The following is a 72,089-nucleotide window of genomic DNA, read 5'->3' as shown; positions in this document are numbered from 1 at the left end:
AGAGAGAGAGAGAGAGAGAGAGAGAGAGAGAGGGAGAAGGCGAAGGAGAGGGAGAAGGAGAGGAAGAATTGTGTCAGAGTGATTGTGAGATGGCAAGGCAGTAGCTCAGGGCAGGGTGAGAGGAAGTGATGCGTACACTAACAGGAAGGAGCAGATCTCGGTGGCACGCGCCAATCAAACACCAGTCCTCCCAGGCACCCTCCTTGACCAGCAGTACACACAAACACACACACACACAGAGAGAGAGAGAGAGAGAGAGAGAGAGAGAGAGAGAGAGAGAGAGAGAGAGAGAGAGATTATGAAGCACTGAGGGGATCCCTGAGTCACTTCTACACTTGTGCACTTCTGAATAAACATTGACGCATATATACACAAATTAGAGGATTAACACAACATTGCATGTAGCCACACACACACACACACACACACACACAGAAAACAGGCAGGTCAGTTGGCTGCCTTCAGTGGCATGACACTGAGTTCAGGGGGTGTCTGGATGTAGCTGCTCAAGCTCCACTGATTCACAGTCCCTGTGTCTTCATACTCACACACGCAAGCTATATACCATATACTGTGGCTTTTACATGAGATCACACACAATGAGCTTTAAGTTAAGTGGACATCACACACTAACGCTAGACCTCATAAGTACTTCACATGTCCCAGAGTTACACAACAGTTAACAGTATCACCTACTTTTGTGATCTCAATCTGACAGTTTAATTCCTACTTCTGTTGTGAGGTCGCTAGTGATGAAAAGTCTTATTCCTGCCACTTATTACAATGGTGTATGTTCCAGTGATTTGCATTTTTATGCTGAGTTTTGTATTTCATTTCATTTTATATAATTTATTTGATGTGATAAAAATGGGGTGAAGTTATTACAGCTGACTTCTAATTCACAATTTATTTTATTTTGCCTATAATATCAACTTTATTTATGAGATTACATAGGCCTATAACATTTTAAGGTACCTTTATTAACTTTATAAATTCAATGTAAAGAATCACATTTAATAATCATCATAACTAGAATTGGATTTGATTAAACAAAGTTACATATGTAAAATATATGTTTAAGTGTAGCTTTATATAATTAAATGTGATGCTTTACATTCACCTTTTTTAATAAAGTTACATTGAAAGTTCATATGTAATTTAAATACATATCTTAGGCAACAAATGCTGATTGCCCGAGCGTGTGTATCATCAAGACCTTGAACCATGGCTCTATCCCCTTGTTGTAACTGCAGATTTTAGCTCCAAACGTGCATAGTGGGAGGAAGTGGAGACACGCTGTCCATCCATCCAAATAACAACATATGATGCCTCAAACAAAACGATAGCGTTTAGTGGCTAAAGTTAGCTTTAGGACTGTGTGTGTTTCATCACTCCAAACTATGAAGTTTTCAGGTTATGTAGACACATTATTGCCAGTCACCACCACAGCAGGCCACAGCTTTTGACATATAAGTACATCTCACAGTAAAGGGATCTAACTGTGATGCTGGTCACACGTCGGACCTTAGACTAATCTTTGGGAAGGAGTCTCTCTCATGTTCCCCTATAGGAAATCAATTTTCCTCCCAGGATGACACTGATGAAGGACAGAACCACTGTGTTGCAGCATTTAAATTATATCATTAATTTTACTGCCGCCCCGTAGTTTTGAGTGATGTGAATAATTGTACTCTGATTGACTGGGTACAGAAATTATCCACTATCTGTGTCTTCTAAAAATCAGGGACTGGATCACCACTGTGTGAGCCCTGATATAATAATGGTACTGTCATTCAAACATGTTTCAGACCAGTGATATTATGTGTGAAAGAAAGAGGGAAAGAAATAAAAAAATGAAGAAAATGAAAAAGCATAAATAGACATAGAACAACTTAAATCATGTATACACAGGCCATTCATATTATGTCATGCACAGGAAAACATTTAAGCCAGTTTTATGTACAGAGGATGTGAAACCGACTTTTTGGCGACTGAAGAATAAACTGAAGGAAGCTCATGCAGGCAGTGGCTGAATATAATAATTTGTGCTGGAAAACAGAGAAATTCCAGCTCCACACACACAGTTGTTAAGACCAGACAGCGACACGCAACCTGTTCAGGGAGCAGGAAACTAAATATAAACAGAGCAACGTGCCAGATGCCAAACAATGTGTGGGCTCCCAGAGATGCTGTACCTTCCGTTGTCACATGGACAACCCGTGACTGTAATATTCAGCCGCTTCATTCATGTCTCCCTGTTTTAATATGTGGATGGACTTTAAAAGTATACCACAATATTTACGCTGTATACGGAAGTCGGCATTTTCACAATGCTGATCTTAGTCAATCCTCTTATGTGACCTTCATGGTGTCATATAGACTTCAAATGGCAGGTTGTGCTGCATTGTACAAATATGGCTTATTCAACCTGACATGCCCTTTAAAACAACCTGATTCTAAACGTGTCCAGCAGGCACTTAGACTATATACTGTCAATATGATGTATGAAGACATCCCCTTGATTTATCAATGTTTTTACACTACACTGCTTTTAAACAATAAATAATTTGACATTATTGATAATTATAACTAATTTGTTTTTTTTTCAGTTGTTTTCATACGTTTGAAGAAGTGGTCACCATTTACTTTGTATTTGATTTGGCTGCAACACTGTTTAACCCAGGAACCCCAGAAGTGTTTTGTGGACTCAAACACTTCACTGCACCGCTCCATCGGCATAGTGGTGAGTAGATAAAGAGTGAATTTTCATTTTTCGGGGAACTATTCCTTTAAGCTACTCCTCCTAAAAATGATCTTTATAAATTATAGACCATCTCAGAGGGAGTCAGTCTATCGTTTTGGCTGTGATGTCACTGAAGCTCAGACTTTACATCTCATAATTTCCCTCCTTTGGTGGGTTTATACACAATGGATTTCATTGATAAAATGTCTGCTTTAAAGCCCGCAGCCTAAATCAGTCCCAAGGTTCTAGTTTAATTTCAAAGAAACTCATAATGTGAAGCCAACCAACTGACTTCGATTACAACGATAGCTGCCACTTCAACAAAAGGCTGTTTAAAAGACTTCTGCACGGCTTTGATCTTTTCTCTCCCCACACTCTCAACTGAAGAGCATATTCCCAAAGTGCTCATGCGCCGCAATCTTGTTTTGCAATGTTTAGGACGAATCAAGTTTTTTATTCATATCTAATCACCTTTCAAAAGCTAAAAATACATTCACGCAACGTCCGCTTGATGTTGTAATGCCTTATTTTTTGTCATCGTAGTTGCTGAAATGATTGCACACTGAAAGCCAGGATAAAGTCCAAGAACATGCTTCATAAATGAGGTCCCGGTGTTTCCTTACATAATTCCCAGGAACAGAGGGGGACAGTGGACACTGAACAGGAGCTCTTTACAGGGCTGCTGGACTGTCTCTGCAAAGTGCCTTCAGAGAGACAGCAGCAGGGTGACTTACACCGACAAGTGCACATATACAAGCGTACACTTACACATACATATCTGTGCACAATTACACGTGCATGCACCCATTCCTGTCCCATTTGAATGTTCCCCCTTACTCCCCCCAGTGTTCGCATACACAAACCAGAGACATACACCATCCATCTTCACGACACACTCTCCTTACATAATCCTCACCACTAGAGATCATTACAGAGGCTTTAAATCTACCTATCGTCACTTTAAAAGCATCTCGAGCCCCTGGCACTTTGTTTGGGGTAAACTGAAGGATGTGGTAAACGCAAAACAAAACAACCTGGATGCTGGTGCTATGGAACCTGCCATGAAAATTGATCTAATAACTCTCTCAGTCACACAGTTTAATCCATTACACCGAGAAACAACAAAGATGGAAACTTGAAGGTCAAGTCCTCGTCACTGAACCTTTTTATTCACAACATCCCACCGGACAAATCAGGGTGATATTGGTTTTTGTGGCATTTTGTTCCTTCATCCGTTGGATTGCTGTAGGTCTTGGGAAACAAGGGGTGAGACAGAGAGGGACAGTGAAGCAGTAAATGTACCAATAGAACAATGTAAAGTATATTGGCTGCATTTATAAGAGTAGGCCTACAGAAGTATTAAAAGTAAAATGAATCAAGATTGTTAAAAACACAAAACAGCCCCTGCAAGCAAAATATTATTACATATGACAGTGGCTTTTTAACACTGATGCATGTCTTACTGGATTCTAACCTAATGGTCAGCTCCATTAAATGGTCACAATTTGCATTGTTAAATAGGAATTCCATTAATTTTCCACCTTTGCCCTATGATTATAAATATGAGCGTGTGAATAAAATTGTCCTTCTAAAAATGTTTGAAATCGATCCAGTAGATCATCTCTGCTTGCATGGTGGCAGGGGCTACAATTTAATTTTATGGGGTTACTATTTTTGGCTAAAAATTATTGGCAATACTGTAAAAGGCTCGAAAAGTTATTCTGTGTCCTTGCTAAGAGTTTGACAACATTCCAGTTCTCGCTCAATAGAAGTCACACTCTCTAGTCTCGTGAAACTTGGGTGAGAGTTGGAGAGGGGTGTTTAGAATTAACAAAGACCCAGAACAACAATTTCCCTGGGCTGTCAGAGTTGCTCATTAGGATTACAGGAGGTGATCTGTTGGACTGATTCCAAACACTCTTATTTATGAAGATATCACCAGGGTTGAAAAATACAGAAATTCTGATTTAATGTGCTGCATTTTTTACTGCTCTTCAATCTGCTTTATGGAAAAAAATTTCGCTACTTTTACCTTTTTCGGGGCAGAATTAAAAAATATAAATTATCCTGTATTTTTCTTAAATATCACAAGCCAAAAAGTTTGAGAATTACAAGTTGAGTTAAAACCAATGACAACAGCAACAACCTCTTTTAGTTTGTCTCTGTGAAGATTATCCTTTTAACATTCACAATAAAATTAAAGCTATCTCCCACATCGTTGCTGATGCAAAGACTGCACTGAATTATAAAGACCTGGCAGTCCATGAATATGTCTTCTGTTGAATCATGGTGTGGAAGGACATACATGATTCATTCACATATTTGTGTTCCACTGTAGGGGAATGGTTGTGATTTTTGTATTTGTGCCCTGTACATTTCAAAAAGTAAAGACGACCAGTCCCCCCTGAATGTCAGGGGGGACTGGGAGAACTAATGAGATCTGCAGCTGACGTGAATTCTGAGACCAAGGTGAAACGAGTCCATGCACGGACGGTACACACTTAATATTATACATTTATATTCCATTCCAAATGTTAACTAAGCCAGAGGGCAAAACAGAGTCAGCTTAATAAAACAACAGTATAAACACACTGTGTTAACTCAGAGGTTGAGCTTTTACTTAAGTAAATGTACCAATGCATTACTGTAAAAAAAAAAAAATACAAATAGAGGTTCTGAATAAAACATACAGATGGATGTGAGGGGTCTACAGAGGATAAATGGGAGAGGAAAGAAGACAAATCACAATCTTCTGGTTTATGGTGAGATGTTGAGCAGTTTGAAAGTTTAGAGGGAGAAATCCTTATTTGGTGGAATTGTTAACTGCTCTTTGTTAGATTGTAGGAATCCACTGATACAATCTTTGACAATGTGCCGTATTTATAAAGGTATATTTTAGCAATTGCAATAGTAACCAGTAACTAAAGATGTGAGATAAATGGATTAAATTCAAATATCTCAAACATACTTGAGTACTAAATGTTATGTATTGTTTCATTTAAGTATGTAAGTAATGTGCAGCCGAAATAAGTGACTGACTTTCATGTTGCAGTCAGTTCCAGCATATGTCCGCCTTCTAGTCGCCTCTGAATCACTGGGACACACTGTTGGCCATCAGCAAGGACGCTGCAGCACCACAGTCTGACTCTGCTGTCAGTCACTGTGTGCACCTTCAGCCTGCGGACGCTCACACGTGTGTGTGTATGTGTGTGTGAACATAATTATTACAAAACTCCATGGTCTTGTTTGCTTTCACATCATAATCTTGTTTGTTCATGAATATTTTACTCATTCACATTACATTTCAACTTCAAGTTTCCCCTTTTCATGCATAATGAACAGAAGCGAGACTTGTAGGACTGAGCCGGGTTCATTTTTAAGTCACTGTATTTTGAGCATGCTCTTGTTTGACACCAGAAGATACACAAACAGATGAGGGGGAAGTTAATCATCTGTGGGGTGAAAGGGTTGCCCAGATCCTCTTGGCGTCACTTGTTCTAATTGTGCACACTGCAGTGAAAGTTGTCAGGGTCAAGAAGAGGTGAGAGAAGGAGACTTCCACATCATTAAATCTGCAATCTTCTTCTTTTTTAATAGATCTTCATCTTGAAAGAGATTTTTTGTGATACAACATCAGCCAGCTGCTGTTTGGATTTAGTGTGTAGGGCAGGACTTTTTATTTATTTGTGTTTTCATCCCTGTCCGTTTGTTTTTTCGGGCTATTTCTAAGCTCGATTATGAAAGAACTGCTGGATTAGCATGAAACATGGGCGAAGGATGTGGTGTGTGTCAAGGAAGAACACATTAAATGCAGATCTAGATCAGGGGGCGGATACGAGATATCTTTCAATCACTGTTTTCTTTTCAATCAGAGAATAATTCACTGATGTTGGTGAAAATAATCTGGCATGTTTGAGATGATGATACTTATGTGTCTGCAGTTTGGTGCAGATCCAATTACAAATCTGGATCTAGTGAATTTAAATGTTCTGGTTTCATAAGGGGACTATTAACTGGCATTCTTGTTACTATTGTTCATTATTTTTTACACAATTTCGGATTCATGACTGTACTTTGACAGATAGCTTTACACACCTGCAAGCTTCACAAATTGTTTACATATTTTTTATTCTCTTTGTCTTTATCCCGCTGGCACCTTTATATAAGTTGCATGCACACGGTGTATTGTTTGCCATTGGATGTTTTGTATACATCAATTTACATATAACAAAGTGTATTTAAAAACTAGGTTATTTTTTAATACGTGTATAATTAAACGATACACCTGACCAGACCACCAGTATAAAACACAGGTGGTTGAATTCAACTCATGTTTTATTCAGCTTCATGAAGAATTGTGGAGGAAAGGAGAAAGATGGGGAGGACGTCTGGAGGTGACAGAAGATCACGAGCCGCAGCAGATGAAGATGAGATAGATGAGTAGAGGAGCTGATGGCTGCAATATGTGCTCCCTCAACTCCGCTGTCCAACTCCCGGCCAGTACTCGCATGACATGAAAATCATTTCTGAGCTAGTATTGAGTCTGAGCCTCGTTAATTAGCTTTCAACCTCAGCGGTTCAACATGATAAAGGAGGCTCTGATAGCATGCATGGATGGAGCATCCAAGGGGTGGGATGATGAGAGGGGGGGAGAAGGGAAAGAGAGAAAGAAAAGCTGACAAGCAATGTTGAACGTGCGAGCACAGGCCATTCTTTGTGTGCTTACTTAAATTTAAATTCCCAATGAACCTGACTTCAATGAGAATAGTGCAGGGCAGAATGATGGAGAGTAAGGGCAAGCAGATGAGGGAGGCTGAGCTGCGAGGATGGATGGGTGCACGGCTGGGTGAAGGGTGAAAGAGGAAATTGGAGAGACATTATGGGTGCGTTAGAAGGAACAAATGAGCAGCAGGAAGAGGGAGGAGAGGACACTGATAGAACTGTGAGGCAGGGGTGTGAAGGACGGAGACAGATGGACAGATAACAATACTGGGAAATGTGATGAGGATTGACTTTGTGTATGCTGCTATCTGTTGGCTCGAGCCCAATCATATCCTGCAACCATCATAATGAGTAATGTTGGTAGGAAGAGTTGTGTCTGCATGTCAGTGTATGAGATACACTGTGCGAGATTAAAACATTAATTTGATGTATTGTGTTTTGTGTGGAATTCAGCCCGAGGAATCAGTGAATCATAAAATGACATATAACGCTTCATGAAGAGTAAGAATAACAAATTCCTCTCCTCTTGATTAGGGTTTTCCGTTTCTCCTCACTTCTCTTTCTCTCTGCATTAAGCAGCTTCTCGGTGCTTCATTTTACGCTCTGATATGTTTAGTGATTAGTGTACATACCCTTCAGCGTTGCTTCCTGGATTTAAGCACGGATTGATCCACTTTACTGATTTTGTGGCTTTTGAGACTGAAAATCTGAATGGAAATGTTCATCCTGCACACAGGCAATTAATTATTTTGTAACTATGACATTTCATAAAGACACCATCATGATGTCACTTGCCCTATATGATTGCAAAGGATTGGTTAATCTTTGGTCCGGCTCAGGGTTCGGGAGGAAAATTTCCCGAAACCTGAAAAAATATATTCATATAAATTCAGGGGGTATGGGCACAGGCAGAAATAAACTAGTCAGTCATAAGGATACATTTTATTGTGAAAGCCTATAATTCCACCTGTGCCCACCTCACTTCTGCTTACATAACTTTCACCACTAACAGTGAACTAAAAAGAATATAAAAATCAAAGAAATAAGGACACAAACAACCTGTTGTACATACATTCTCAGTGGCTTTGCTGCTTGTAAAAAGTGCCACAATGTAATAGCTTTTGATGGCCGCAGGTAGACCCTTTTCACAACTGAACCACCAAAACAGGAGGACAAGGAGGCAGTAACCCATTCAATGTGGGTGACTGTGTGTTTAATCACGGGTAATGGGTCTGGTCAAGGATCACATGTTAATGGGTCCAGGTGAGTCCACATTTGACCAGGAGATAATCGCAGGTGACAGATCAGGTCCAAGCAGGTGAAGTTTTCAAAAAGTGACCTGTGCAGGACTCTGGTTTAAAATAAATAAGCTGTCGATTTTCTCCTCAATGTATTGGTTGCGAAGCCCACTCGCTCGTGGTTGAATTCTTGGCTGTGTTCTTACGTGAGGTTTTACCAGAAAACCCCCTGAAAAAGTCAGAAGCCTCTGGAGTTCAGTGCATGTCTGAAGCAGCTTTAGTGTGACTGAAAATGAGCTGCCACTTTCCATCAGGTGAAGGGATAACTCAGCTTGGGTAAATCTTGATACCTGCAAGATTGAATCACAACTTGGGAGCGATGTGGAGCAGATAATTGCAGTTAAAGTTTACAACACAACACGAAGGCGTCGGTGTAAGGTTACTCACACTGATAACTGCTGAGTTAATGGCCTGTGATAATGATGGCTTTGAAACTAACGGATTAATTCTCAAACTAACAATTGTTGCTGTACAAACAGCGTCATTTGTTTTTCAGACCAGTCGCTGCGGCTAATTCACCTCATCATTTACTTACTTTGATTTGTGGAAGTTAATGAGGAGAAGAAATTGATAGTCGAAGTCACTGTCAGTGGTTGCTAATCGGAACATTTACAGTGAATTCCACTTAACCCATCATTAATTTTTATGAGCTGCTGCCGCCTGTGTTCAGCTGTGACACTGTGAAAAGGGTCTGTTAGCGTAGAGAGGCAGTCGTGAACTGACAAATCAAGTCAGTGTTGTATTAAAAGCCTGAAATCACACGTTTCCTCTCAGAGGGCTTTTAGTGACGTCACTTCAAGGCAGTGAGAAAAGGATCTCACTGCTTTTTAGTCTGTTTGGGGAATCGTTTAGGGAGCTGATGTCTCACTCACATTATGAGTGATACAAGGTCGTGATGGGAAATGTTCAGACTCACATGGCTCAAGCCTTCTCGCCATCAGACAGCTCCACATGGTGACTGCCACATTAGATCATTTCTATGAATAGCGATTGAGCTACGGCTCTACGATGGACAGAGTTAAGAGTAAGAAATGTACATTGTTACATTTGCCTCAATGTAAGGTTTATTTAGTTCAAATGGGGAACAAGGGCATGAATGTGTCACATCATGTACATGTATCAGTAATTCATATTTGTTAATCAGCCTTAAAAGTCTCATAAGGATTTAATGTTCTTAGTGAAAATCTCTGCTGTATGCCAATGTTGGGTTTACTGACACACTAAAAGAAATGTGCTCACTTAATACAAATAATTTAGAGAAACTGTAGGCGAGGGACAAGATTTTGGGGCTGGAAGCCTTCTGGTCTCTGTTCCTAGTTTGACCAATAAACGTTTTAGCATTGCCTGCAGGAAATGCATTAGCTATCTGCGTTTTAATTCATCTGCATTCATATACAAATAGCTGTTTTATGTAGTCTGGACCTAAAGACCTACAGTAAAAGAACCTGTGTGGAGAAACATTTAACCTGTGAAGACTCATTGGACTGAACAGTGTACGTTGAACAGAAGATGAAGTCTTTGCCGATGTTTTCTACCATCTACACTAGAAGCCCCAGAATATTGTCTGTTGCCTCAGAGTCTAATTCATCATCAGAAAAAAACTACTACTACTACTCTGGTCATCTCTTTTTGGTTCAGACCTCCCAATGTGTGTCTGTCTGTGACCGGAGAGGTTGTCATTTCACTAAACCAGTTTATAACCGTAACGAGCAAAGAGTCTCAATTTAAGTGAGAGGAGGGAAGATTGGTGGAATATGTAAGAGTTCACATCCATGAGCTGTACTACTTATCTGTTAATGGTCGCAAGGGAGCTGAAGCCTATCCCAGCCGACATTGAGCGAGAGCCGAGGCACACCCCCAACTGGGGTCTAGTGTATCACAGGGCTGACATATAGAGACACACAACCTACAGTCTGCAATGAACCCAACCTGCATGAGCGTGGGAGGGAAGCTGGAGCATCCGCAAAACCCTCCTGCTAAGAGGCAACAGTGTCAACCACTGCACCACCGTGAAACCCATGTAATAGTTAACAGTCAACCCATGCCACTTTTTTTGAAATTATTAGTAACAGTTAAATTATTTTTACACTGACACCAATAGTACATTTCATTTTGGTGTAATTGTATTTCGGATTTTCACATTATTTAAAAAATCATTACTATGAGTGTAATACGTAATGCTTATAAGAATTAACAGATACAAAAAAAAGTGTTAATATATATATAGATATATTTATATCTATATATATAAACAAACTGCAAACCATGATATTAGCGTTATTGGTATTGGGGATATGTCTGAAGTCATGCCTGAGAAAAAGCTGCAGAGATGCACAGCCAACCCATTCGTAGCAATGAAGCAATTCATCAGATACAGTGTAAAGGGAAACCCACCTTGGAGTGCGAGCAGCTGCTTGGAGAGGTTATTTAATCATAGTTTGAAGAGAAGCAGATATTACTTGGTTGACATGCAGCCCAGAGTCTATTATCAGTTTAATGAAGCTATAGCCCAGTGAAGAGACAGGGCTGTGATTGATGACACCAGGATTGAACAGCCAGTATTTGAAAATGCAAGTGCTTATTTATGGTTTGCGGCTCAGCCCATTCTTGGAGTCATTTTGAATCTTCTCTCCTTTTTTTCTGATATGTATTCATGTGTATGTGTGTGTGCATGTATGTATTTGAGTTGCATGTGTGCTCACATACACTCCAGAGGCAAAAACTCTATATTCTGCTGACAACGACAGAGGGAAGGAGTGATTAGCACTGTACGTGAATGGAAATGTTAAAGCATGAGCTGAATTTATCATTAAAAAAAATCGAACTTGCATGTGCCGTGACTCTTGATTGGGGGGGGGGGGGGGGGGGGGCAGGATAGCTTTGGGTGTGAAGAGAAAAAAGAGAAAAAAAACTGGTACAAAAGACCAAAAAAGAAATTTGAGACAAGATATATAAAATGACTGCAAGCATAATATATTAAGCCTAATTTAGCACATCTATTTATAGCCTTAATGTAAAAAACATGATTTAATTTCAAACTCCACTGAATGAATATATATTATAAAGCACTGCATTAATATGAGGGTTCATAAATGATAAAAACTGCCTCTCAGGCCTACAACTCGTACAACAATGGAGCAAAAATACAGGCTTTTTGTTTACTTCCAATCAAGTCAACTGACTCATCAAAACAATGCACGTCGCGCACAATGAGCAGCCTGCACTGTGCGTGAATCCAACATGTCATTGTTCGGCGGCACGGAGTCGCTCAGATGTCACACAGAGAAAGGCAAGTCAAGCAGACGTTTTGAGGTTAGTTTACAACTCAAAGCCCATGTATCATAGCTCATGTCGCTGCCGTGCAGAAAAAAGCCCTTTATTTCCTCTGCATTATTCATCTGCTGCTACGTATCTGACACTTTGAAAACTCTCTCCAACCTGATGGGAATACAGTATGTACAGTCTCTGTCTGACAGAGAGAGAGAGAGAAAGAGAGACGAGAGATGCAGGGATACAAATGTTTTTTTAATTACATTTATAGCATATATTTGTGTGTGTGTGCCCGCGTGTGTACATGCACATAGAAAGATATATATATATATATCAGTCATATATACATACAGTATGAAGCCATATATGCCAGAGCGCAGTTTAAAGGACGCTTCATGAGTCTGGATGAGAGAAAAAGAGTCTGTGTGAATGCATGTGTGTGTCCCCATGTGATATATATATACAGTATATAATATATATATATATATATATATATATGAATCCATTAATTAAATAAAGTAAATAAACAGAGAAAGGTTTACAGTTTACAGGAATCTTCATGCATCCTGAGTCTTGATGAGTGTGTGTGCATTAGCATGTTCAAAGGCTTTGGAGCAGTAGGGTGGCAACTTTTATTTCTCGGAGGCAAATCCAGGCTCACTTTCCATTTTTGTAAACAGTCGACATCAATTACAGCTTGGCACTCAGGGTCATCCACATGGGAGAGCACTGATCTCCAAACAGCAGCATTTGGTGGTGTTTGTATTCATGTTATCGATGTGCACGAGGCCGAGCCTGTCTTATCTTCTTCAATGCAATGACACATAGAGATCTGAGTGAATAGCAGTGATTTTTTGGGTTCTATCAGCATTTTCCAGTCAATGCAGCGCCCATCCGATGACACGCTCCACTCAGCTTATGCTATTTTTGGCTGATGTGCTATTCTGAGTGATACCTTGCATCAAGATAATGGTGCTGTATAATTGCACGACGTGTACAGCGATGGGCTGGTGTTCGGCGTGCTGCTCGTCACCATGGTAATTAATTCTGTCGATGGAAATTAGAACAGATGTGTGGAAAAGAGAGATTACAAGATGATGATTATGTGCTCTTGTGCAGACACACACATGGACACGCGGTGTACAAAAGTGTTTGAATAATGAGCAAAACGTACAAAAGATAAGAGGACACACATCAAGTTAATAGTCCAGCGGTGGTATGCACAACTAATTACAGAAGACGTGTGTTTGTGTGTGTGTTTATGTGTGTGTGTGTGTGTGTGTGTGTGTGTGTGTGTGTGTGTGTATGTGAGCCAATTAAGATATATTAGTGTAACATGAGCTTCGGAGAGAATTTTAATATCATCCATGACAACACTAATAAATTAGATATTGCATTTACTAATATAATAGCAGGTGTATAGAATGTTTGCAGAAACATTAAGTCAACAACTCCTAACTTCTATATATATATGTATTTAAATTTGAATCACTGAATTTGTGGATTTGCTCATTATACCCTTATTGACCTCCATTCGCCCTCTCAAGGATTGTCCCTCAATTTGAGCATTAAGCAACTGCCCATGTATGACCGCCCACTATCAGCTTGCCTGCCAAGACTGTAGAGATTTAGAGACTTCGCTGGCCTTATGGGAGCTGCTTAAAACAAAACAACCCTCACAGTCTCTAACGGCCTCGAGAATGCTACAGTGTGTATGTGTCTCTTTGCTAAATCTCTGCTGAGACAGACGGTAGAGGTGGGACAAGGGCCAAAGAAGAAGAGAGACAATCAATGGCTGATGGCTTTTCCCACAGAGCCTTCACTTACTGCAGCTTATAGCAAAAAGTGTGGATCCACAGGGGAGCAGCTACTAGGAGACCTCAAACTTCATCTACTTACAAGGCTGTTAAAGCAGCTCTGGCTCGCTTTAGAGAAACAAAATTGTCGTTTCTCTTCAGTGAACATGTGGTGACAGGCATCTGACAAAGGCAGGCTAAAATGATCTGTCCATAATTGTTGAAGCTTTCCACTCCCCATGGTCTAATGCTGCCAACATGAATGTGGGAAGAAAATTGTTGGTTTTATATAAAATGTAGCAATACATTTTCAGGTGGATTCAAGGGGCCAGACCAACATAGTGAGAAGTATGATGCATCTATACATATTAGGGAATGTAACTGACGGTTGTTTTCATTGTCAATTCATTTATTAATAATTTTTCAGATAAGGGGTACCACAAGGTTCTGAGCTTGACCCATTGTTATTTGTAATCCACATAAACGTCTTGCTTAATTTTTTTAAGATGATACAGGCTACATCCAAACTTACACACATATATTTATATATATGTGCAAGCAGCAGGAGGAAAGTCCTTACATATAAATTATGCTGCATAGATTGTGCATTTTTTAACACCAGCGTTGGCCCTTATCACCAAAAGCTTTCGAATCATATTTTCTTCCAAGTTGAAGTCTTCTTTTGCATCATATATGGCTCCTCTTTAACATCCTGAGATATTTGTAACATTTTGTTTTTTTTTGCGCCTGTCGCTTATTTGAAATTTTTATTAACACACCCAACACGCACACTGTGAAAGGGTTTTCCTGCCTCATTCTAACATGGGCTCACTTTGATGTTTTCCAGACATTCTACTGCAGGAAAGGTTCAAGAAAATGTCTGGAGCAACTTACTCAGACATTTTCCTTCTCACACACAGCCCCCTCCGAAAAAGTTAAGGAACATTTTCAAAGTTCAGTGCATGTCTGAAAGCAGCCTTAGTTATATTGTAAGTGGTAAAGCAGCAGCATTATAACTTTTTGCTGATACATACTTTCTCTTAAAGTCATAGAAGAATAGTAAGCACATCTGTGCAGACTCTATGCTTTGATGGCCTCAAACTTTAATCACCAAGTGATTCTCTTTTCAAAATTCCATTAAGGCTGAATTAAACATTCATGACTGTAAACTCACATGTGGGGATTTGAATGCAGAGCACCAAACCCCATGTAAACACTATGAATGAATATCCCATCAATAATACACTAAGGTGAATTCAAAGAGAGACACCAAAAGTACTTTGTCTGAGAACATAAATCCACAATCCATCAATTCCACCGTCCATCTACTAATCAATTCATTCACTCATTCATTCCCTCGCCAGTTTCTCATTACTTCATTGGTCCACATGCTCATTCAACCAAGCCTCCACTAATGTGATTTGCTCAGGCTCCACATCCCTTCACTTCCATCTTTGCATCTCTAACTAATAAAAAGGACCTAATACATAGTAATCAATTTTCTGGACATTGTATTTTCTATGTGGCCAGTCAGCTTTTACATGTGAAACAGGTTCATACATTCATGGTTTTCTATATGTGTATGGGACTACTCACTGGAAACACTTATCCAGAGATCTTACCACTGAACCTTACGGTCGGTAACCCCTCTGTTCGCCTCACCATCCACTACCGCCTCGTCTCTCCACCAATCCTCTGCAAACTCAGGAGAAGCACAAGACGTTATCTCATTTGTTAATTGTATATAACAGCAGGTGTGAACTGTCAGTCACACCACACACCCTGTGAGTGCGTGAGCTCAGGGACGTCTGTGCTGTGTGTGTGTGTTATAGTGACAGAGCAGGGTGTGGTGCGGCCATGATTGTTGATGCAAAGCAACGCCGCTGTCAGATGGGTGGTGTTTCAAGCTGTTTTTTCTGCTGAGAAAATTTGGGTAAACAAGTTCTTTAACCTGGTGAAGTAAAATACTAATGGATGCTGCAGGGTACACCACCTTGAGACTATTGATTTTGTTAGAGCATGATAGTCTTTTGCACAAATCAGCACAAGATGTATTATTAGTAGTTATAAATTACTCCTGTCTGGGTCAGATGTGTTCACAGGACACTGTCCGGAAGGTGAGTGGTGGCATCTTGGTAGAGCATGCCCCCAGGACTTATAAAATTCTACTGTAAAAAGCCTTATTTACAGCACAAAAACATGTGTACGGCTCCTCTTTTAAATCCTGAGACAGGCTATTTGTATTCGTCCAGTTTTGTGTCTGTTGCTCCTTAGAGACGTCGTTAGAGCCCATTCACTCGCTGGGAATTTTCCAGAAAGGTTCCTGCTGTATTCTCACATGGGCTCATTTGGACATTTTCCGAACAATCTACTCTGGAACTGGAACGAAATGTGCAGGGAAATATCTGCAGGAAAGGAAAATGTTTGCACTCACATCCATGTCTGAAAGCAGCAGATTTTTCAGCCGCACTAGGACTTGTCCAGTGTGAACCCGGCCTCTCACCCAATGGCCGCTGGGATTGGCACCAGCTCCTCCTGGCTTCGGACAAAATAAATTTCTTCAGTAGTGATACGTTATTTATTTTTTAGCACGTATTCGTTACCCCTGACCACCCTGTGGATTAGTAAAATTATAATTGTGTATTGATTGATCAAGACACGGCATCCTGCTTGAGAGACATCGGCAACATGACAAAGCATCGACAAAAAACCCACAGAAACGATTTGCATAAATCTAAACGAAGAGGATGATAATCAAATCTAAGGAAAATGTTCACCAGATCTACGGATGAATTTCTGTGGAGGGGTTTTGTGTAGATTTATCTTTACATTTGTCATACTATAATGCGTTTTGACCATGAGGCATCTGGAGCTTTCTGCTGAAAGAAAAGCCTGATTTCTGATCTGATACCAGGCATGGACCCCCCCCCCCCCCCCCCCCCCCCCCCCCCCGCCCCCACACACACACACACACACAGATTTGATTTGAAGCGCAGGCAAGAAAAGTAATCAGCAGGCAGCAAAACATTAAACCCAAAAAACAGCAGGAGTCCTTCTGTGGTTTTTGGCAGTAGTCTTTGAGGCAGGCACTTCTGACACAATGATAGGCAGATAAACAGAGTTAGTTATTCTATTTGTGAAAATTCTAATTATTTGAGGGAACTGTTAAGAGCCATTGGTAAGTCTGTCACAATTTAACCATGGTTCTGAACAGGTCAATAATCAAAATGGTAATTTATGAGGCATACACCTAAATCACAAACTTGAGTTTTTGTGACTCTTTTCGTCTTGTAACTGAATTTACTGTAATTGTCTTATTTGCCTTCCAATCTACAGCCCCATCAGCATTTCTGTTCAAATAATTACATTGATGTTGGGTGTTTCTTTGTTAATAAAAGCCAACCTCACTGACAATAGATTCTTAAAATGAGAAGTTTGAGATTACCGAGTTCCAACCATGGAAAAAGCAGCAACACAGGTAGCAACTAGCTGTTGAACATAGTGGACCCAGGTATATTCCTCAAAACATGGTGGAGACCGAAAATAGAGCTGAAAGAGGCTCCAGCTCCCTACATGGAGTTTTTAGCTTGTTATGGGACTGTCTAAATTGAATATGTCTCTTCATGACCTACAGTAGCAAATTAGGCAATGGAGAATATCGTCTTTTTCTATAAACTATTCTTTATGTATGTGGTTGGGTCAGATTACCGGCAAAGTCAAATGCAAGGATTTACGACAGTCAGGCCGGAAAAGCCTATGTTTACATTTCCCCAGGCATGGAGTTCAGTTTCAACACTTCTTTTATCCCCAGCAGTCCCCACGTACCCCAGAGACCACTGGCAATACCAACCCACCAGTGAAAAGATGCAGGCAGCCGAGGGAGATGAAACAGAAGCAGTGGGAAGCAAGCCAGTAGAGATCAGCGCTTCCGAGCCTGTTCGTCACCAACTCAAGGGTCTTACAATAAAGATGGATGCAATCAGAATGAGATTTACGCCACATTAGGTGACTATCATCACAGAGACCTGGTGGAGCAACAACATCACGGACACTGCGAACAAAGAAGCCGGCTGCAAAGTTTACAGAGTAGACCGAACAAGGGACTGCGGGAAGAGCAGAGGCGGAGGTGTGTGTCTTTACCAGAGACTGTATATATAGAGGTCTTTACGTGAACAACAGCAGGTGCACAGCCCTGGAGACAGTATACAAACACTGCTGCCAGATCTAGAGCTCCTCACAGAATGGTGCAGACCGTTCTTTATTCCAAGGAAATTCACAATAATAACAATTATGGCACTATACATTCCCCCAAAAGCTGAAGCTCAGGTAGCGCTGGAAAAGCCTCATTATGTCATCATCTAACAGCTGAAGGCTCACCCAGCCGGCGTGATCATTGTAGCAGGGGACTTCAATCAGGCAGATCCAAAACTGGTCCTGCCCAAATGTCATAAAAACATGAATTTCCCAAACAGACAAATTAACGATACCAATCATACAGCGACAAAAAGACAAATAACCTCATCGCTATGCATCCGACTAATAGCTCTGTGTCTTTTTTCGAAACAAATGTACATGCTATCAGTTTCGAGGATTTCACGACAGGATGCAGTGGAAACATTACCACTTTTGTCCACAGAGGCGCCAAAATCAACATAAATGAAAGGTCCTTGTAGGGGCTTTAAATTATGGAACAGATAGAGGAATATGATATAGAGACACATAGAGACAAACAACCATGCACGCTTGGAAACCCACACATACACAGGGCAAAAATGCTAACTCCATACAGTTATGTTCAAACCCGGAATCTTCTTGCTGTGAGGCCACAGTACTAACCACTGCTCCACCGTACCCGAATTCATGCCTCTCCCTATGGCACTGTCTCCATCTTTCTTCCTCCATCCATGACCTTTTTATTCCACAACCCCCCCCCCCCCCCCCCCCCCTCTCATTCACCTCAACTTTCACAGCCTGTTTCTCTGAACTCTTTATCAACCCTATTCGTCTTTATCTATTCACATCTGTACCTTGCCGTCTCCTATAACTCCCCACTTCTCCAAATAAACAGGATATATATATGATATCTTACATCTATGGAAAGACTCCCTTCAGAGTTGTCCAATCAGAAAGCTCAATACTAAAGAATATTTCAGTAATAAGTTAATTTACACTACAATAACTTCAAGTAGCGTGTGTGTGTGGGGAGGGGGGGGGGGGGGTGTCGGTCAAAAGGTTCATCTGGATCTGCAACATGACGGACGTGCATGGGGCGCCACCCTGCGGTAGACAGGCTAAACAACAACCGGCGATATAAGCGGAAGGGCAGAGTTTGTCCCTCACGATTTGCTGTTGAACAGAACTGTCATGTCGGCTCACTTGATGGTAAGTCACCCTTCAAACACAGACTTAACTACTGCACTTAGCACACGAATGAGAAAGTGAGCTAAGTTTTAAAATGGAGGAGAACAGGTTGTTAGTCGGAGAACAGGCTGTGTGTTGTTGTTAGTGTTAACCTTGAGGACTGATACAACTCACACAAGTTAGCTGCTGTAAGCTACATGTGTAAGTTTATAACGTTATGTTAGTGGTTAGTGTTTAGCTTGTGGAATGATACAACTCACACAAGTTAGCTGCTGTTAGCTACATGTGCAAGTTTATAACGTTATGTTAGTGTTTAGCTGGTGGACTGATACAGCTCAACCAAGTTAGCTGCTGTTAGCTACATGTGTACGTGTATAACGTTGTTAGTGCTCCTAGTCTAACCTTATAGACCTTCTACCAGCGGTGTAACACTAATGGCTTCAGTTTGGAGACATTTCTTTGACTTGACTCTACCTGAGCACATCTGGAGGACACCACTCACTGTGTCCGTGTTCAGTCTCTGCACAGATGTTGCCAGCGGTCGGCTCTCCTCCTTGTTGCCAGGCGACCATGGAGCTCGAGCTCGGCGTCTCCTCCTCCACTCCACACGAGGCTGCTCCTTTTCCTCACCCAGAGGTTCTATGATATGGAGATGCTCCTGAGCTGGAGCTCTCAGCTGAAGAGGAGGGTGATCCAGAGGAAGAACGCGTAAGAGATGTCTTTGTTTTTCTTGACTGTAACTGTTGTTCAGTAGAACCCTGAATAAACTGCGTTAATGCAAAGAGTGGGTCCAGCTGTCAGGTGTGAGCTACCTGGCAAACACACATTTGTCTAATTGATGGTGGCTCAAGTAAAAAACTGTTCCCTACTGCCCTGAAACCAAAGGTCATCACAACTACTGCTGAGTGCACCATAAACAATGTATATAACTTGTTTAGTTTAACATCTGGGTAGTGGTGATTTGTCCTCAAGGAATACAAACTCTATATCAAAAAGCCACTAAGGCACCTGAGGTGAGGATGTTACGCAGGTAATAAATCCATTATCCAGGCGGGCGTCACGTTTTGTGTGGGATTTATTTCTTTGTTTGCAAGCTAACGTAAAAACAGACGACAGTGCCATATGCCCACCTACCCATATGTATAAAATAACTCTTTAATTTAATAACCCATAATCTATGTCATCTTCAAACAAAAAAAACAAAAAAAATACTAAATAAACAGATGTTTAACTGTTTAACACTAGTCCATCAATCTGAATGTGCATGTATAAGTTAAAATCATGTAGTTTGCTCTTTTCATAATTAACAAGTCTTTAGGGTCAATGTCATGATCTAATGGTCGTGACAAGTTATTATTGCTGTTGTGACCATCACGTTCTTCCACAGGTACTACAGCTACGCTCAGAGGTTTCATGGGTCGGACATTGCAGCAGCGTATTATGTCTTAAATCTAAAGGGAGGATTTCGGTAAGTACCATATCGCTTCTTCGTGGTTTGAGAAAATGCTTACACCTAAGATTCATATTTTTTCTTCTGTTTAAATAGCTGTTAATTGTAAATAACTAGGTGACCACAGAGATTATTTTATAAAAAGTATTAGAAAATAATAGGATAAGACCGCTACTACTGTCTGACCCTGATGATTATGGGCTTAAACTTGTCTTTTTATCTACTTACTAAATTCATGTAACTTGATTAGGATCAAGCATTTAGTCATGTGGGGCTAAAAGTGATGATTGCTATCATGACTGGTCAACCGGCAGAGGAGTTATTCAGTTAATCAAATCTGGAAAATGTAAGAAATAAGCCATCAAAGGTTTTCATAGTCCAGACTGGCAGCTTCAGATTTCTTGATTTCAGAGTTCCAATGTTGAAAGCAATATTTCAGGCAATGATAATATTTCACACAAAAAATTTGTTAATTTCCTATTGAAGAAGAAAACCTGTTAACAAATATTTGTATGGTTTTACATTAAAATCAGACAAGCATCATATGAAGAAACTCAAACTGGACTTAATGACATGAAATATCACTTGTGGCAAACCAGCTAAACTAAAGGTCTTTGTAGCTGTGCAATGGTTCCTTCACCATTATTATCCTTTTTTAAACTTTTGGGAACTCAAGCTTCAAGAGATTGAAAGCGAGTAAACAATCTGCTGGCTTTAAATGAGTTCAAATGTGATATCACACCCATTACTTTAATTTCTTTAATGTTCTGGCCTGATTCAAACTTCATGTGATCGTCTTGTGTGCTCAGGTTTGTTGGGCTGTCAGCCTGGTTTCGTGCTAACCACAGGGGCAAGTTCAATTGGGATTTCTTGAACCACAAAGACACACCGCTAGAGGAAGTCGACATGAGCTACTCTGTCATCAACTACACAGGACTGGTGAACCTGGGTACTGAGCTTTCTTTCCTCTCATAATTGCATTTATTCTGACGTAACCTCATTTCCTCTGTCTCTCTTGGTCATGTCCATGTACTGTTAATTCATTTTAATGATTTTCAGCATGTAAGTCCAGTGTTTTTAATCTGATTTGTCTTCCCTCAGAGGGACAGCGATCTTTGAGGACTCTGTCTTTTCGAGGATGTCCTGAAGTGGACGACTGGTTTCTGGCCAAGCTCCACATGTTCCAGGACTCCCTGGAGGAACTGGACATCTCTCATTGTCCACGCATCACGACAGGCGGCCTGGCTGCACTGAGGAATCTCAAGTAATCATCCGGACACTCACAACAAAGCCTAGTTATTATAACCAACACATTCCTGTTGTGTTAAACACCTCTTTTTGTGTGCTGTTCTGCAGGGGACTGCGGCGTTTGGACATTTCATCCCTACCTGGGATTTCGAGTCCTGGGTTGATCATCATCCTACTGGAGGAAATGTTACCACAGTGCCAAATCACTGCGTCTGGCTACAACCTCAGTCTGAGTCAGGAGGAGAAGATGGAGCAAATGCAAGAGCAGAGGTAGAGCATGAACAGGGACCTGACGCGATTGGATGCAGAAAGACTTTTTTTTTATCTTCTGAATTCTCAGAGACTGCTCTGCTTTTACAGAAAAGGACAAAGTTAGGTGCAGAGGGAAAACCTGACATAAGAAGAAGAGACGTTATAGGTCTGGATCGGTTGGACTGGGACAGATTTAGTTTGATCTCAGAGAAAGACTTGAATTTTACAAATCCTGACATAATCCTGCAGAGTCAACCAGGTACAGACTCAAATTTGATTGGACCTTTACAACACACAATTGGATATAGAACATTTAAAACAGTAAAGCGTGGAAAAAGAATGGACTACCTCAAGTTTGTTGGGTTATTTGTAAAATGTATTTAATGTATTTGTTATCTCAACACCGTTTTCAGAGATGAACTCTGGAAAATGTCTGCACAATGTGCTTTCTCCAGAGGTTGCCTTTCCAAAATGAAGAAGGCGGCAGGAGATCCTCTGGTCAGACACGGGCATAACAACACAGAAATCTCTGTAGCGTTCAGGCGAGGGGAAGTGCACCATGCAGGAGGCCTGATGTAACATATAAATTCCACTGCGCAGATCACATGTTTTTAGCACATCGACACCAGTGTTGGCTCGTATCACCCAACACTCCCACAACGTCATCAACGCGCCCACTCGCTCGCACTGAACCCTCCAGATAATTTCCTGCTCAATTCTCACATGGGCTCACGTGGACATTATCCAGAGTTTTTACGGGGGGGCTAGCAGCAGAAACTCTGGAGACTGTTGACAGCAACTGACTCAGACATTTGCGTTCTCACTTATTGTCACTGGTAATTTCAGGAGATTATCTGGAGTTCAGTGTATGTTCAGTGCACAGTTTCCTTGCCCAGTCAATTTCAAATAAAGAGTTTGCACTATTGTGAATAGGATTTCTCCGTCTCCAGCCAATCAAACTTTGTCTGCGTATGTTGTGGTGTAAATATGACTGTAAATGTACAAAATAAATGATTATGTATGATTATGTGGTGTTGTTGCATTGCATTGTAACCTTTGCCTGTAAATCCATATTGCATGTTTATCACACAATGGAAACCATGCAGCCGCCCATCACAACGTGTCTGTATGCATTTGGAATCTTCATTGTGAAAGCTTCTGTGAGCAAACCAAAGCCCATAATCCAGTGTGAGCCTTCAGGTGTCTACAGCAGGGTCGGAGGTCGGAGACACAGTGAACTGGAGAAGAAAAAGAAAGGGGATAAATGAATCACTGGTAGTTTAAAAATACAGATGCAGTAAACTTACGGTTTGTTCAGCAGGTTGGAAGTGAATACATTTCCCTACGTGTACTTCTCACCTCCTTTGTCTGCCTTAACATTGGACGCAAGTATCTCTATTCATCTGTAGTCTTACACATGTTTATGGATCATGAGTCTGTTGAATATAAGTTCATTCATGTGACAGTTAACGGCACAGCGGGTGGTTCTCTGCGGTAGGAACTACAAACTCCGTAGGAACTGTGTCACATCATCCCGGACCCTTTTAATTGACGGACAACAACAAGACGGGCCAGCTGAGAGCTAGCATTACCGGTCACAACTTTGTTAATTAGTGAATATACATTAGTTGTCATTCGGACCCCTGTGGTTAAAAGGTTTCAGTGGACGGATAAATGTCTGATGCATCAGGTAATAAGGCTGTCCGATGTGAAACTGACCTTCTTACTGTTTCCAGCAGGTCCACAGCGCAAGCTCAGCTAGCTTTGAAGCTAACACGGATATTTACAAAGACAAATACTTGTTGAGGATCTTGTTTGTTTGTTGTTTTGTTAGAACTCCCTGATAGTCAAGAAGAAGAGGAGGAGGTTTCACTGGAACCAGAGGTAAAAAAAACAAGCAAACAAGAACGCTTTTATCTGTAGCTAACTGTAGCAAGTGGATACTAGCTGATGGGCTACTGACGCCCAGCTTTGACAAAATCCAAACAAAGCAGTGATCTGTGAGCTTCTCATGTTCACAACACACATCAACCGTCTTTACTGTGTCTGAATTCATACTGTCACTCATTATTTTGTATTGTTTATAGGACCAATCCGACGACAGCAGTGGGGAAGAGGCAGCAGGAGACACAGAAAGTATGTAAACACGAACTTGGCTCATGTGTAACATGCTGTGAATTTATCAACACGAAATAATTCATGATAATATTCAGCTTTGCTGCTGTTGAGTCTTTGTATTATTTCATGTATTAAGAGCTTAGTTTTTCATTTACATACTTTGTATGTTTTGTTGACGTTATATTTGGCTGTGGTTTTCTTAGAAGCCATTGCTGATCACCACCGCTCCCCAGTCCCCACACGTTTTAATAAAGATTTTCCGTCCTGTATTGATGATTATCTTCTCTGTTTATGTCAGTGGACTTTTTACGTAACCTCTTCTCAAGCACTCTGGGCCTCGGCACAACTGAAAAAGTTCTGGATGACTTGACTCTAGAAGGAGTGGCTCAATACATAAAGAGTGGCAAATGTGAGTCTCCTTGCTTCTCTTCAGCCTGTCCATGGCTGATTGATTCACAACATAAAAGTCGGCATCCACAGTTTAGTTATTATTTATTTATTTTGAAAGTTCCTTTGTATCCACACAGGTAAGAACATCCTCTGCATGGTTGGAGCAGGAATATCCACATGTGAGTATCCCAGCTTCAATATTATGAAATATGCATTTAACAGTCAATAAATCAGTTAAAATGTATAGCAATGTGTTTGAGTATGTATACTTTATATATATATATATGTGTATGTACACACACACACACACGTATGTGTCTAAATGTATTTATGTATTCTTTATTGTTAATCTGTAACACCTTTTCTCTTCACAGCCGCTGGAATCCCTGATTTCCGTTCACCAGGAACGGGCCTGTATGCAAACCTGCAGAAATATAACCTTCCTCACCCAGAGGCCATCTTCCAGATCGATTACTTTAAGGTGGGTTAATAAAGTGTGAAGCATGGAACAGCACATGACAGCTGTCTCAGGGCTCTAAAAGTCAAAGAAGCGAAGAAAAAAACAAAATCTTTAATTATATCCTGATTCAGCTTAAGTTTCATTCTGAAGATGGAACATTTTGAATCCTGTTTTTGTCACTTGTGTGGTGGCCTGACCACTATGACTAGTTGTTCATTATACTCTCTTACAGTCATCCAATGGTAATTACAGGTATGACTTATCCGATCTTTGCTTTCAGTACATAACATTTTATATGTTTTTACAATCTTGTGTCTCAGAAACATCCAGAGCCATTCTTTGCCTTGGCCAAGGAGCTTTACCCAGGACAGTTCAAGGTACACAAAGCACTTCCAAACAACCAGCTCATGATTGTCATGTCATTTAGAAAACTGATTTGCTTCCTGTCTTGTCTGACTTTTTTTTTGTGTTTAGCCAACAATCTGTCACTACTTCATGAAGATGCTAAAGGACAAGGGGCTCCTGAAACGCTGCTACACACAGGTAGGTAAACACACATCATGTAAACTTAAACAAATTAAATAACTTTGTCTGTGTTGACATAAATGTGTGTGTTCTGTCAGAATATCGACACACTGGAGCGAGTGGCTGGGCTCGAAGGAGACGATCTAATCGAGGCTCATGGAACGTTTTACACATCACACTGTGTCAGTTTCTGTTGCCGTCAGGAGTACAACCTGGATTGGATGAAAGGTATTTATTACCTCTGTTAGCATTTACATAAAAAGGATAAAGGAAAAAGGATATTTGAGTCCTTTTTTCCCAATTGGGACATTTAACTTTTTTTTTGTGCTTTGTAGAAAAGATCTTTTCTGATGACATTCCCAGATGTGACAAGTGCAGCAGTTTGGTCAAACCAGGTTAGTTGATCATTGTCTCTCTGCTTCTTTTTACATTTGTCCTCTTCAATATTATTTCTATTTGTCCAATGCAATTTGAATTCCTCTTCCTAAAAAACCTGACAACCTGTCTGCACATCATTGTACCTCAACAAACATGACTGCAGGGTAACTGGGTCATCACACTGCTTATTTCTGAATGTCTTGGTACCTCGGTGTTCATTGCTTCTCTTCACTCAGATATCGTCTTCTTTGGAGAGAGTTTGCCTGTCCGGTTCTTCACTTCCATGAAGATGGTGAGCGCATGGTGCGGGTTCAAAAGTATTCAGGCATGTGATGTCGCATTTCTGCAGAAATGAACTCTTTTCATTTTGTTAATTCACCTCTCAGGACTTTCCTCGCTGTGATCTTCTCATCGTCATGGGGACCTCTCTGCAAGTCCAGCCATTTGCAGGTCTGGTGGGCAGGTACATCAGATCAAGTTTTCCATTCCTAAAATATAGTAGATTGCTCCTGTAGGAATCTTCAGGTGAATTGTCCAAATAGTCTATGCAATTGTTAATGTGTCCGATTTTCTGTGGTTTCCCCCATGTTACTTTCTTTTTTCGGGGGGGAATTTAGGGTCTCAAAAAGTTGTCCCAGACTGCTCATTAACATGGAGAAGGCCGGGCAGGTGAGCAAACATCACTTCCTGTAATCCCTTCTGCCTTTGTTTTTGGTGTTTTATTCTGTCATAAATGTGATTCTTGATTCTCTGTGCAGGCGGACCCTCTGTTCGGGTTGCTTGGTTTTGGAGGAGGGATGGACTTTGACTCAGACAAGGCGTACAGGTGATACAGAGACGCTGCTACGTCTTCTCTCAAACAGTTTCACTATATAAGCTTGATTCTTCCGTTCTACCATAAAACTAATATATTAGATTTCATTTGATGAATCCCAGCCAGGTGACCTAGTCCAATGAGATTATATGTTTTTGATCATTAACAAACAAATAAAATATTTTTCGAATAAAACATGAATCTAGTCTTTCTATTAGAATGATCTTATGCTTTATGTTTTCACCACCAGATGGTGCTAAGGCTTAATTTATAATGATACTTCACTTTTTATTTTTGTTACAAATTTTTCTCTTAACTAAATGAAATTAAATCGCTCAGTTATAAGCCAATCATTTATTCTGTCCTGTAATCTCTGAAAGGTAAGTCCGCAAATTCATTTGAAACGTAAAGCTATTGATTTACCTGCAGCAGTAAAATCAGTGACAAATACCAGTGAGAAGTAGCACCAGTATCCCCACTTTGAAGTTAGAATCCAATCTAACGGCACACTACAGCAAATGGTAAATTGGAACAACAGTTTCTGGGCAAACAAACACAAACATGGAATCTATTTCCACATCAGAGATGAAGAATCTTTAAAAACAATGCATCGTATTTTAAGGGTATATCTTTGACTTTAATGTACAAATGTTCAAGACGAAAATTTTAAATGGCATTTGACATTCAGTGTTTCAATAGTGGCATGTGGATCAGTTCTGGAAATGTAAAGAATGTTGTGGAGCCCAGTCCAGGCTCTAATCGTGGCCTTGTTCTCTTCCCTCCAGAGACGTAGCTCACATCAGTACATGTGATGAAGGCTGTTTGGCTCTAGCTGACCTGCTGGGATGGAAGGTAAGTTACCACATCATCTATATTCAGGAGAGTCATAGGAGAAATAGCCTTTAACCATAGATTAATTAACACTGACATCACTTCAGTCTGACCGGTGCCCTAATTCAATCCCTTTGTTGAAGGTTCAGTGGGTAATATTCAGCTGAAAGGGATTTATTGGCAGAAATTGAATATGAAATAATCCTAGTGATTTTTTTTATTGTGTGCTTCATCTGAATTAAAGGAATTCTTTCTTTCTTTACCCTAGAATGGACATTTTATATTTAAATACCTCATATTTACATGGGGGGGTTAGTTTAGGCGGGCATGTTTTTACAGTAGCCCAGAATGGACAAACTAAACACCTTTTTAAGTTTTTATCACAACCGAAGGATACCACAGGTTCCCTTTCATGTTGGGAAAGGGAGGGTGAAGTGAGGGATGTTCAGCTGCAGCATGCACTGTCACCACAAATTTCTACACACTGAACCTTTAAGTGGTAATAAAAGTTTAACACATGAGTGTTATTGAAATTTCAGCATAGTCCTAATGGGATTTTCCTTTGTGATGTTGTGGTTGCGAGCCCCCACTGTGGTATGACTTATTATTCACCCAAAGCAGGAGCTGTTTTCTCTGATCATCACCAGTCACTCCCCTGTGTCTGTTTACTTTACTCCTGGTTTAATACCTTCTGGTTTGAACTCTTTCCAGGTGGAGCTGGAAGAAATGGTGAAGCAGGACCACGCCAAGATCGATAGTCAGGACCAAAAGGAAAAGGCCAGTGAGGACAGCAAAGCTGCAGCCAAGACGAGCTCTGCATCAGTGGCTCCAGAACCAGAGAAAAAGGAAGAGTAACTCATTCCAAATCTCCCTTTTTATTCCAAGCTACTGTACTGATGTTGCTGTGTGGAAGTGGCCCTTAGAGGCAGTTTCGGATTGGTTTCTGTTTGACGTTTGAGAATTGATGCTGTATTTTTTTTATTTGCAAACATTTGATTCCTCTAAACAACCTCACATGACGTCTATCATCCCTGTGTTTTATGCTTTTGCTTGTATCAGTTACTTGCACTTTACTGACATTACTATATATTTGCATCATGCAAAAAAGCATAGTGTAATATGTGAAACCATTAGTCGAGATGCTTCTATTTTGCTTTTGTTTAAAATATCATGCAAACTTTTGTCACTCTAGCTCTCGTCACTGATTCCAGTTTATTAACCCTTAAAAGATAAACCAGGCTGTTGTGTATTGAATCGCTCATGCAAGTACTACATAGATGAAAGTAATAACTTCTGGAAACGGGATCTTAAGTAGTTCTAGATATAACTTGGAAAACATTGTCTTGATTTTTGACTAATATTTCTCTTCATGTGGCGCTCTGCTCCTGTTTGAACTGATTTCTGATATTTTTTTGTTGTTTTTAGATGTTTATGGGGGGGGGAAATTATGATCTCTTCATATAATAAAACTGCAAACTTCACATGATGCACAAAATATAATCATAGCTGTGCTCCCTATATTGTCAGGACTTCAGTTGGTTGGGAGTAGATTTTCCTTTTAAATCTTTGGGGATAGACGAAATGCTAGTGAGGATAAACAGACATGGTTTTTTACAAGAATGTTTCATTTAAAATAACAAAATTAAACACTTTCATAATCAAGTGAAGTGGAAACAAATTATAGTGATCATGTCTGCCGGATCAGCTTCATTGCTATCAGCAGATGGTTATTATAACCCAAGTTTATTTATTTTTTCTTTCTTTCTCATGCAGATTAGTTACTAATTGATATTTTTGTCTTCATCGCGTATAAACAAAATGTACAACCTCCCAACCATCACTGTCTTCTGTCTCCGGATCTGATGGTCAGAGTCTGCTCGCTCTGTATTAGTCTGAAAACGCAAGCAGAGCAGTAACAGGAGGGCAGAGCATCTCTCAGAAGAGCGACGGAGAGAGTCCAGGAACATATCACATGCTGCATGAGTGCACACATACTGTACACACACTCACACACACAGTGAATTTAGGGAGATCAGTCATCATCACACAGGCAGTCCATACACCTCATATGTTATAAAAGAGTGCATGAAATATGACATCTTCTTTTAGTATACTACAATAGTTTATTGTCCTGTATGAAAAGACCCCAAATCAACAGGAAGCTTGATTATTGTGAAGGAATTATTTAAAGAGCATCTGTATGGAATGATCCTGTCCCAGGCTCTTTGGTCTCTATAGTTGGTTTCCACTGTATTTGGGATATTTGTAAGATAATTAATTGTTCCACTGTAGCATATTGAAATAGAGGGGTGGGCACAGTAGCATGAACATCTGTACAATATTATGGAAACCAATACAAAAGTCCTGCAATAAATTTACAATTGTAAACGTGATACTGTTCAGTTTTGTTGAGACTGAATGAGTTGATTCAACTGCGTGTCTGTGGCTATTTAAGGCTTTAATTAGTAGAAAATATCAATGTTTGTAGAATATAGAAATACAATGGACACTGGGTTATACATAACTATGTGCACCTTTCCTCAACCACATACAAATAGTTGTACACCTGACCTCAGCTACTTAAACTTCATATTTTTTTTTTTGTTCTACACCAAAAAAAGGTTCAAGCATTTCAGATACATGAACGGTAACCTATAGCATTTGACTAAATTAATTAATGAGTATTGTTTTGTGCACTTATCACACAGTATCCGGGAAACGTATGTTAACAACCCCACATTTTTTCTACACATTTGGATTCACATGATGCATGTGACCGATGCACAGAAATACTTGACATCACATTTTTCCAACTAATCGCAGTAAAGTTATTCGAAGAATAAGACTGTCATAATTGTATCAGTATTAGAGCTGGATTTAGGCAAACTACTACTTTGATCTAAATCCTAATGTTGGCGTGTTAACATGCTCACATTGAAAAGCTAGAATAATGTTCACCTCGTTTACTGTCTTAATTTAGCCTTATCTAAGAAGTGCTTATTAGCACATTAAGACCTGATGGTGAGAAATAATTCAGTCAAGTATTTAGTCATTGACCAAATATGGATTTTGGTGGTGACAAGCTGCCTATCAACTGGGATTTCACTAAAAGCCACAATCGGCTTGTAGTGTCTTAAAAAGTGAAAACTGTGAGGGCACTCAGAGAACAAACACTTTACAAGGCCCAACAGTCACCTTATGAAACCACATTTAAATTTACTAGATCCAGATTGTTTGGCTCAATTAAATTGCCACAAACTCCACAGAAGTATGTCAGTCAACTCAACATGCCAGATTTTTTAATCATGATCCATAAATTATTCTCAGAGAAAAGAAAAGAACTGTTGAAAGAAACCCTCTATCCCACAATGTTTAAAGAAGGTGAAAAAATGTGTTTTTATCCGCAGCTTGATCTGCGTCTGGTTCTTCCCTGACCCACACTATATCCTTCCACCAAGTTTCATAGAAATCTATCCAGTAGTTTTTGTGTAATCCTACTAACTAACTGACAAACAAAAAACAAACGGACAGAAACCTATCCTCCTCGGTAGAGGTAATAACAGAGATCAAAGCCTGTGATTAAAACAGCTCGGTATTTTAATGTATTTTGACTGGACACAAGTGATGGTTCTAACAAACATGAGGTTATTAGTTGGGTTTGGTGTCTGTTTTCAGTTTATTGGTGCCGACTGAATTGGCCTTTGCCATTGTACAGGTGATTGTGCTATATGAGACAATGGTTTGCACAGAAAGTTTGATGACACTGCACGGACACGGGGACCAATCAGCAACACCTCTGGCTGTGGTTTCCTGAAGGACTGTTGGAAAGCCAGCAAACCAACCTGCATGTAGGTGACAATAAAACATGCTTGAAACTCTCTCCCCCCCCCCCCCCCCCCCCCCCTTTCAAATATAAGTCTAATGCATGTATTTCCTGTTTCTCCGGGTATTCTTAGGTCATCTTAGAGCTTAGTGACACATTTACAGGCCGAGGCTGCTCTCAGATTGGAAGTTTTGAACCCTTCATCACTTCTGAACAGAAGACAAGCAGTGCTGCAGAGTGAGAGAAAAACCTGACAGATGTAGCTGTTCCGAAAGGAGACAGTGTCTTCTCAGTGTTCACGCCTTGCACAGACCAGGGTTAACCACATGCAGAATTGTGGGGAGGAGAGGAGCGATTATAAAGAAGCAGCAGCCGTGTGAAATTGGCGGAACAGCTTCATAAGAAAACAGAAAGTGCATCAGATGCCAGTATGAGCAGGATGCAGAAGAAGGCAGCAAACGTGGCAGCAGCCCACCAGTTAGCTGAATTTAAAATACAAAACACTGCAGGATGTGTGTTTGAGTAGCATGTGAGCTTCCTATTTTCTTTTTGTTTTTGTCTTCTTGAGAAACATTTTGTTCTGTGTAGAAATGAAGAGCTCAAGAGAGAAGATTTCAACATGCCGAGTGTGCTAATAGTGTAGAGGAGAGGGGCCACATGAACCATCTGAGCCAGTGTAACACATGTAAGTATTAACCGGAAATCAATATGCTCTTTCAAAAAACTCCGACATTTGTCTGATCATTGAACATTTCTGAATGGGAATCCCCTCAGGCCATATGCAAACAGTAACTTCAACTTTTTCCCCAAAGGGAATCAGCAGTTTTTATTCCAAATTGTTGCCAACTGTTGTTTTCTGTGCATAAACACGTGCATATGTTTGTGTCCAGGGCAGTTCACAGTCAAGTTAACGGTACAACGGCCATCCCGTGGAGGAGCAGCAGGAGTAAGCCGTCACTCCTGGGGCAGCTCAGAGGCTGTCAGGAGGCCTGGTGTCCCGGGGCACCCTGGGATAGAGAAGGGGCCCACACTGTGATCTGTGGAACACCTGCAGGGGTGAGTGTTCCTCCTATTCTTTACAAACATTCATCAGTCAGTCAAGCAGTCGTCATGTCAGTATGATGTCACATCTTCACCTTCAAAAATATTGATATTGTGTTTGTTTCACATATAGATAGAGTGCAAACACTGAATCATTCTGTTATGGGCCCTCAGCCTCCATGCTGGTACCATGATTCAGTCAGTTTTTTAATTTTTTTTGTATTTCACAAATTAACTTTGAATTTAGTCGACTTATCTTTACTTTGACTTATTTCTCTGCTCATTTTAAAACTAATTTGAGCAAATTCGAGAAGCTAAAATAACTCTTTGTGTATCCATTTCTTATTATCTGTCATTCTACCTCCCTATCTTCCCTTTATACCTTCTCCCTGATCCTCACTTTTTCTTCTTCTCACTCTTTCCCTCATTTACATATAATCCAGTATCCTCCTGTCACCTCCAGGTTAGTTTGCTGTCCAAATTGTCTCAAACAAGCGAAGATGTCATTTTGTGTAACAACAGAAGTGTTCTTAGAACTGGATTCTAAATAAGTCACAAAAGTAGTTCCCTCTTTTATTTTACATCTGAATCAGTAGTTTTGAGCTGAGTGCAGAAGTAGTGTTGGACACAGCAAGTGCATGTCAGGGAAACAACCGTCTGCTGAAAAAAGAGAATGTGAGTAGAACAAAACGTTTTTTTATTTTGCTTTTTGAAAGACGGACATACAAATAATTACAGAGAAAGGGAAAACTTTATCTATAAATAACACGATGCATGAGTAATTTTTGGTGTTGACACAGAAATGTTTTGTATCCCAACTTGTCCTCAAATGAATTGTTCATTTATTTCTGACTAAACTTAGCAGTTATGAATCAACACAGAAATATTTAGACATGTAACATCTCAACTGTCAAACTGCACGTCAGCAAGTTCAAAGTTTCGTGATTGCAGTGAATACGACTCTATTTCTGTGCATGTCGACATTGAAAGCCACTTCCTCTCTGTGTGTATAAATGTGTGCTGGTGTTCAACAGCACTCCATTCACTTGTGGTGTCTAAAGTTGCACGTGTATTGTTATAACATAGTAAATATGTCTCAAACAAACGGTTTTGTTCTGTTTCAGTCACTGTTTCCATTGCAGTTAGATCATCAGTGTGGAAAAAAGTAATGACTGGCTTTACAATGTTCGCTGTTAAAATGTTTGTTGTTTTATAAATGTACAATAGAAAATACCACATGAAAAATGTGCTTCGCAAGATATTCACATTTTTAAATCATACAGATGGCATATGGATTTGAACAAAAGTGAGCTTAAAGTTGGTCTCTTGTAAAATGGCAAATGTCACCCAAATATCCCAAAATACATGTGGGTCTTTTTTGGCAGCGTGCAGTGTTCTAGGCAAGGTGTAATCTGTATGTAAACCTACAGTTGCCGATGTGATAAATGGCGAATATGGCCCAAATAGCACACAGCAAATTCACCTAGCTATGGCCCAGATCTGGCAAACAGATGCAGGCCACCTATGTGCCATCATCCCAATGCGGTATGTGGGGTAAATGTTGGGCAAAGCTAGTTTGCTATGTGGGTAAGCTTCAAAGAAAAAAACAAACCTGCCCCAGCAGGACTGTGTGAGTGTGGTTTGCTCAGTTGAAGTAGGCAGTTAGTGAATGTTGACTCCTTGAAGGGAGCAGGATCTCATGGCTCTATTCCTCTCCAAGAGGCGTTCTTATTTTTCTTTATTCATTGGCCTTCATTAGATATGATACACAATTGATATGTAATAAAAAGCAGTGAAAAACTTTCAACACATACTGATATTGCAGTAGGGAGATTTCGGGACACAACTTTGAAAAAACGATCACCTTGAGCTTTCAAAGTAGTCGACCATTAAGTCGACATCCAGAGATAGTTAAGATGTGCTAACTCATGCTGATCACAGCTCAGGATGATGGAATAAGTTTTGTGTTTGAACCAAATTATTGGATAAATGAAAATCTTTTGTATAGATTAAAAGTGGGTTTAATTGTATCACAAGGTTTTTAATAATCAGATTGAGTCTGTTGAGAGTCAGAGCTGTCATTCACGCTATTGGCAAAAACTCTGACTGTATGAAGAGGCATGTGCAGTTTATATCAATAATGCAGTTTTATTTTGTATGTATTTAAAATAAGAATACATATAACACATAAGACTGAGCCACATCCAGCAAGTTGGTCTATTAAGCAGCCTCCATACAATCACATTAACCCTAACCCTCACCAAGCAAATCTGTATCACTTGTCATTACTGAACCTGTGTAAAATGACATCATTACTAATAATCCATATCTAATCAATACAACCTTGTCATAGAAATACTGGCACAGATTTGTTTTTCTTCTCCACTCTCTATTTTGTATTGCCAGCATTTTTCTTTTGAATGTCTGTCCTGTTGTCTGCCATTGAACATTTAAGATGTCTCCACACATGATCAGCTTCTTTACTAAAATGAGTCACTATTTGTGCGTGTGTGTGCGTGTGTGCTTCCTTCCCTCCAGAGTTTCCTAGTTGTGCAGGACTGTGCGACGTCTCTGCCCAGCCTGCTGTGTGTGTCTGCTGGAGGAGACAATGACACCGTTCTCGATTATACTATCAAAAGCACGGGCAAAGGTATGGACCGACCTCATGCTAACATGGAGTTATTTCTGTGTGTATGTCTCTGTATTAGAGCGTCTGTTATAGTGTGTTTGTGTGTGTGTGATCTCTAAGTTCCCTTTTCAGTCACTTTCAACGTTTTTTTAATGACTCATTACTTCTGCCAAAAAGCGTCGGACTAAACTGATAAACAGTTGCTGTAAGTTAATAATATCTCAGGCTGCTTTTGTAACTGCTGCTTCGGAATGTGTGTGCCTGGAAAATGTACAGATGAGAGCAGGTAATACCGGTTAATACTTACACTCCTACACACACCTCCGGGAAACTGCAAATTTGGGTTTCTCAAACTGGTAACTCCCTTTAACTGCTGATACAACTCACACACATCCATGCTGCTTTTATTGGACATGCATGTGGTATGTAAAAACTGAGGAGACAACTGACACCTCTAGCCTGCTATAACCCTGCTCATAGAACCCTAGGCTATTAGAAAATAAAATATTCATTAATAGAATGCTGAGGTTAGTGTGATTAAAGCAGCTTTGCATTAGAAGTCCCCTGTTATAGTTCCTGGTTTAAGCTTTGTGAGTTTCCAGGAATGTACTTTCAGTATGAGGTTAATACTACCCACCATTTCTCTGTTTCTTTCTCTTAGCGTTCCAGCTGTCTGAGTCTCGTCTTTCTTTCTCTGACTTGGCTCAGCTGGTGTTCTTCTACTCTGTGACCAGGTGAGGACCGGCTGCATCTCGGATTTTTATTTTCTGATTGTTCAAACTTCCTCCACAACTTCTCTAACATTTTATCACTACTGTAATAAAGCACAGAAGTCACAGTGCTTTAAGCATCTGTTCATTATTTAGTCTCTATGGCTATCCATGTTATATGAGGGCTCAGTGAAATATCTTTCTCTAAAATAGTTTTGAATTCAGTTGTCAGGTCTGTTTAAACATCATGAATCAGTTTGGTTTATCACTGTAATTTCTCCCTCAGGGATGTGTTGGCCGTTTGTCTGTCAATTCCTCAGTGGATCTACAGCATCACCGGCAAGAACAAAGATCCCTTCTCTCAACTTGAACCAAGTGAGTCATCTCCTACTCTATCTGACTTTGTCTCGTATCCTTACCCAGAGGAAGTATTATAAAACTATAAATGCTTTTATCTCCAGTAGAATTAACTGCTGCAAAGGACTTCCTAAAAAGACAATCAGGCACTTACGACCAACATTTTGCTGCAAAAGCTTTAACCAAATCTAAAAAGACAGCCCACATCAGCCCTGTTGTTGAATCTCTACACTGGTTGCAAGTGAATTACAAGATTGATTTTAAAGTTGTATCCCTCATTTTTTAATCTCTAAATGGAGCTGCTCCAAATACATAACAAATATGTTAGTCCAATATAACCTGCAAGACCCCTGAGATCAAAGGGGACTGGTCTCCTAGAGGTACCTAAGGTGAAATCTAAACATGGAGAAGTAGCTTTTAGTCACTATGCAGCCGGAACCAACAGGTTGGAAGGTATAATTAAAATGGTCTTTGGAATGTGCTTATAAGTTAGCTATTTTTTTAATTATTATTTTATTACGTTTATTATTTTACACAGTGCTATCTTTTTTATTTGTATTATTTTTCTCTTTTTTGTGTAAATTATCGTTTATCCATTTTACCTCGTTTATTCTGCTCTTCCTAGTCTTTTATTTTGATTGAAAATTCTTTTAAACTGTGCTTTCAGATTTGAAGTTGATTTATTTTAATCTTGTCTCTGTGTTATTTTGAATGTCACTGTACAGCAGCATGAAAGGTACTGATTTTATTTTGAATCCGTTCCGATGCAGACACTTGGCTCAACTCACCTCCTGACCAACAGATGGAGGAAATAACCCACAGAGAGCCAAGCACCGTCATGTGCTCCATCCAGGTATATGACGATTATCCCACCGTACTCCAGTTGGTGAACACGGTGAAACATTTAGTAGCTTCGAGTCAACAGTCAACATTACTTCATCTCTGCCGCATCGCAACTGTTCACTTACATGTTTGCATGTCAGTAATGACTTAAAACTTCTTCCACAGCTAAATTGTGGTGCTCAGTGTGTCACACCATCTTTGTGTTTGTGTGTTTCCTTAGCTGACTTCCTCTAACGGGGCCCTGTGTATCATTAATCCCCTCTACTTACGTGAACACGGAGATGACTGGCTGACACAGAGGGAACGTACTGTGAAGTGCACCACACAGGCATCAAACTTCAGGCGAGAGCGACGCCTCAGCACCACTCGGCCGTGGGTGGGAGCTGGGTTACACAATAAACGGGCCATCTCATTGGACCAGGGACCCTCTGCTGCCAGTGTGGAGAGTTATGGTAAGGATGAGCTACTTTAACATATAAATAAAGTATTTGTTAGGGTTAGGGTTAGGTATGGTTAGGGTTAAATGTTGGTGTAGATTCAGGATTTCTTTTTCACTTTCTTTAATATTGCGAGGGTTAGGGTGTTTTTAAATTTTTGTTGATTTCTCAGAGAATCATTCACAGATCTTGATGAAAATCTGGTATATTTTTTAGCGACTGATATTTATGAGTATTTGTGTAATGTATCGATTGAATTTAAATGTGCATTCATAAGGGGACTGTTTGACCTGGCAGAGGTATACACTCTAATGAGTAATATCCGAGTTTAGAAATGCACTTCTCCTTTTCTAAAGTTTCTATCCAATTTAACCAGGGGAATTGACAGACCCATACTGTGATAATTTGACAAAGAAATATAAGGAAGTAGTCTTATTAGCTTTATTGCTAAGAGTTGGTTAAGAATATTGACATCACTGTCAAATCTGTTCTTAAAATATAAAGCTACAGGCACAAGTATATTAGCTTAGCTTAGCACAAATACTTGAGGCGCTATAGAACTTGTTTCTCATTCTCTATAACCTCTTTTACATCAACATTAGTGGGTACTGGGTATGTGTAGGTACCCATTCTAAAATGGTGATGACTCCTTACCCATCGCCAGTAGACAAGTTTGCCTTCAGTTTTTGTACGCCTGCAAGTCCACTCACCGAAACCTGAAGCGTTCTCTAACCTCTTTGTTTTGCCAAAGTAGCGCGTTCATCTTTGTATCTTGTTTCAATCACTGCTGATCGGAGCTGGAGACATTTATAACCCTTGTCTACTGCAGAGTTTGAGCAGGGAGTGAATGCAGATTGTATCCATTCCCGTTGCAGACAAAATGCAGATCTTAGTGGTTTTTTTTACAATGGAAAAGGGGCATATGTTGCTTTTAAGGGTTAAGCCACAGTCACGTTAATGTGGTTTCATTCTCTGTCTCCTTATCCAGGTCTAACCAGAGCTAAATCAGCTGATTCACCATCCCCATCAACACCAGGTGCCACAGCAGGGGTGGTCCTCAGAAGGCCAAGCCAAAATTCCACCATGAGCCCTACACACAGAGCAAGCATGGAGAGCCTGCTTTCATCTCCTCCCTCCACACCTGAAGGTTTATATGGCTCCGCGTCCGAGCTGCAGCCCCACGGCAGCCCTGTCCTTCAGTCCCCTCACAGGGTTTCCTGGATAGAAGATGGAGTCTGGATGCCCCCACCTAGGCCCTCGTCCTCACTCCACCCCCCGTTTCGCGAGCTCGACTCGCTGTCAGTCAGCAGCATGGAAGAAGAGCAGGAGTGCCAAATTCAAAGCCCTCCACCGCACCACCCGTCAGCGCATCGTTTGGCCGACAAGGTCATACATCGGCTCTCTGCGGTGGGCCAGGCGCTCGGCGGGCTGGTGTGTCAGAAAAAAAGACTAACCAATCGGGTGCAAGAGATGAGCGAGCGGAAAGGCAGTGTATTTGCAGAGGCCGTGAGAGAATTCGTGGATATGACGCAGAGGGGAGGCGCTGATCCCGATGGGGTCATGGGGTCAGACTTCTTACAGGAAGTGAGGTCCTCACTTACATTACTGAGGGAGACACTGTTGGACTTCCCAGAAATCCAGGCGTTGCTGGACAGCATTACTGATCTAAGTGACGCAGAGATAGGTGAGTGAGCAAACAGTGAAAATTGACAGATGACCAATACCAATGCATCTTAGCTGGGTGTTTTATTGACAGAACTTGTGTTGTTACAGTCATAACTGAACAGATGATTGGTTGGTTCTCCTCTGACTTTACCTCAATTACCTTCTGACCCTCCTGCAGACTCATTGGTGGAGCTCTCCCTACACAAAGTGGCTCTGAAGCCCGTCTCCCCCCACCTCTACTCCTGCATTCGCACCTCCCGCACTAATGATGGCAGCTTCAAGCGTCTCCACAGCAATCTGTGTGTGCTGGAAAAGAATGAGGTAGAGGAGCTGGGAGGGTCGGCGGGAGTTGGGGTTCCTGACTGCGTCAGCCTGGAGCGAATCCAGCAGAGGTGGACGACGATGCATGAAACCTACTCCCCGGACAAGAAGGTCAAGATGCTGCTCAAAGTCTGCAAGAGCATCTATGACGGCATGAGTACAAATTCTAGCTCAGGTAAACTGGTCGTTTAATGATTTTCACCACTCTAGCTCTGTCTGTCTTGTCTGTGTGACTGGACTGACTCCTTGTTTGTATGTCCTTTTAAATACATGCTCTCCTCTCCACTCTTCTGCAGGAAAAATATTTGGAGCAGATGATTTTCTGCCCTGCCTGACATGGGTGCTGCTCCGAAGCGATGTGGTCACCATACAGCTGGACACGGACTACATGATGGAGCTGCTGGATCCCACACAGCTACAGGGAGAGGGTACAGATACAGTCACATGCTTATGCTGCACACACACACATTTCTACCACAACCCTGTTGAACAGGCAGGAGGTGAGGATGTCCACTATCTTTGTAGGCGGACACAATGGCTGACTTGTAATTTCTTGGAGCATCTAACATGTGCCGTTAAGTTTCCTTTTCAGACCCATAGTTTGTTTGCTCTCTAAATCAGTTCATTGGTTCGTTAACTTTCATTTTCACTCAAAGAAAAAACCCTACGTGAAATAAAATGCATGGTTACAAACCAAGTGAAAAAGTTTGGTGTCCGGGGTGAGAGCAAGAGTGTAAATGTACCCTGTGAGGCCTCTCCAGAAAGACGCCGTCTTTGTAGACCACGTTTCAGGCCAAACCAAAATCAGACAGTTTGGTCTACGTAGGCTTTCCGTTATCGGAATCACCTCTTTGTCCCGCCCTTTTTTGCAATTGTCCATCAACAGAGATTAATTTAGGCATGACAAACAAAGTTTTGTCCCTTGTTGTGCTAAGCTAGATGCTGCATTTGAAGGGGCCTACCGCATGGGACAGCCTAGCAGTGCCCCTGTGACGCATTCAGTCTTTCAATTCAGCCTCTGAAGGATGCAGCCCCTGAATTGAGACACAGCTTTGGTCCAAAATCACTTCCTTGTTCATTCTTTCATTACTCCCTTTATAACGGACACTCAATAATAAGTAAATAATAATAATAATAGGATATTTCCCAATGAAGTTCCCCTGCATGAATACTACTCCAAATCACACATATTCCTCTATTCTAATGAATACATGTTAAAAGGAAACAAAGTCATAAATTTCCATGCTGATATTCTGCCAATCAGACTTGGTGAGTTGCAAGTTTGAAACTGCCAAGTTTTCTTATAATTTAGGAAGGACTTTATGCTCATTGACTACATTTCTGTGCTGCTAAATTACAATCCGAAGTCACAGACTGTCTCCTTTCCTTCATTCCCCACATCAACAGGTGGCTACTACCTCACAACTCTGTACGCCTCTCTCTACTACATCAGCAGTTTCCGTCCACGAATAGCAGCTCGTCAGCTCAGTGTGGAGGCCCAGCAGTCTCTTAACCAATGGCATCGCAGACGCACCTTGCACTGCAACCAGTCTCGTCGCAGCAAACATCGACGGACCATCCGCAGGCAGACGTTTCAGGAGAGGGGTCCTCAGATCTCTGACACTGACACTGTGAGTAAAGAGGAGAGTGGAGAAGAAAATTATTGTTTTCATCCTGATGAGTCACAGCAGAAGAGAGACAGCAGTGCAGAGGCTCTCCAACAACTGAGAGAGGAGAAGGAGAGAGAGTAAGGACACAAGGATCAACCACAGACATCTTGTCCAGGATCAGACTGTCAGCAGCGAGAAGGAATCAAACATGAAGACAGACAGACTCCATGTGCAGCAGAAGAAGACAAGCAAGCAGGATTATAAGTGGCAGAAGAAGAACAAGGGAAATAAAAAGATGTTAAGATTCCAAGACGCCAAAGAAAGCTTTTGATTAGTGTTAGTAATATAGTGCTGTCAAATAATGATGAGGATGTTTGACCAAACCAGGAGATGGGACTCCTCTAAGGGACATCAATGATTCAATGGATAAATTTATATTTCCTCTGTATAAACTTTTTAGCCCAATTAAAAAAACGTTTTAAATAAATTGTGCAAATATCACGCTTTAATTTGTCTGGCTTAAATGACTCCAGAGCTCATGTTGCAGGTGATTGTAATGAATCATACAAAACATGAATGTTGAGGCACTGTGTGTAAATACATCACTCCATCAGTTTCCCCTTCAGTTGATATTTAACTTATTTATATCTAACAATTGATCAGTCTGATCCTTTTATTATAGTTGACCAGTTGTCAGCCATCAATCCACCTTTTCCTCAGAAATGTGATTAAGTTGGCTTTGGTTTTGTAAGAGTTTCACTATTGAGATTTATCTCAAAACTGCTTCTCAACAAGTTTAAAAAGACATATCATCATATCTACTTCTGAATGACTTCTCCAAACACAAGTATATGTCTTCTTCTTCACCACTAGAGAGCAGCATCAACCCTGCTGTGAGGAGCACAGCTTCTTTGTATTTACAGGAGAATAAACACAGGTCAGATCTGTTTTTGATGTAATGAGATAGAGTCTATGGTAGGAAATAAAATACAGCTTTAAACAGAAAAATAAATAAAATGTGGATTTATTTCTGTTATTTCTAAATATGCTGAGAAACCATGTCAGTGAATGCAATTCTCCATTTCTTCTAACTATTTATTTACACACACAGACACACACAGACACACAAATTCATGTTGGCCTTGTATTAGATACAATACCATTATTATGTTTAATACTGAACATGTGTTGTGTGTTCAGGGCTGCCCTGAAGAAGCAGTTGAAATTCAAGCTCTTTCTTTCAAGTGGCTGCATAAGAAAGTACAAATATTTGAAAAAGAAATTGTAAAGCTGAAGAAGCTATTGAAGTTAAGTCCTCAACAAAATGGCCTGTGGGAGTGATACAAGGAGTTAAAATTGCAGATAAAATGCATTGAAGGATATGAAAGTGACTCGTGTTCATATTCATAGCTGAACTGTACAAAGAAAAATGACAAATGAAAGGACGTGACCTCATTGGAAGTCACACTTTAAAAGGTGCTGCAGTGACACTTTGAATAAGTTGAATCACATGTTTATTATTTTTACTTTCATTTCCAGATTGTAACTGTAAACCTCAGCTGCCTCTTCCAAAAAACTTGGAACATATTTACTTAGATGCTATATTTTTCTGCACTCTGAATTACATAAAACAAAGTTTACAAGGAGTGACTATAAACGACTATATAAGTTGAGATTGAAAAGGCAGTTGAAGTACAGTAACTGAATGTACACTTAAAAGTGATATAATAAGCACTTACAATGGTTGTGAAAGGGAAAGCATGAGTAGTGAAAGTAGAAACATTATTGCATTGACTTCACCAGTTAACATTTAAAGATTTTCAGGGAAGCATTTGTAGAACGACAAGAATATAGAAATCTGAATCACTGGCTGCTAAACATCGTTTCTTAACAATTAGAGAGCTGTAGAGGGTGGAGCCTAAAAATGCAACATTTCATCTTAATCTATTTTACTTATTAGTTATATTATAACTTACTAAACTTTGTTTTCCAGTTCTTTGTCCTATTATATTAATTTTTAACATAGTTTATCTAGGACTCTTTTGCAATAACTATGTTATTAACTGCATGTTAATACAAAGGTTAGAAAAATAGTTAATGGATGCACATACATGTACACATGTCAATAGTTATACAGGGGGCCTCTTATGTTAATGTACACACACATGGAAGCGTCTCATCACTGCATTCTAAATGACCAAGCCAATCAAATTTGCCTAATGAGACATCTGGCATTCTGCCTGTATGTGGATGTCAAGCCCAGAAACAGCTGGGCCTTCACACACACAAACACACACACGCGCAGAGACGTTCCCTTTCTCCGCACACACTTTATCAGTGCTGTCAGATCTGGTGTAAGACTTTGGAAGAAAGACAGTGCTACACGCTGGATCACACATTCACCACACACACAATTGGGATGTGTTGACGAAGGAGTCGTGGTCAAGATGTTGCTGGTCAGTCAACAGTGTCCCACACTCTCCGTACCACACACAGCTCTTTCACACATGTGATATATTATGCATACATGAGTCTGTGTAACGCACTCACCACGGCCATAAATTAGATATGTGGCAGAGGTGGAGGCAGTTGAGGAGGGGAAGAGGGGAGAAAAGAGAGAGAGAGAGAGAGAGAGAGAGAGAGAGTGTGTGTGTGTGCGTGTGTGTGTGTGTGTGTGCACGTGTGTGTGTAAAATGAGGGAGGGGGGACAGATGGTTGTGGCCTGAGGCATTCGACGTACTGCAGCTAAACATGGAGACTGCAACATACACACACACACACACACACACACACACACACAGATGGGGGCTGCTCGCGTATACAAACACATAAACATATACTGTATATAAGAAGGTGACACATGCAGCACAAACAACACACTGACACTGTTTTCTCTGATCAGTAAATTATTATACGTATACAAAACATTTAGATTTCGGTGAAAAAGAGCTCAGTCAAACAGTATGAAATATTAGAAAGAATTTTGATTAATACTGCTGGTGTGCCTTTTCAGGAATATCGCTTGATAACGTAATTTACCTTATAACTCAAAATATGAGTTACGTGTGTTTATTCAATTTCATTCTAATTCAAGTCTATTTCATTTCTAGTCATTGTTACTATTTGCTCCTCTACATTTAAATGAAACTTGAGTTAATCAATAATGAAAATAATCACAAGCTTCAGAACTAAATACCACTTTTATGTCCTTTTACTTCTGATCATTTTCAGACTGTTCTTGTAAATGCATAAAGCACGGTGATGCTTCAAATGAGGATGATCTATTACTGGCTTCAACATAGAAATGAGAAACAGTAAATGTTTCAGCTCTCAGGCGATACATTTAGAAACAGGAAGTCAGTGTAGCTCAAAGTTACTCAGAAATAGCCAGCTATTTATAGAAATTGGTGTGAATTTGCCTTATTGTCACTGATGTATCGGCTTCCAAATGTTAAAAGGGAGTTTTGGAATGCTATAAATGTATAATAATATAAGTCTATTTTTATGCAAATATAAAAACAACTAAAATGGCACTCAGTATAGCTCATACCTTCAGAAAGGCCCAACAGTCCATTTAAATTCAATCAAGCTGAACCAAATTACCCACACTCATAAACATCGGTCCCCTAAATCTGCCAGATTCCTTTCAGCAAGATTCATGAATAACCCCCTGAGAAATCAGTGAAAATGTGAAAAACCACCTCCTAGATCTGCTTCCTGATCCAGATCCGCACCAACATGTCAGGGCTTCTTCCCTCACCTATACCACATCCTTCAGCAGACTTCAAGGAAATGCTTCCAGTACTTTTTGCAGTATCTCGCTTACAAATGGACGAGAGTGAAAACATAACCTCCACGGCGGAGGTTATCATTACTGAGCTCTGCTTCCCTTTTAGCTCAGCTCAGTCTTGTGTCAGTTTGCATGAAGCTCAGAGTTTGGCTGCGTCTGTCCTCTCTTGTCCGGCCTTGTGCTCATCTGTCACTTGTCCCTTATAATACATGTACGTGTCGTTGTCTTAACTGCGGCCTTTCAGCGGCTGTCACCATCCGGCAGCTTGCCTCTGTCACAGCTCCTTCACACGCCCACAATAAAACTTTCTCTCTTTCTCTTTACAGCCATCCTGGTGCTTTCTCATTCCCTCTCTTCGTCATTCAGTTCCTCCCTGCTCTTCCTCTTTCTCCCCTGCTGCATTCCTCCATTACCAGCACCCCCTCTCTCTCTTTTACCACATCCCTCCCTTCCCCTCCCTCTCTCCCACTTGTCTGAACTCTGACAGGTGTGTAATTGAATGATTAATGACCACCAGAGTAACTCCCACTCCCCCCCACACACACACATACATACACACACACACACACACACACACAAACATACACACACACACACACACACACACACACATTATGCTAAAAATTGAATTGTACATATTTATGCACACACATATTCATGCGCCGACACACACAGGCATTCATATTACACACGTGCATCCATTTTGCTTCAATAGCCCAAATGGTGAAATTCAAAGCAGTGGGAGTCTTGAAATGATGGAAACATTATAAGGAATGTAGCAATATAGACTCAAAGCATATGAAACATCCTGCACACAAGGGCCGACGCTGTACCAGCACTGCAGTGCAACTCATGTGAAATTGTTTTGTCAGTATAAGGAAACGTCTCAACTTCACTCATATCTAATACATAAATGAAACTTATTCCTCTGTTTTGTGAAGGTTTGAGGTTAAATAACATTCTGCAGCACCCAACACTCCTCTGTGTGCAATAAGCTTCATATTCCTTTCAGTACACAAGCAGTGAAACACAAATACATAAGGAGAGAGTTCTCCTCTCCATTTCTTGGATCGTATGCAGAGTAGTTCCCACCGTCTAATGGAGTCTGTGTCGGTGAGAGACAGGGCAGCCAATCACAAGCTGAGCCTCTGACCATGAATTATGTTGTGTGAGTGAGGTTTCAACACTGACGTATGAATGAGGCGCAGCATGTGCTGTGGAGCTTTCTGCCAAGATCCCTGCCTGTGATGCTGCGGGATTAAACACGTTAGGAGCATTGCTTTTTAACAGCTGGAGGGGAAAAGGACATTTTGGGGGAAGTTGAAATTCATACATTATAAATGAAGCTCAGTCAACACATTGTGGAGCTGAAGGAAGAGAGAGTACCAACAGTGAGAATTAATGTTGTTCATCATGTTAGGAAATACACTTATTCACCTTAATACTGAGAATTAGATGAGAAGGTTGATACCACTCACTCAAATGTGAACATTGAAAGGTCCAGCGTGGAGGATTTAGGGAGGACTATTGGCAGAACTTATATATCATTTTGTTCATGTTGTTTTCATTGAATCACTGAATCACCTGAAACCAAGATTCATTATGATTTTGTTACCTTTTAATAAACCCTTTATATCTACATCTACCTGCATGTTTCTACTGTAGCCCAGAGCTGGTACACCATACACTGGCTCTATGGCATTTAAATGTTACATGAAGGTGATGCTTCTGATGCTTGAAACGACAGGGTCACAAGAGGGCTTTTCAATTAGATGCCACTCAATCTTGAAGACTGATCTTTTAATATGAAGCCATAGCTGGCAGCTGGTTAGCTTAGCATAAACACTGGAAACAGAGGCAAGCAACTAGTCGGGATCTGCCGAAAGATGAAAACCAGACACTAAATTAAACTAATAAGATAGTAGAAAATACGAGAAATATGACAAAAAGATAGATGGAGCAGCTGGAAGTCAAGCTGGCTTCTCGAGACAATAACCCCTTGCCTCCACAAGAGGCAGTAAATACAAAACTATAGTTACAAATGTCTTTTGTTTTTAGATTTAAATGGTTCGAGCACTGCTTGACTTACTTGCCATTCACTATGTTAAGTAAGTTTCGAAAAGCTGAAAGCAAAATATACGTTTTTATACGGGCTTTATGGTAAAGCAGAGGTCACTGTCAGAACTTCAAAAGTTCGCACTGATGTTGAAAACAGTTAAGTATGAAGCTAAAGTTCCTGCACTGTTTTACATGAGAGTGATATTCCAGACAAACATCCTGTGAGGAGGAGAAAGCAGAAATGAGGGGCTGGTCCTGAACCACATGGCCGAGGAGTCAGTGTAAGAGGGGACAAAGAGAAATGAAAAGCAGAGGGGTACCGAGGTCAGGGCCCTGGTGCCAGGGACAACAGACATTTCCTGTTGACCCCTGTCTGAACTCTGGCCCCTGACCCACACCCACCCCTCCTGCCTTAGGCTGAATGGGGGGCAGGGTGGGTGTGGGTATTTAGTGTTTGTTGTGTGTTTGGGATGCAGGGTGTAGGATGGCAAAGTGATGTGCTGAGGTTTGTTGGATAAAGGGATGTAGAGGAGAAGAGAGGTGAAGGTTATGAATGGAATGTGTTACTGCGAGGGGAAAAGTTAATGTAGAGGTTGATAAAGTTTAGAGTGTTTGTCCTTGCTGACACGTCATCCTTAATTTAGGTGATAAGCAAGTAAAAAAGAGGAATGTGAGGACAGGAAAATATCTACTGAGGCCACCAGGCGCTCTGGTCTGAGCTATAAAACATTAAGAAACCTCTGACTTCTTCCCTCTCTGTTATATTCGGGCCTGTGTGACAGATTACTGCGGCTGCAGCCTGAGGCCTCTGTCAGAGCTGAACTGATCGTCAGGGGAGGGAACAGAGTGACGTGACTTATGACTGGAAAAGAGGGGGGAGATTACACTATTTCTCAAGAAAAGATCTCTTGACAGCGAAGGTGGCTTATTTTTTATTAAATATTAATGCATCTCATGAAGGAGTCAGAATATTCCCGAATGGTTTTGATTATTGTAAATCAACAACACACAAGCAGTTCATTTGCTCTGTTTTAAAACATTTGTGCTGCTTGATTTCGACTTTGGTCGTGTTTAGGAGGTTGTGAGAGGAGAGGGCCTCAGATGTGTATCTTTGTACCATATCAGTTTCATCAATGTCTGTATTATTGGAATGACCTGAATAATGCTAGGATAGATAATGGTGGATGTAAACACATCGCATTCTATACGTAGGGTTGTAGACGAGGCTGCTCTGTCTCTATGTAACATGGAAAGGTTGTCTGGTTTGGCAGAAAACTAGAAAATAAAATAAAATAATTCCTGCACTGAACTGACTTAATTTCCATTCAAAAAGAGACAGAGACATCGGCTGCATCCCAACAATAGAGTACAGTATAAAATCTGGGAGTGCATGAGCTTACACATGTTTTTGTCATCAGCGGGGATGGAACCTCCGTCTCCAGAAATGTAGAGTAATTCAGTTTTGAAGGAGACTTGTGAATCTGACTGGGCATCAGCTCACTTCAGAAATATCCGTATTAACATTATTATTTTTACAAACAGGTTACAGTGTTACGTTCATCATGTATAGGAAAATGTGATGTTGGTGCAAATCTAAATTGCAAAGATGATTTCTCATGAAAAAAGGCATAATGAAGAGCTTTGTGTGTAACCAAAAGGAAGCATTTTTGTGTTGAAAACTTTGGTGCCTGAATTAAACATGACTGTAGTTGAAACTTCACAATGAGCCGGAAATACATTCTTTGTAAACAGGTTTAAATAAATTAAGATGTCGTTTATAGCTGCTCATTTTATGATGATTTAAAGATTGTGTTTTTAGTAAAATGTCTTCTTTAGATTTTAGCACTGCAGTATTCTGGTGTCTTAATGGTCCGTGTGAGATATAGACACTGGTATTTGCATGATAAAATAAAAACTTCACTAAGAAGCTGACAAAAATGTTTTTGGTTTGTGTATAAGAAATGAAATGTACTGACCGACCTGCAGTTTCACTTTCTTTACATGAAATAACCAGTGTTAATATTTGTGGGTGTTTTAACTGGCCAGATGTAGAACCACACAACACAAACACACACACACACAAACAGAAGACCACGACATGTCTTAGAAAAAAATCATTTTAATACTTTAACCATATTTTCCCATCATCATTCAGAAATGTTGAAGCGCTCCGAGCAGTGTGGAGAGGGAGCTCAATGTTTGAAGAGTCCTTTGGCCGCAGCTCCCCTCACACAACGCTGGCTGCGACAAACAAACATGTACTAGAAATGCTTACAGAAGTTTGTGTGTGTTTGTATGTCTGTGTGTAGAAATGGCTTTCAGTGTAGCGTGTCTTGCTGTGTGTATGTGTGTATATGTTGTGTATTTGCGTGTGTAGGAAAGATCCTAAGGTATCGGACCCCTGTTGGCATTTTAAGGATCTCAGTGGTACGAGAGCGAGGCAGACTGGAAGTCATTCATAGTGTTTAGCTTCATGCTGAGGAAGAGCACTAACATTTCAACAAGCTCATGTGAGGCTACATCCGCCTGGAGTGGCACACTTAAATAGAAAAATAGAATAAGAAAAAAACAACTCAAATCAGCTTTAAATAAAGTGTGTGTGAAGGTGTGTGTGTGTATCTTTGACAGTCAGCGTGCACAGGAAGACAGGGGGTTGTGAAAAAGGCGTGTTCACAGGATCAAGTCCCATCCAGTAACGTCAATGTGCTGTGGTACAAAAGTCTGAGGATCAATAATCATCTGTGTCTCTGATCCAGTCGAGCATCTTCCTGTGGTTTCAGCAGGCATGATGGGGCTGATGGGAAGTGTAGTTTAAAGCATGTGTCTCACCCACAGGACACAGTGGCAACATTTGGAGAGGAGGAAGCACTTCTACTCTGAAAGAGGTATGGCTTAAACCAGACGGTATGTGTGTGTCTGTCTGTGTGTGTGTCTGTCTGTGTGTGTGTGTGGGTGTGTTAGCAAGTGGAACAGCTACATTGAGGTCAGTGTCTTTCAGTGGGGAATGTAAACTTTCGGAGCAATGTGTCTTTTTTTCTTTAAATAGTGTACTGTGTGCGTCATTACACATTCACAGTCACACACACACACACACACACACACACACACACACACACACACACACACACACACACACACACTTACATATCTAGCCAAACACACTCACTCACACACACATTCATACAGTAATTTTCCTTCACAGGCACACCCCCGACGCCCCCTACAGCTAGTGTGCGTGTATGTCCAGTCCCTGCGTGAGGAGTGGCTCTGCAGGGTGTGCGTGTGGCGGCGGGTGGAGCAGCATGGCGGGGTGGGGGTGTGGGCCCGGGTAAGGGTGGAGGGAAGGTCCTGGGTGGGGAGGGTAGCCTTGCTGGGCCAAGAGAGCGCTGGAGTAGTCACCATGCAGAGAGGACATCCCCTGGAGACCTGGTGAGGCAACAACAGAGGAACAGGCTTTTAATGTGTAGAATGTGAAAGGATACGGCTCCATTAATGTGGAGAAATCTGCTGATCAATTAGTCTATAGCATTTTTTATAATCTGTCTTTGGTAAAAGATATCCTCCTTATTTTTTGTGATTTACTTTGAATTACTTCGTTATTTATACTTTATTCACTGTTCAATTGTATTTATTTATTAAATAAATAAAAATTAAAGAAAATTATAAGTTATGATTACTTTTATTTTCCAATGGAAACTAACTGAAAACACTATATTTTTCAACTTTGAGGTGAAAATCTTCATTTGTCTTTCTGATCATTACTTAGGATTAGATCAGATTTCCTGCACTTTTCCTTGAAACCCTTGTTGCATAAAACACAGGCTTCTGCTGTTGTTAAAAAAATAATTGTTTCGTTAAAATCATTTTATATTGCTCAGCATGTTTCAGGTTTTATTTAAAGCTACAAGACTTTGACACTGGGCTAAATATTCAGACCCGAAACGTCCCTTTTCTTAACGGCGGAACCAATCAATCAAACTTGACGAGATGTTTAACAATTTCCCTCAATTTAGGAGTCATGATGGTTAGTAATTAAATTAATACAAGGTTTATAACACACATTAATGTAGTTATAGTTAAGTAGAGTTTGCCGTATAAGCAGATAGGGAATGATGCTTAATAAATTATAAATAAAATACAATTTTAAAATTGTTAAAAACTGTTTTACATGCTTTAAACCATTTATCAACTGTTTGCTGTTCTGCTTATATTAATGAAAAACACAGCGACTTTCAGCATCACCTCATATGGACATAAATAAATTATGAATCATTCTTCACACATTTTTCTCATCACCACCCTGATGTACTTGATATTCTTGAAGTATTTTGCGAGGCTGTGAGTTTGATTAAACTCTGTCCAGGAGGTTTTAACATCATCAGAAAACATTTTTTCTTATGGTTATAACATATATAACAACTGAGAGGTTCCAGCCTTATAGTGTGAAGTGGCCACCATTTGAATCGCTAACATGTGTTGGTTAACATGGTTGTAAATTAATTAATGAAATGATCATCAAATCTGGGTGTAGAAAGACAGTGGAGTTGTGTTAGGGTGTGTACAGGAGACACCTCACATTGCTAAAAAGATGGTGAGTCACTCTTCACTTAGGCTTATAAATATTTATTTTCACAGTATTGAATATAAATATTTACTCAGAGGTAGATACTCAGCAGGGACTGTGTTTTGCGGACAATATTCTTACTGTCAACAAATCCTTTGAAAAGAGTTTGGAGTTGTCCTGCCTTTTTGTGGCACTCCGTCCCACTGAATAGTTAAAACATCAACTTCAATTTTCAAAAGACGCTTTTGAAAAATTTCCAAAAACAGCTGTGAACAAGTTTATAACAATTGTTTCATAATAGAAAAAGTGCATTTGTTTGGGACTATTTCCAGCAGCACAATAATACACATGTGGTTATTTAGTGAGTATTTGGGCCAGCAGGACGATACATGTGGGATTGAGCCGACATACACTACACTAATTGCGTCTGAGGATATGAAGGATCATGTCGGGCAGTGTGATTTTAGCAGATTTTGGATTAAAAAAAAATTAAATAGTGCAAAACATCTTTTCCTACATATTTATAAAACATACCTGCTGCTCGGAGACCAAGGTGGGCCTGCCCGTCAAGCCCGTAGCCCCCAAGGGCCGCTCCCTCTGGGCTGTAGGGACCACCCTGACCTGTGAGGCAACACACACTCTATCAGACACAAATACACAACAGACGCACACTCTACATTACACACACGCAGAGAACGAGCAAATGTATTAGGGCCACACTGACCTGAGCGATTGGTCTGGTCAATCATCGGCTGAACTATTCTCCTCCTGGCGTTGATGAACCTTTGCAGGGGAGAGAGACATAAAGAAAGAGTGTTCAGAGAGGGAGAGAGAGAGAGAGAGAGAGAGAGAGGCCACCCGTTAAAGGAGAAAAAGGCTGACCGGCAGACTATTAACCTTTTCTATTTTACAGCCCTTAACCCTTTCAGAGGGCAGCGTAAATCAACGTTAGGGCAGAGCAGGTATTGATCGGCCCTGTGATAATTGATTGATCTGCATTGATTGGGTCACTGTGAGTGTGTGTGTGTGTTTGTGTGTGTGTGTATGCAAAAAAATGTTAGTTAACAGATTACAAAATACACCTTTTAGCATGTAGCACACACATATATTTTTTATTTCAAACTGTGTTTGAATTTATTTTCAGAAATCTGAAATAATGAAATAACTAATTGATCAGCAGTATGGAGATGCTTTGTGTGTGTGTTTATACTGTATGCACATGAAGATATATACCTGAGGAGTGAACGGGGACTTTGGGAGCTGTAAATCATTCGATTTTTTATATTGATTTGCTACTCTCTTTTATGAACATGGAGTAAGTAGATTTTACTGCTCTACCGTTTCAGGAAAAATGATTACAGGGACATTTCTTCCCCTGTTACAACCTTCTCTCCAATAAAGTCGATTACAGTCTTCGGTAAAAAGCGCCACCTTTCATTTTAAAGAGTTACTAAGCAAAAAGTGTGATCGTGGGGAGCTGTATAATGTAGATACTGTTCATTTATGCATCAGACTATCACGGCAATATGCTATTGACCTGGTAACTGCCATGTTGTCAAATTGAAACTCGACACTTTCAATTTAAACGAGTCAGTTTAACTCATGATTGATAAGCTGTAAGGTTAGAATTAGTGTATTGATTTTGTGTGCACTGACCAGTTGTTGACCTGTAGGATGGTGAGTCCTGTGTCCAGTGACAGCTGCTTCTTCTGCTCCTCAGATGGGTATGGGTGCTGGGTGGGGACACACAGACCAGGGGTTAAGGAAATCAAACACACACAGGGTTTTAGGGTGGAATGTTTGCCGCTGTCTTGCAGAGACGTAACCAAATTCATGTGGATCAACATGAGATTCAAAAAATGTTAATTAATGTATATGAACTCTGTGTTCACAGACGACCTTCCTTTTGAATTCAAATCTAAACTGCCATTTTCAACCTCAGAGCAAAACCTCATGCTCTCCAAGTATCTTTCTCCATCACACACGCGCAGAGACACACACACACACACACACACACACACACACACACACACACACACACACACACGCACACAGTAATAAATGGAGTAAAGCAACATTTAACCTGCCTCATTTAATAGCTAATTACCAATCTAACCACCTCATCAACAATTACTCTCTCCATTTCTATCACTTCCACGATTATTCAATAGCGAGCATATTCACATAATCACTTAATCCCCAGATTTTTCATTTAATTTAATTGACCTCCATTATAACACTCGCTCCACCTCTCTGTCTATTCTTGTCACTGACGTTTGGTCTCACACTGAATCCTCACTTTATATAATCATTCCCTCATCCACAGCTACACAAAAGCTTTCTTTTTTTCGTTTACCGCTTAGCAGTATATTTTCCAGAGTCAAAGCTTTCTCACCGACAGGTGCTGGAAGAGCCAGGCTCTCATGATGTTTGTAGCCACTTTGGGGAAGATCCCTCTCTTCTTGTTGTTCCTCCGGTCTCTGTCCGACTCATCCTCCTCTCCTGTGCTGGGGGAGCCCACTCCTCCATCCAGACCATCGCCTGCAGGGACACCAGGTAGCACTGTATGTTAGTAACTGTGTATCCATGATGGGGTCCAAATGATAAATACTGTGTATAATAATAATAATAATAATAATAATAATAATAATAATCTTTTGATGCTATTTGTTATTACTATTTATTTTGTGGCTGTGTGTGACTGTTGCTGCAGATAGGACTGTTGAGTACATGCACACCTCTGTTTCCCAGCATGCATCTGTGCTATGCAGTGTTATCTCTCACACTTAGTATTTCCAGTATGTGTGTATGTACCTGGGTCGCTACAGTTGTCTGATGTGCTGTGTGAGGGCAGGCCACAGGTTCCTGGTGTTCCCAGAGGAGTAGAGGCACACTCATCTGGCTCCCGGAGCCATGATGCATTCTGTGGGGAGAGAGGGAGCGGAAGAGAAAGAGAGAGAGATAGAGAGAGAGAGTGGATTAATGGAGAGTTGGAGAATTCCCAGCAGGTGGAAAGGGAGCGAGAACGAAAGGACAGGAAACACAGGGTCATTATTCAGTCATCCAGTGGATGCAGCAGTACAGGTGAGCGGTGGAGTTCTGTATTGACCCCCAGTGTCTCACCTGCTCTGACAGACTGGTGCAGGATCCATTGAAGTCCTCCATGTCCGACTTGGAACCGCCCTCCCGATCATCCATGACCAGGTCCGTGGGCATTTTGCCCTTCAGACAGGTGATGTAGCGATGGCAGAAGTTGTCACACAGGTCGTGCACCTTAGAAGACAGGTTTACATTCATCAATGCGACCCGTTAACAGCGAAGTCCATCTTAAAACAATATTCACCTGTTTATGTGTGTATTATTGTGCATGTTGGCAACAAGGAGAGAATTTGTGAATCTATCCTTAAATTTCTTTCACTGCTTGACCATATGTATATATAAAAAAAAAATCTAAATTAAAAGGCAATAATAGAAAAAGATTTCCCTCAACGTTCTCATAAGTGGTTTGGCGTTGTGTGGAGTTTGTTAAATTACAGGAAAGACAGCATTGTAGTGCTGTAAGTCCTGGATGCTTCTTTCCCACAGGCAAGTCAACAAATACTAATACAAAGTCAGTTGAAATATAAGAATGACCACAAAAAGGTAAAATAAACTGCTCTTCCACCAACCTTCTCCAACTCCAGTAGGTGAAAGCGAAGAACCTGTATGGCCTGGATCATCTGTGTTGAAAATAAAGATGATCAATACATAAAACACAATGCATGTGTGAAAATGTGTTATTATTTTAGGGTGAAATCTCCCTCATACCAAGTTGTCCAGCTCAGGATTGGACGAAAATATGGGTTTCTCTGAACGAATCTGCAACGCAAAATTCCAACAGTTGTTACAAATCTGAAAACAGACATCCGTGGGCATCTGATTGGCTCTCGAAGCTGCCACTCGCCTGCTTAGCGAAGGCAGCGATGTCATCGTTGAAGGAATCCGAGGAGCAGACGTCGCTGTGGTTGGTCATGCCCGTGAGGTGGGAGGTGGCGGGGAAGGGGGCAGGGTCTCGAGGGGAGCAGGTGGCCAGCTCGCACTTCTCAAACACTAAGGCCAGCAGTGGAAACAGTGGGTGTCTGCGCACGCACAAAAACACACACACACACACACAGAGTGTAAACAGTTAACATTCTATAATGTACATAAACACAGTAACAGTTGACACAGTGAACACATTATACATTTATAGAAGGTGAAACTCAATACCTTATAAAAAAACGGACAGCTGTAAAACCCTTTACATGTATTTTCATATACAGTGTGCAAAGTTATAGCGTATGTAAATCTGCTGAAAGTGCATGTGTAGTTTAATGTGTGGTTTTGAGACGAATAGGCAACATCTAATGTTTCACACACACACACACACACACACAAACACACACACACATGCTCACCCATAGATCAGGTCTTTGTGGTGTTTGAGCGAGTCAGGGATGGGGGCTCCGTACTGTGGGGGAGGAAGCGTCCTGACGTCCTCGCCGTACCCCCCCACTGACATGGCCTCCGACCCTGAGTAGTGCACCAGTTCTTCATACTGAAACACAATTAGATAGAAGGACAGAAAACATGAGACACGTTCGACATCTGCGCCTGTCTGACATCAAACTGTAGTGATTTTATTACGTGGCTGAGCTGTCGGGGGGGCTTCAGAGGAGCGGCTTACTGGAACAACCCTCAGTGACCACATCTGATGTGAGTCTTAACTGCTTACAATTGTGGTCTGCACAGAGCCGTGTATAATAACCAATAATATTATTTTCCTGATTTATCAATTAATCATTTATCTGAATAATATATGATAAAATAATGAAAACTCACAATTACACAACAGCACAAATTGGCATTTTCAATTTGCTTGTTTTTTCAAAGATGCTCATTTCACTATCATAAAAGACTGACAGACAAGAAAAGCTGACCTGTTTTTAATTTACAAATGCATATTAGTTTTGTGTTGATCCAGAACAGATTAATGGACTAATTATGTCAGCTTTTAAGTGTGTGCATGCTGATGCGTTTGTAATGGGAAACAGTAATTCATCACTTCAAACATTCCAGTAAGGATTAATTATTCATAATTAATCAGTGGAAGCCGAATAAACACCAATATCGACAAAATAAAGATGCAGAGAGGCATAAACATATTTTTTACTGAGAGAATTCAGACTAATATATTTCCAATAATATACTGTGGTTGCAGTATTCTGATCACAGAGTTTTTGTGTGCGCACATGGACGAATACTGCAGGTTTGTGTAAAGTAAAATCCCCTGGTGTGTGTCTCAGTGTCTTCTGAGTGTCACTGCTGTACGTTCTACCGCTGGATAAGAAAACCCTGAAGAAACTCCTAAAGTGCTCTGATAACCTGAAGAATGCATAAAGCAGTGAAGAACCAAAAAGCAGCTCCTGTCTGCTGCTCAAAGGGAGAAGGAGATGAGAAAAGAAGAGAGAGAGAGAGACAGAGAGACACAGAGAGAGAGATGAGATCCTTGGAGAAAGGCGATGAGTCTGTAGCTGCTAATATCGTCTCCTCCCATCCTAAACTCAGACTAGACAGGAGCCGTGCTGAGACGTCCCTCGCAACCTGCTGTGAGAGCCTGCTCACACACACACACACTATTACACAGGATGGATCAGACACACATATGGCACACTCACAGACACGCACAGATACAGAGACAAACAGCAACACTTACACACAGAGCATCATTAATATACATGTATCACACACACACACCTCTCTCTCTGTGTGTTATGGAGCTAATTTGTGCCTCGCTGCAGCTTCTGTCTCCGAGGAGACTTTGCTCAGGTCAGCAGATCTCGCCTCTGTTTCTCTTTCTGCTGGATTACAAGGAGACTCCCTCCATGTCAGTCCCTCAGCAGGGCCACCGGGATCACAGACAGACAGCACCTGCTAGGTTGCCCGGCCGCAGACACCTTTCACTCCTGTGTTATTTTAACGGTGCCATAAAAGTTATGATCTGCTTATAGCCCATATATATCTGTGGACACTTTTGCCCCCCCAGGTTGTGATTTACTCCACAGTTGTGTCACTGCAGGAGAGTGATTCCATTACCACTACTCTTTCAGATTTACAATTAAACATCCTGTGTATTAGTTCCACTTGTTTACTCATCAGGACTGCATATAGCACCTGAACACTATTTTTCCTGATCCCAAAATCCCCAGTTTAAAAATAATGTTGAGGTTATTTCTGGAATTCTAAGAGTGACACAATAATACAAGTTAATCATTCTCACATATTTTCCTTATTTTGACCTCTATAATCCAATATGAGCGATTAAACTAGTCCTCTTCATGCCTTGCTACACAATGCCCTCTTGGAGACCCCTCTGCAGGAACCCTCGGGATCTCATGGACTTTGGGAACCGCTGTCCTAAATGGCTTATCAAATTATTGTATATGCCGGAGTCCCATGTGGCCACCAGGATCACAGAAAGCACCTGCTCTGAGGCCCTGGCCCGGGACACCTTCTAGTTTTTATGGAGGCTGGCTATTAACACAATCACCGCTATCGGATTGCGCGTCTCTCTCTACGCACGGCCCCCTATCGGGTTTCTGTGCGTCGAGCAGATCAAAGCGCACAAGTCGAGATGAGAAATTCCGCGAATTTTCACTTAATTTCTTCCCCCCAAAAAAGTCACGGAGGTGGTGAACAGGCTTCAGATGCAGCACAACATCATCATGTGGGATTTAATTTTTTTTATTTAACCAGATATGTTTTCCTCACTTCTGCTCACGGGGCCAAAATAACTTCGCATGAGCTCTGTACAGTAATAGCGTAACTTTGTAGAATTGGATTTATATCTGACTGAAACATTGAATTAAACGTCAAATAAATAACACAACAGTAAGACGGGGCAAGTTCCACAGCGTTGTGTATTATTACGGACTTTTTAAAAGTCTCAACTAACAAATCTGCATTCACAAAATTTACTATTGCGAATGACAGAAAAGAAATAGCTATGCAGCAAATAAGCGAAAAACAATTAAATCCTTTGTTTTCTCGGTGCGTCAATTCAGTAAGGAGGGGAATTTGTTTGAGGATTATTTCCATCGCGCGCTTTGATGGATTCGCCGCAAGTTTCATGGTTTTCCTGCGCTTAAATGAACAAGATATTCAGATTAAAGAGACGCGCAACGTGTGTATTGAAATTATCGAGCTTTTAACGGGTGACTGTAACGAGTTAACAATTGTCATGCAGATTTTGCGTTAAAAGGACAGAAAACACTAAAAGCAGAAAATAAAACAGAGCCTGTTGCCGATTTATGTTGGAGCTGTAGGACACATAACAACTTTTTTATACTGAGGGCAAAATCCTGAGTGTGTTCTACAAGCACCCTAGACCAGACTTTATTGGATTGTGTTTACATTTTGCAAGAGAGAATGGTTGCAATTAGTGATACAATGTCCTCGCAATAGAAAACAAAAGTAGAGTTTTACTGTAAGTTGAATGGAATCATTAGGAAATAACATGCATTGGTCTATATTTGGATTACATGCAGTGATTACACAGTACATCCAAAATTCATGTTATGAATTCTCCGATTTGATTTTTGGAGAACTGTGTGTGTGTGTGTGTGTGTGTGTGTGTGTGTGTCTGTTTTCATACAGCAGTGATTTTCTGTCCACACGTTGGACATCTCTAATTGCTCTCTGTTGCACTCAGGTCTCAGTCCGCCTGCAGCCTACAGCCTCTGCCCTGTCTCTCCACCTCCACCACCACCACCACCATGCCTCTGAATCACTGTAGCAAAACAACTGACCTACTTACCGAGTTGAAGAGCTGCCTCTCTCCTCTGCTCTGCCTCTTAATGACTACTCACTAACCCTCATGTGCCATTATAACGCCTCACTGACACTACACAACAATAAGTCCACATTATTCCGAGGAGAGGGAGAAATATTAGATCCAAATCAACAGCTCCCTTTGGCGTGTTTGCAGGGAATGCTGACATCTAGATTGCAAGTTCTGCATAACCTCCATTGAACTGCAATTAGGCACAAGCCCTGCAAGTTGTTCCTTTGCAGCAGCGTGAATTTAATTTGAAAACAAGCACTTGCTGGTGTATGAAGAACATTTGTGAATAGCTTTTATGTTAGTTTAAATAGGGGTTTCTCTGTGGCTCTGATGCTTTCTGCTGGCATGCTTTTCTGTTGTTTTTCCTCTAAACATGCAGCCCATGCACAGTCCACCAGTCTGTTTTCGGGCCTTCTGTTTTGTGTGTGTGTGGTGTGTGTGTGTGTGTGTGTGTGTGTGTGTGTGTGTGTGTGTGTGTGTGTGTGTGTGTGTGTGTGTGTGTGTGTGTGTGTGCCTGCTAAACCAGGGACTGACTGTATGCAGTGCAAAGAGGATTCCCAGCCATATGCTCCCATTATGATGGCTTTCCTAATTACCTCTTCTCAGAGAAAGATGTCTACTCTCAACCATTATCATTAGAAATTGAAAAAATATATCAAATGAATAAATATAAACAAGCAGCAGACCTACCCTCTTCTCCATGCGACTCGACAGCCAGTCCTCCACCCGCAGAGGATGATGCGCTGCTCGGCTAGTCCAGTTGGGCTCTGCTGCCTCCTCCTCTGGTCCCCGGAGTCCTGCAGAGAAAAGTGTTTTGATTATGTGCACGATCTATGATGAAGTTGTGGACATGATTAACACCAAGCACAAGCGATCTGCAAGGTTTAATAATAAACACACACACGGGCTTTGCACAGAAAACACTCAGGACCTGTTCCTCCTGTTTACCCGGAGCCATTCGCATTTTATATTACCACATAATGACGGGACTGCAGATTTTATGGACACCCTGACACCCCCCCAGCCTGATGGTGATATTACAATACGCTAGGAGCCAATAAACGCTTCTAATAAAGCTTGCAGCCTATTTGATGCTGTTGTAAACGCGATTTTCCGGTTATGTTGAGCGCTCCAGTTAATTCAAAAAAGATGTCCCACCGAGACGTAAATATTCGTCCAGTCCGGGTGCTGTTCCGGGGTATAGTCCAGGAAAAACCCCTCCTCTCCCGCGGAGGAGTGCAGCGAGCGGCCGGCGGTCCCTGCAGCGCCTCGAGTCCGACTGGTGCGCCCCTCGCTCCGGCTCGCAGAGCCTCGGGATGCTCGGTGTGCGTGCGGAGGTTCAGACGGAGGAGGCGTCCAGGCTTGTCCTTTTTGGCCCCTTGTGCTTGCTGTCCACACGGAGATGGTCGGCTGAGATGACTGTGAACGAGCGATGGTGTTTTTTGGAGTCAGAGGAGAGAGGGCGAAGAGGAGGAGTGATGGTGGTGATGATGGTGGTGGTTGTGGTGGTGGTGTGTAGGTTTCCGAGGGTCAAAACGCGACGGGGTCTCTTGGCTCCCCTCCCTCTCTTCTCCTCCTCCTCCTCCTCCTCCTCCTTTACTCCTCCTCCTCCTCCACATCACAAACAAACGGCGAAGAAGAAGGATAAGTAGTAGAAGAAGAAAAAGAAGACCCCCTCGGTCGCTGATAGCACTCCTCTCATCATCAGCCACCCATCCTTCCTTCTTTATCTCCCCCATCCTCGCTGCAGCTGCGCTATTATCATCGCGGGATAACTGCAGGGAAGAGCCGTGATAACTCCCTGTCTATCTATGGGATGGAACGTGTTCAACAACATGAATCTCCAATCACATTAAAGTGATCACAATACGTTGTCAAGGACCAAAACTTCTCATTATAACCTATATTTGGCTCTAACCACTTAATCACATGTTAATAAATGCAGCACATTCTAAATCTATTCAATAAGAGACACTAGACACTACACACTAACAATACTGACATTAAATGTGTTTTAAATTTGTTGCATGTGTTTATTTTCTACGCTTTTTTTAAGGTATGTGCGAGAACAAGAAACCCTTTTCAAAATTTGTTTAATGACGTGTGGCTTTGCAAGATAAGATAAGATAAGATAACATAGATTTCGTAAATCCCAAAGGATATTCGCGTGCCAGCTTGCTTCATCATGATTACAGTAACACAATATGCATAGAGTAATACAATACAACATTCAATCTAATAAGTGAAAATAAAACTATGAAGTTCCATATATGTGAAAAAGAAAATATAAAGTGTATATGGGGTAAATGTAGAACCAATAGATGATGATGATGATGATGATGATGGTTTCATTATTGATACTGAAGGTGCAGATAAAATAGACAACATAGATTAGAATAGTCAACTATACCAATGCCTCCACAGTTGGGATTGGCATGTAGTGCTAAACTTAATATTTGATAACACCTTGATGATTTCATTTTCAGAGTCATTGAGTCGGCAGATGATTTCACAGAACATGAGACATCTTGGGATCGATTGGAGAGTGCTGACTCCTGCAGCCACAAACATTTCACCGGCACACCAAACACCATGTAGATATCTTCAGTTATCTCTCACATATAAGCAAGTAACGCTGGGAATTGAAATAAAGAAACTAACATGAGACTGTAGACTATACTACTAAGATTAAGTAACAATAATATGGGACAAACGTGCACCTTGCTGAATCAGGCCACTTTATGGCCCCCGATTTAGAACATGTGAGCCGCTGAGGATGTAGGACAATCAAAAGACAATAAAACAAATCAAAAGTATTTTTGTCTCTGCAGCAGAGTTCAATTTAGTTCAGGTAAACATATTATAGATAAATAATTAAATGCAATGTTTCCCTCTTGCTGGACCATAAATAAGATTGAAGTGTGCTGGATGACATGAACTTTACTGGCTGATAATCACTCTCAAAGTGTTGTATTGTCTTTGTGGGGACATGTATTGGGGCTCAGTCTTTTGACGCCCAAATGGCCCCTGGAGGCCCCTCGTGGCCCCTCTGGCTGTTTGATGATTGGCAGAAGTGAGAAAACAAAACCATCATCGTGAGAAAGTTTCTTCGTTTAAACCGGAGAGAGAAAACATGCTATTCACATGTAGGTGGAATATCTAAACTGGCCGCGTTGTGTTGTAAATGTCACCTGAGTAACATAATAATTATTCGGGACGCTCCTCTTCCCGCGGCCCCGCTGTGAGGGGCCAACAGGCGGCTGAACTTCAATCAGCGGCGGCCTGGCGGGGGAAGAGCCGGCCGGGCCAGGCGGCTCTGTGGGCGGCGCTGGGATTTGACCGTGCGGCCGGGGCCCCCAGCAACCACCGCCGCGGCCGCAGGGGTCTTTCAACTCCGCAGGGTGCTGGTTCCCTGCAGGAGTGATCAGAGCGCCCGACCCCCTCCTACACTGAGCCGGGTTAACACAGCCGTGCAGCGGTGTCAATGGGCTGGAAACGGCTTGTTTTCACTTTGTTAACAGGTTGAATGAAAAAAGGGATTAACATTTTAAGTGTGCAGCCATCTGACGAATTCATGTTCGCAGGGATCCAGTTTCTTTTTTCATCTCTTTGTGGGGAAGCCCTTTAGTTTACAAGTCACACAGCAGCTTATAATAGGAGGTATAATGAGTGACTTGTTGAGCCGATCTCACCTGAGGACCCTTCAACTTGCTGCTTGCATTGAACCATACCATCTCCAGCTTGTGAAACATTTATCTAGCGGAGTGTTATCTAAACGCGTAGATTACACTCATTTACATCACAAACACCAGAGGAGCTCCCCTTCTTTATCACTTGTGTGTCTGTGGGGCAACACCTACTCTCAGCACAGTTCAGTGCAACATGTTTTAACACAACATATGTTGGTCGGTTTATGCTGAAATCTAACTCAATTACAGCGGCTGTTCCCAGAGATGCAGATGCCCTAAAATAGCAGGTCCTAACTTGATCCTATGCCTTGCAAACAGGAAACATAAATTCAATAAAAAAAAGTTAAAATGGGATAAAAGTGAAGATTCTCAATTATATACAGTTCAAAAGCTTTTAATCATTTTTGTGTTGTTTTTGTCAAACCTAAGTCCTGGAGAATTTAAGACCGCCTTTAGCTGCTTAAAACTCAAATTGAAACTTTGTATTATCTGCGTCATACTTTTCCTATATTCATTGACTTTTCAGAATTCATGTCATGTTTCTGTAGTTCAATGCTTAAATGATGCATTATACCATCTTGGGGTCTGAGAGGCCCAGCAGTAAAACATAGTTAAATACAATGGATTTTCACGACGCTCTACATCTGTGATTTGTGTTGACAGCACTACATGCAGCACAACCCTGCTCCAGTCCCTAATCACACGTCTATCTGGATCTCAGTAATTGGTTTTTGTTTAAGTGCTCAAAAAAGGTCAGTCTAATTGAACATAGGTTATGTCACCGTTGGTTAATATAGCCCTACTGCACATTTCTTTGTCTATGAAATTTCAAACAAAGTTCATTTCTTTCCTTTTTTGGACAAATTGTTCGTGCACAGCCCATAGGAACGCGAAACATGAATTATTTCCTCATTTAGTAAAACAATGCTTTGGAGCCATTTATGTGTTTTTCCACATTTGTCAGATGTGTCAGCCGCTCTTTTCTACATACCACGTTTTAATGGGGTCACAGGAAAATAAAAAAAAAGTGGATGTGCGAGTAAAGCACATAATACTTTATTTGTTCCAGAGTAAAAACATTTTCTTTTGATTACTGTCTGTATTTGTAAACACCCTATACATGGAGAATAGATTACTGGTAGCATAGTGATCTAAAACCTTGTGTTATACATTTTAAGCAGGATACCACAGCTCTCGTGTTCACAATCTTCTGTTGTGTTGAACGCAGAAATGTGGTGCTTGATTAAAACATATTCTGAATATAAATTGAATGTTTTAGTGATTTTTTCCCGGTTGCAGCTCTCCTGTATGAAACAGTCTGCACCACAGAGTTCTGCATGTCAAGGCTGCTGCAGTTGTTTGTCACAGCCTGTCTGGGCTTAAGTGCTGCCGTCTCTGCAAGCACCAAGGCCTGTGCAGTGTGTGCACCCGTACAGCCAACACAGGAGTGTGTGTATGTATGTATGTGTGTGTCCTTGGCTTTGTGTGTTTGCATGTACGCATGCCTTCCTGATGGTCAGTGTCAAGGCGTTCTGCTTAATGCAGGCGATGTCCAAAGGCTAGCAAACAGGAAACAACAAGTGAAGAGTGGAAATGTGTTGAACCGAACGTGTGTGTGTGGTTTACCGGCAGGATTGCGTGTGTGTTGCAGCTTTGCATTCTTCTGTATGACTTTACAAAAAAGAGCTGGGCGTGCTGACTAAAGTACAAACTTCTGCAAATAGTTTGTGCCCACAGTTTGTGATGGTTGCCGCAAACAGGAATATGACATTTCTAGCTGTTGACATTGTTCAAATAGTAATCCATCATCCGCAAGGTGAAAAACAACAACATAAAGAAACCGGTGCGGCCTCCACCTGGCCACAAATGACGAGTTTACTTTACTTTACCAGAAAGAGAGAGAGCGAGAGAGAGCGAGAGAGAGCGAGAGAGAGAGAGAGAGATGGAGGTTAGGCCAGAAGGCCACCCAGCCTTGTTGACTCCAGTGACTCCGCCATTAAGAGAATATGGCTGCGGTGACCTCTGGCAACCGCACACTAGCGCCCGAAAACATCAGAGAGCTGTGACCCTTTACCGCCTGCACGAGAGCGAGGGAGTGAAGGGACGGAGGGAGGTATAGGGTGAAAGAGAGGATGAGGAAAAGAAATGGAGGGGGTATGAGTGAGGTGTAGTCGGCGGGGTGGGTGGGGTGCAGAGTGCATTTTTACGAGCCTGTGCCTCTCCAGTTTCTGGGTCGTCTGGCTGCATGGACATAAATTGTATCCCCCCTCCCTTCCCCCATCTCTCCTGTTTTCTTCTGGTACACTCGCCGAACAAATCCACCTTTATCGACCTGCTCCTGCAGCCTGTTTGCAAACTTTGCCTCCAGTTTCGCTTGTTCTCCCCCCACCTGGGTCATTCCTCTTCCTCTCATCCCCACTGCTTCTACCCATCTGGGCATCGGCTCTCACCTCCACCATCTTTCCCTCTCTCCTTCCATCTGCCTTTCTCTCTCCATCTCTTTTTATTTACGGTATAGGCCAACACTACCTTTCTCCATTCTGTTATTTTCCTCTTTCCCTTCCCCTTCTATGCATGCCCTGCCCCCCTCCCCGTATAGATGGAGATTAACTGGGGAGTGCAGCGCCATCCGTCCTGGTGACTGTTTGTTGTTAAGGAGATGGATGGAGGCTCCCTCTGCCAGCCCCACGCAGCCACAATTACACCAGCCGCCATGATGGATGGAGGGGAGGGAAAGGAGGGGAGATGGAGAGAGGGAGATACAGAGAGGGGCATCTATCACACCCCTTAATCTACCTGTCACTGCAGAGGTTCGGATGGAGGAAGGGGGCGGGTGGGGTGGGGTTTGTCGGCTTTACCTTGACTGCTGGTCAAAGGTTTATTTTCTTTAACCAAATTTGTTTCTTGGTTGTGTTTTTTTCAGAGAGAATTTGGCCTGTGAGGACTGGACTCATTAAATGTCCTGATCTGTCCAATTGATTTCCCAGAGCTTATTGGATTGGGTTGAACAAAGTGTGTGTGGGTGAGTGTGCATGTGTGTGTGCGTGTGTGCTTTGCAAGCATCAACAGGTAATAAGACGCAGTTCCTGTTGGCCTTCGCAGAAATGTGGACTTTGCATGAGGACATTTTTGCATAGACCCACATAATCATGTGAACGCTCGACTTTCATTCACACACTGCCACGGTGAGTTGTTCATCATCACAGGTTCACCTCCGCTCTCACCTATGCAGAATCTTGTCTTCATCCTGACACCTGTTGAAGGTATCCAAGCAATGAGCAGTCATCGGGTAAATCTGCATACATTACCAGCAATACCTCTACATTTTTACCCACAATGCTACAGAAATATTATGGAAAGTAATCTTCGGTAGTCTACCCTCTACCCCTCCTCTTCCTCCTCCTCTCCCCAGTCCCTCCTCCACCCCCTCATCTGTCCAGAGCAGTGAGAGATGGGATGGAGGGATTAATACTCTTCCGCCCAAGCCAACCCTGGGAATGATGGATGGACAGATGCAGGAAGGCGAGTGGAGGAGGAGAGAGGGAGAGATTAAAGGAGAGAAGTCTGAGGGTTCATAAATCCAAAGTGGGAGACCTGGTCCACATCACACACTAATAAGATCTGCAAGAAATCCATGATGAGGGAGAGAGAGAGAGAGAGAGAGAGAGAGAGAGAGAGAGAGAGAGAGAGAGAGAGAGAGAGAGAGAGATGGGAGCGGAGTAATAGCATTAGGTGTAATCAAATCATGGCAATAAGATGTGAATGGATGAGAGTAAGCATGGTGATTATGCAGAAGAGGGATGGTAGCGTGTTGATGAAGCTTTGGGGTGTGAGGATAGGCCTTGTTATTGGACAACAGATCAACAGGGTTATAGTTCTCGCTGGGGAGTTTACTGCCGCAAAGGCTACACAAGTTAGGTTTTTAAAAACACAATGTCGGCAGGACCCCTCCTTCGACCCTGCAGTTTTGAATGATCGTATGTGTTGCTGTTTTTATCAAAGATTTCAAAAAGTCTCCAATCAGACGGCTTTTCCTTAAAACGCCAGTCTTGTTTCCGCTCTCTAAACGGACTGCTCTAGTCGAGGTCACTAATGACTCAATTCTCGCAGCCTACACAGGCCTGTAGTCTATTTCAGATCTCCTTGGCCTCAGCTCGGCCTTCGATACAGTGGACCATAACGTCTTGATCAGTCGTCTGAAGTATGTTGTTGGTTTCAGGGATGTGGCTTTGGATTGGTTCATCTCCTATCTGTCACGTTGGTCCTTCTCAATAATTCCTGCTTCTTCCTCATACCTTTCATTTGCGGGGTTTCCCAGGGGTCTACTTTGGGTTCATGTACAAGTGAACTCTGGGCTACATCATGCAATTGCATCATTGGCAATATTTAGTATATGCGGTACGATGGAAGAATCACATATTATGTCATGCCTTGCTGAAGTTTATATCTGAATGTCCCAAAGTTTCCTGTATTTGAAAAACCTTGAATCAGAATATAATTTGCTTTTCCTGCCCCTCAGCCGTGGAACTTCCTTCCTGGAGCTCTTAGCCAGGTGATGTCAGTATCTTGACTAAAATCTCTTCTTGAGACTCACTTTTATCTTGTAGCTTTAAACAATTGACATTTCTTGTAACTATTTGAAATATGATTGTGTGTTATATGTCATATAATTATTTAAAACTATTCATCATACTTATTAGAATTTGGCAGCTTTAACCAAATCCAAATAAAAGTAATGACAATGGTGCCTCAGTCATGAAACCTGCCCCTGTGCACTCATTTGTGTGTACACGTGTGTGTGCGGTCCTCATGATGTCAGGAACAAACGTTCAGTGTATAAAGTGTATTTGAGCAGCAGAGCTGTGTTCTGAACATTCTGACTCAGATCAGATTGAGTGCTCCTTCACCTCCCTCCTCTCCTGCATGAACCCTCCACCCCCAAAGTCCCCAACCACCCCTCCATCCAGCAGGCCACATTTTTCACAGTCCAGCTGTCCTGTGGCCATGATTGGTTGGCCCAGCAGACAGATAGCCGATAGGTTCTGATTAATAGTTGAGGCTCAAGAACTTCCTCATTGATCAACAGGACAGGCTGCAGGAGGAGGAGGGGAAGGGGGAGGGGGGCGGGGGGGGGGGGGTGGAGAGAAGGAGGAAGGGTGGAAAGAGAAAAAGCATGCCCTGTCGCTCTCCAAATGCTGGCTGATAACCCTGATAGTGGTAGTGTTTGTGGCTCGGTGTGAGTGTCTATTTGAGGGTGTGCTTGTTTTCAAAGGCAGAGAGTTGAGGAGTTGAATGAAATGGAAGCACTGTGTTGAGAAAAGTGCCAAAGCTTTACTTGCTGTCCTTCCATTTGCCCAACTCTCTCTCTCTGTGCTGAGGTGTTTGATAGCATCAGGGAGATTACCATGAATAAGACATCATGTATGTTATCAAACAAATACACACACATATTTGGCCAACAGCAAATGTCTTGGAAGCTTTTCTGCGTGAAAGTGTGTGTATGTGTCTGTGTGTGTGTGTGTGCAGTCCGGGGGGAGTCTTATAGGTTAGGGTGTCATCATTATTGTAAGTCGCTTTGGATAAAAGTGTCAGCTAAATGAAATGTAATGTAATGTATCATCGCCTATCCACAAGAGAAAAACTTTTTGATGGAAATTTGTCTTTTAATACATTCTATACTAAATATATACGACTTCTATAAATTATATACCTTTTTACCAGGTGCATTTGCAGAGTGAATAGTGTTACAGTATCTTGTTGTGTGTCTGTGTGTGTGTGTGTGTGTGTGTGTGTGTGTGTGTGTGTGTGTGTGTGTGCCCCCTCCCGCTGCTCTGTCCAGCCTCTAGCTGATTGATGATCTCCCACTCCCACAGGGTCAGTGGGGTCATGACCTCCCACTTTTGACCCCCCTACTGGGAGGGTCAAATACACACAGAGAGAGGGAGAGGGAGAGAGAGAGAGAGAGAGAGAGAGAGAGAGAGAAAGAAAGAGAGAGAGAGAAAGAGAGCAGTCCTTACAGGAACAGATGGCCTGAGGACAACTTGTGCTTCCACCACTTTTCTCCAACTCTTCATCATTTACTATCACGGTTTCAAACACAACAATCAAACAGTCTCACATTCGCTTGATATAAATCACATTACCTTTCTGTTTAAACCCCCGAACAAACACTTCATAATGAAAAATAGAAATATGTTCTAAATAATCGCATTAAACATATCTATTTGAGAACCTTTTATTTACATCAACAGATTACAATCAGTCTTGATTAATTGTGTTTACAGAGTTTGAGGGTCAAGAAATCCTAATGTGTAACAACATCCCGCCCTAGTGGTATGACAAGGTTATGACCATAGACTGTTTATTAAATATATAGTGTTTGAATCCAACAACAAATAAACCACAGCCAAGTCCTGTATTATTATTATCAGTGATAAGAACTGATCAGGCTTACAATATGACCTAACCAGACTTTTGTCTCTTCTCCATCTTCTCCTGGGCATCAGCCTTCCTCCACCATGCCACACGTATCTCAATCTCCTGAGAGATGGAGGAGATGGGAAAGTTATTTGTGATGTTTATGCGCATTAGATGAATCTGTCCAATTTTAAGGAGAGAGAATATGAAGGATTTAGATCTGGTACAGTTCGCCCAGGCACCTATGTGGTCATTGGAAGCAAACAATTTGTGTAAACATTATATTATAAACAATTTGTCGCACAAATAACCCTGATTCTGCATTGATAGAGTGGCCCCCTATTCATAGTATTGTACAACCTCTAGTTATCTTTGATTGTGGAAGCACAACTATGATGCACACTGAGTGAAACAGACTGATACCTGAATGTTTCCCTCCCTCTGCTGTTACTCTCTACACTAGGTGGACCTTGTGCTAATAACCCTTTGAGGCAAATACATCAAGACTTTGTGATCCTGGTGTTTGTTGTGCATATGAATGAGCTGTTACTCCTCTCGCCATCATATCAGCTCAGTGATCAATCCTGCCCCGGACCACTGACACTTCTTGCCATGGGTCAATGTGTCAATATCGTGTGTGTCTGTGTGAGTGTATGTGTGTGTGTGGGCCTAGTGTCACTGATGAGAACTCTACACAATGCAGTGCAACAGTGACATCTTGTGGTTTTTGACTGTGCATGACAAGTGGATGTGGTTTGCCAGCAGGGGATCCGCTGATGTGTTTGTTCACACATCAAATTCTCCTGAATTTCCAAAACCTTATATTCTTGGAGGCAGGAGAAAGTTTCTGCAGGCCCCCTGTTCTCTTAATGTAAAGTCCGTAAACTGTGCTAGTTTAACACAACCATTGTATGCCTCCATCTGCATCATGTGTCTCTCTCTAATTGGTCATGAGACCACAGAGCTCTCTGACTCCTTCCTCATCCTTCTACACTGTTTCCCTGATGCTGTTAGCCAGCTTTTGCATCAGCTCAGTCTGAAGAAGATATGTACAACAAAATTGGTATTTTCCATTCAGAAGCATAGGGTCTATACATATGGACAATCAAGTTTCATCTGGACTGGGAGCACGGGTGTGCAGTGGGTTGCCTCACAGCAAAAAGGTCCTGGACTCCTACTGGTTCAGCTGGTGTCGGCTCTGTACAGTTTGCAATATTTCTCTGTGTCTGCTTCCCTCCCACGGTCTAAAGACATGCAGATTAGGGTTAGGTTAATTGGAAGCTCAGAATTGACCGTAAGTGTAAATGTAAAAGACTTGTCCAATGTCAGCTAGGATTGGCTACAGCTCCCCCCTCTAAAGGACAGGCAATAAAGATAATGGATGGATGAATTCGATAGGAAGGTAAGGGTTCTTCTAAAAAGGGTTGAAAACAGCCCTCTTAATGGCTGATTTGATCTTTATCACGTAGCCGCATCACTACCAGGATCTCAATTACTACAGGGACAGTAAGCCGTGTTACCTCTTGTTCTAGGTCAAGAGAGAGGAGATTTGACTGTAGAGAACCTTGCAGATAATTTTCTTCAACTGCAGATAATACACAGATGCTATTGGACAGCACAACAACTATAACCGGTACCACTCAGTTCTTGCTGAAGAGGTGAAGGGGGCCTCTTCATGGATTGGGAGATTAATTTGCTGGCAGCTCAAACTGCCTGCCTTGAAGACTGATCTACAACGATGCACATGTGGCTGCTAATCAGTCAATCAATCAATCCAATTTTATTTGTATAGCCCATATTCACATATTACAATTCGTCTCATAGGGCTTTAACAGGGTGTGATAATCCTCTGTCCTGAACCCTCAGCAAGAGTAAGGAAAAACTACTTAAACAACCCTTTTACAGGGTAAAAATACGTAGAAACCTCAGAGAGAGCCACATGTGAGGATCCCTCTCCCAGGTCGGACAAAAGTGCAATAGATGCCACGTGTAGGAAAACATCATCAAGATTAAAGTTTTTAGCAGCATTGATGAGGGTAAACATCCCGAAGGACACGCCAACATGACATGCCAAGCAGTCCAGCTGCAATCACAGTCCGGTCAGCAACCAGCAAGACCTTATGAGAGACTGACTGCTCTCTACTGAGCAAACTTGATCAATACCAGTTTACATGGGGCCAGCTGTCTGTGACTATCTGTACATCAGATCCCCAAGGGTCCTTGGGGATCTGACAGCAGGTTAAGTCTATGGCATTACCACCCATCAAGGTTACTTCCACAGCTTTATACACACAACAGCCAGACACTGCATGGAGAGGATGAGTGCGAGTCTCAGACTGGAATTGTGTCTTCACACCTTTTCTGAGGCACGGACTGCTTCATTCATGATAATCAAGACATTGCCCTGAAACAGAGTGAGTGAGTGAGTGAGTGAGTCCATCAGTCCGTCAGTCCGTCAGTGTTTCAAGGTGCAACCTGGAAACATTGTTAATGATGGACCCAGGGTCATCAGGTGTTTTGGGTCTTAACTGGGATGCCTGGGGGATGGTCACTCAGGCATGATTACCTTAGTGTCCAGGTAGACGCTAAGCCACTCCTCCCCCCTCTTCAACCAGAGC

General features: G+C 41.4%; 4 protein-coding genes across 4 annotated transcripts; 3 read left to right on the top strand and 1 right to left on the bottom strand.

Moving 5' to 3' along the window:
- The first annotated feature begins 19,125 nt into the window (after positions 1 to 19,125).
- On the top strand, positions 19,126 to 23,167 carry dmac2 (distal membrane arm assembly component 2). The gene is made up of 7 exons (XM_053422616.1): positions 19,126 to 19,211; positions 19,708 to 19,898; positions 20,578 to 20,658; positions 21,450 to 21,589; positions 21,742 to 21,904; positions 21,997 to 22,158; positions 22,249 to 23,167. The coding sequence occupies exons 1-7, from the start codon at positions 19,194 to 19,196 to the stop codon at positions 22,262 to 22,264; spliced, it is 771 nt and encodes a 256-aa protein (XP_053278591.1). The 5' UTR covers positions 19,126 to 19,193; the 3' UTR covers positions 22,265 to 23,167.
- Positions 23,168 to 23,672: 505 nt separating this feature from the next.
- sirt2 (sirtuin 2 (silent mating type information regulation 2, homolog) 2 (S. cerevisiae)) lies at positions 23,673 to 30,049 on the top strand. The gene is made up of 16 exons (XM_053422357.1): positions 23,673 to 23,830; positions 23,975 to 24,024; positions 24,228 to 24,276; positions 24,557 to 24,667; positions 24,786 to 24,827; positions 25,023 to 25,129; positions 25,429 to 25,485; positions 25,583 to 25,651; positions 25,732 to 25,861; positions 25,969 to 26,028; positions 26,248 to 26,303; positions 26,398 to 26,474; positions 26,629 to 26,680; positions 26,770 to 26,837; positions 27,611 to 27,677; positions 28,368 to 30,049. Exons 1-16 carry the CDS (start codon positions 23,815 to 23,817, stop codon positions 28,509 to 28,511), a joined length of 1,155 nt encoding a protein of 384 aa, XP_053278332.1. The 5' UTR covers positions 23,673 to 23,814; the 3' UTR covers positions 28,512 to 30,049.
- A 1,760-nt stretch (positions 30,050 to 31,809) lies between these two features.
- On the top strand, positions 31,810 to 41,601 carry rinl (Ras and Rab interactor-like). Its single transcript, XM_053422356.1, has 11 exons — positions 31,810 to 32,164; positions 32,370 to 32,535; positions 35,059 to 35,170; positions 35,811 to 35,883; positions 36,146 to 36,234; positions 36,987 to 37,069; positions 37,280 to 37,511; positions 38,485 to 39,180; positions 39,340 to 39,657; positions 39,779 to 39,910; positions 40,890 to 41,601. Coding segments are annotated over exons 1-11 (2,247 nt in total). The 5' UTR covers positions 31,810 to 32,162; the 3' UTR covers positions 41,234 to 41,601.
- A 7,440-nt stretch (positions 41,602 to 49,041) lies between these two features.
- Positions 49,042 to 60,067, bottom strand: meis3 (myeloid ecotropic viral integration site 3). The gene is made up of 12 exons (XM_053422897.1): positions 60,056 to 60,067; positions 55,941 to 56,080; positions 55,448 to 55,622; positions 55,312 to 55,362; positions 55,173 to 55,223; positions 54,628 to 54,777; positions 54,319 to 54,427; positions 53,900 to 54,045; positions 53,161 to 53,237; positions 52,229 to 52,287; positions 52,039 to 52,125; positions 49,042 to 50,366 (listed from the first exon to the last, which is right to left on the bottom strand). The coding sequence occupies exons 1-12, from the start codon at positions 60,065 to 60,067 to the stop codon at positions 50,167 to 50,169; spliced, it is 1,257 nt and encodes a 418-aa protein (XP_053278872.1). The 3' UTR covers positions 49,042 to 50,166.
- Between the last annotated feature and the right edge of the window lie 12,022 nt (positions 60,068 to 72,089).

This window comes from Pleuronectes platessa, chromosome 5 (genome assembly GCF_947347685.1).
Source record: "Pleuronectes platessa chromosome 5, fPlePla1.1, whole genome shotgun sequence".
Taxonomy (NCBI): domain Eukaryota; kingdom Metazoa; phylum Chordata; class Actinopteri; order Pleuronectiformes; family Pleuronectidae; genus Pleuronectes; species Pleuronectes platessa.
The sequence above is the reverse complement of the archived record's forward strand: the minus strand, read 5'-3'. Positions and strand labels throughout refer to the sequence as shown.

Bases quoted from the DNA above. Each gene is read 5' to 3' on its own strand.
- dmac2 (XM_053422616.1), top strand. The intron at 19,899-20,577 runs GTAAGAGATGTC...GTTCTTCCACAG, and splicing joins GTGATCCAGAGGAAGAACGC to GTACTACAGCTACGCTCAGA. The intron at 20,659-21,449 runs GTAAGTACCATA...TTGTGTGCTCAG, and splicing joins AATCTAAAGGGAGGATTTCG to GTTTGTTGGGCTGTCAGCCT.
- sirt2 (XM_053422357.1), top strand. The intron at 26,475-26,628 runs GTACATCAGATC...GGGGGAATTTAG, and splicing joins TTTGCAGGTCTGGTGGGCAG to GGTCTCAAAAAGTTGTCCCA. The intron at 26,838-27,610 runs GTGATACAGAGA...TCTTCCCTCCAG, and splicing joins GACTCAGACAAGGCGTACAG to AGACGTAGCTCACATCAGTA.
- rinl (XM_053422356.1), top strand. The intron at 35,884-36,145 runs GTGAGGACCGGC...TTTCTCCCTCAG, and splicing joins TTCTTCTACTCTGTGACCAG to GGATGTGTTGGCCGTTTGTC. The intron at 37,512-38,484 runs GTAAGGATGAGC...CTCCTTATCCAG, and splicing joins TGCCAGTGTGGAGAGTTATG to GTCTAACCAGAGCTAAATCA.
- meis3 (XM_053422897.1), bottom strand. The intron at 55,363-55,447 runs GCGAGTGGCAGC...TTTGCGTTGCAG, and splicing joins TCGCTGCCTTCGCTAAGCAG to ATTCGTTCAGAGAAACCCAT. The intron at 55,224-55,311 runs GTATGAGGGAGA...TTTTCAACACAG, and splicing joins ATCCTGAGCTGGACAACTTG to ATGATCCAGGCCATACAGGT.